At 34.2% G+C, this 60,948-nt stretch overlaps 1 protein-coding gene and 1 pseudogene across 1 annotated transcript; both read left to right on the top strand.

The window, feature by feature from the left end:
* The first annotated feature begins 22,557 nt into the window (after nt 1-22,557).
* Nucleotides 22,558-23,619, top strand: LOC149559679 (pathogenesis-related 5 protein Cup a 3-like). The gene is made up of 2 exons (XM_089823488.1): nt 22,558-22,624; nt 22,991-23,619. The coding sequence occupies exons 1-2, from the start codon at nt 22,558-22,560 to the stop codon at nt 23,617-23,619; spliced, it is 696 nt and encodes a 231-aa protein (XP_089679614.1).
* A 13,129-nt stretch (nt 23,620-36,748) lies between these two features.
* Nucleotides 36,749-37,391, top strand: LOC149559678 (pathogenesis-related thaumatin-like protein 3.7 pseudogene; annotated as a pseudogene).
* The last annotated feature ends 23,557 nt before the right edge of the window (nt 37,392-60,948 follow it).

Here is a 60,948-nt window from a genome sequence, read left to right as displayed (position 1 = left end):
AGCATGAACATAGTAAATACCTTAAGTGTGTTAGCACTCAATTGTCAAAACCAAACTAAGATCAACATTTTGAACTTGTCCCATTGTGTAAACTTACAAGATGTAAGTTTGGTCTATGATAACCTTAAGACATTGGATTTAAGGTGGGTTTTATTTATTCTTCCTATTGTCAAATTCACACATTTCTTTTGAAACGATTCTTGTTCAACAACAATTTTGTGTTAAATGTTTATTTGGTGATGAATGTTTTCACTTCGGCAATTGTCTTATTCTTGAGAAACTTAAGTTGAAATGCCTGAGTTTGACAATATTGAGACTTGAGGTTTTCTTCTACACTAACAATCCATTTTTTTAAATTTATAATCTAGTTAAAATATTAGTGGTTTAAATTTCCCTATTAAAAGCATTTTAGTTTATTTTTGTATCATGTCATTATTGTCTCTCATAGGCATTATTGTTAGGTAGATGGAGATGCTCCAACTTTGAAATCTCCAATGTGGTTGGATCTCTTTTGTAAAACGGAAAGGATAATTCACTCTCTCCATAAAAATGTTGAAAGAACCATCATTGCACGTAATCATATCTTTAATTGATATATCAAAGAATGTGTGGTAAGTCATGTGTTGCTTCTTAAAAGGTTTGTTTCACTTACTCCATAGAAATCTTAGTTTTCTTTTGTAAAAGAAATTAGCTTGCAATATGTGCAAGATTTTTTCAAAATCATAGTGTGAATAGATGCTTACTAAAAATGAAGTTCCATTTTGTATAATTTATCATCCACAATTAAAGGGTGTATTATTTTCATTTTTCTAATAAAATGAATGATTATCTATTCATACAACTAAAAATGTGAGGAAACATAAAAGTGAAGACTGCCTAGATTATAAAATACCAAAACATTAGTCAATTTCACACCATTTTCAAATCAGGCACTATTAAAAAATAAGATATCAAACTTTTTATCTATCAACTACTAGGTATCTACTTGAATTTAGGAAACAACATAATGCATTGACATGAACCATGAAAAACAAACCACATTGTCTTATTTGGTAAATATGTTATATCTTGATTCAGCCCCTTAACTTCTACCTCACTATCCCACTTCCTAAATTCTATTAGATCCTTCTATGTGTGTGTGTGTGTGTGCACATGGAATGAAGCCTTTAAGGTATTAGGGGTGTGTTGGAAGCTCCAATAGATTCTAGTGTCTTCTCCTTGTCAAAATGGTCACATGAGTCTTAATAAGGGCCAGGTTCAAAGAAGCTATTAGAGCATTCTTTTTCATGAAGGCCCAAGAAATTAGGGGTTGTGGTGGACTTTGATAAGAATGTCCTCAGAGAGAGGCACTGAGAACATGCAATATTTATGATCAATCAACTATTATTGATCCACTTTGAAAAATTATACATCATATCTTAAAGGTTTTTGACAATTTCCACTCATGTTGTATACATCCAATTCAGTTCATGAGAGTTGTCATCTACAAGTTACAAGCTAGGACTTAGGATGGGGCTGGAGCCTGAGCCATAACATGGATTTTTGAAAAGAGCTTTTGGTAGTGATATAATAACACATCTAGTTCCTTAGCCTCTCATTCCACATCTTCTTTGTCACTATGTGTTTAAATTTTCTTTTGGATTGAGAATTGAGAACTAAGAACTCATAGTGCTTAATTCCTATGTTTTCTCATAATCCACCCCCTCTTAATACAGGTTTGATCATCCCTAACAATTCTCTATGTTTGCACTAGAAAGTTGAGCTAAGAAAGTGGTCTACAACTATCAATTTTCTACTAGATTTGTGGTGCTAACAATGTAAAATTTTCATTTTTTTTTGTCTTCTTAGTCCAAAGAAAGAAATGAGATTAGAGGAGATACAATCTATATGCTATTGAATCTCATAGAATAGAGACAATAAGAATTGCATTAAATTAATAAGTTTCCTATGGTGATGATTCTTTTGCTATCTATTTTGGAAAAAAGATATCTTTGAGTGGAAACTCCATATTCAGTTGGAGAGGTTCTTCTTTGAAGCTTTGTCATTGATTTTTTAACAAAACATACTAGGGGTGTTGTCAAAGTTTTGATGACCATTAGTCAATCTTTCAACGAGTCCTATCATCAATGGAATGGAAAACTCATTGATAATAATCTCCTAATCATATATGAGGGCAGTTGTTGATGGCATGGAAGGCTCCTTGATAAAAATTTCCTAAATGTCAAGTTTTAAATGAAAATTGTTGTCAATAACAATGTTATCATCAAAATTTTGAAATTTTTCTAGTAGTGGTCTGACACTACCTCATGGAAGAGATTGGGATCTTTTTGTTGGGGTTATTCATTGACATATTGAAAGCCCTAGATTACGTCAAATATTTGACAAAATTATAGTGACATAATTTATCAACCATTGTACATCAAAATATTGACCAACACTCCTTGAAAAATAGGTTAAAATTTACTATTTAATAGTCTCACAACTATATTATCTTGGGTAATGTGATGTAGGAAAAAAAGGATTGCAACAACTCTTATATGCTCACTAGGTGTAGTTTGGTCTTCCCTAGTGAAGATAGGTATACTTTTAGGGGCATGTATAGGGATGCTATCATATTGTTGCAAATTCAGTGGGTTGCCTTGGTAAGACCACAAAAGGATTATTCCTAGCCATGGGAGGATTCAAACGTGTTGGTGTAATTATATATTCACTAATTACACGTACTTAAGCTTACATAGGGTAATGCATTGTATAGTAGTTTGTGATTGAGAGACTTGGGAGTTTGCACCTTAATTAAACAGATGGTGTAGGAGAACTCTACTCTAGGTGGTCATAGTTGTTATCTCATTCCACGTTTAATGTACTTATCATGTTATCATCCTCATCATCACACATACTTCATTACACAATGGAGGATGATTCACCTTTCATGGACATGTGATTCCACCTTGTGTGGGTGATAGCTTATCTTCTCCTCATCATTGTCTCTTATCGCCTCTTCTATATAAGGAGGTCTATTATGTACATTTGAAATCAATCCATTGGATGCCAATCAAGTCTATTATCAATAATAGCATTCTTGCATCTTCATGCAATAGTCTTTCCAATCTCTTGTGGAACTTATCTTGGTCTTTCATTTGATCCTGGGGGTGTTGTAGAGTCACCTAAAATTCTAACATTTGGTGTATAGGGATGCTATCATATTGTTACAAATTTAGTGGGCTGCCTTGGTAAGATCATAGAAGGATGATTCCTAGCCATGGGAGGATTCAAAGGTACTTGAAATACTTGAGGAAGTGGTCATGTTGGACATATGAAACTTGTTGATGAGGTTGTTTGAGGGCTAGAAGACACGATTCTCATGAAATGAAGAATAATAAGCCATCTTCTCATGAATAGAAATAAAGAAAATCAATCATCAAATAGATCATAGAGTCATCAATATAATTGTAAATGAGAAAAGATAGACCTTTATGTTTAGATAAATAGAACTTTTCCATTAATTATGATATAAAAGATACATATTCACAAAAAAGGGGTTAGGGGATTTAAGATCACCCCTTGAGTTCAAATGACACAAGGCTAGATTAACAACTATTCATCAAAAAAATATAAAAGCACTATGTAGAAAGCCTCAGGCTACAAGAGTAGTACCAGCTAAGGGTCGTTCTTTATCATTATAACCCCAAAAGCCCTTGGGGTTAGTTGTTGGCTCAAGGGGAGCCTAACTATCATAAACAACAATAACAATATCTTTGTCGCACTCTTGTTTGGGTAGAGAAATGGCTAAATCTAACTAAGGGAAATCCCATTTGGGGGCATGTTGCATAGATGAACAACCCATGTTAGGGGCAATAGGAGGAGCCATTGGGATTAGCTTGAGCCCAACCTCAATGGAGGTGAGGTTGAGTGGTGATGACCACCAAAACCACTGGGAGAGCAATGATGGGGCTAAGACTAGGGATTACGCAAGCAATGCATCAATTTTCTCTAGCCTTGTTGGCAAACATAAGGAGGAGTGTAGTCACTAGATGAAGCATCCAAAGGCATGTGGGTAATTGTACAATATGAATTGCCTAGTGAGCTAATAAATCCTATAGTTAAGCCATGTCTAGCACAAATTTGTTAGTTTGTACTCGAATCTGCATCATAGCATTATTATAGATATGTGCTTTAGAGTACATAGCAACATGAACATCAAGAAATTTGTGAAAGAATAAAAAAACATTATAGTCCTTCTAAATAGTAGACAAAATCTCCTTTTTGAAAGCATGCCAAATTTGGACATATATAAAAGGAAGCTTGGATAGATCTCCCAGAATAACCATATGCCAAGTGCAATCCTTTCGATGAAAAGGCTTTAAAAAATCATGAATCTAAAGCCAATAGTTCTAGGCTCTTCTGTAGAACTAGAAAATGTGCAGGAAGATCTAAGACTGGTCACAAAAATGACATCTAGGATGTGGGACTCCCAGATGTTAGAGTCAAGGGCCCAAAGGCAAGCCCTAGAAGAGGAGGCATGAAGAAAAGTGAGAAATCTTTGGCTCTATAATGGAATTCTAGACAATGGTAAATCTATTACTCCAAGTCTTATAAGAAGAATGAAAATGCTAGCATTGATTGAGAGTATCAACCGTTAGAAGATGGGGCACTAGCCAATGATACCCCAACTTGTTCTTGTAACTAGTTATATGAGTGGTAGGATACCACTTCCACTCTTTCCACCATGGGTGAGATGAGTAAATACCAAGCTTGTGTAACAAATTGGGAGGCACTCTAGAAATGAGAAGATCAATATCTATCAATCTACATGGATAAGCTTGAATTGTACCTGTAGGTCCTTCCATGAGTGAAGGCTTGTAGTAACTTAGGAAAATAAGTCCTTAGGAGTTTTGATAACCCTTTAAAACAAGCGTAGATCACTGGCTCCTTGTATCTTTCCTAAAGGAATGCCTTGATTAGAAAATAAGGGAGACCACCAAAGGTTTTGCTGATTCATTGAGAGACCATCTTTGAACCCATTACCTACCCAACAAAGAAAAGGTTTGAGAGGTTTCTAGGCTTTCAAAATGCTCTTAACAAAAAAAGTGTAATGAATCTGAATAGGTTTAGGAGTCACAAGAAGGGTCTAAAAGTGAATCCCCTTCTAGGTAGGCCGATAAACCTGAAAGCTTGAAGAAATGCAATGGTTAAGTAAAATTTTCCAGGCTTCATCTCCAGTGAGGGCCTGAATGACCCACTCAGCACAAAGGGAAATTCCCATAATTGTGAGTGGAAAGCAACCCAAGTCCACCAAAATATTTCAAAAAACAACAATAATCCTAGGAAACTTTGTGAAAGTCATGATGCATAGAATCAAAGGCCTATAGAAAGTCGTAGAGAAGATGCTCAAGCTTGAGGTATGAAGCTTTGGAAGGGGCCCAACATGAGGAGAAGTATACATGTGTAGCAACAAGCACTTTAGAATAAATTTGAAACTTGAATACAAGGGAGAGTGATTTAGTGATCCAATATTATAGCTTCTTCTCAATCCATGCAAGAACAATATTCCACAACTCCACTAGGGCGGCTTGAAAAGAAAAGGGAATTTTTAAAAACTTCAAAATTTTTCCATGTTGAACCCATTTCCACCCATAATGCTGCAACCATGGAGGGCCTGGGAAGAAAGTTTGTCTATAGCAAAGGGTTTTATGCCATTGAATGGTAGACCCAGAGGCAAGACAAAAAGCATCCAAACATTGCAAGGCATTGACAATATTGTCTTCATCTTCCACCAAGGTAAGGAAGGAATCATCTACAAAATGCCCATTAATAAGCTACATAGAGGAATCTTAAAGAGAGATACCATGCACCATACCCTGAGCGATGGAATTGGAAGGAAGATAACCAAAACCCTTAGCCGCCAACACATGAATTGAAGGTGCAAGAGGGAAACCTTGAGAGATAGATTTGAAGACCCAAAAAGCTCTAGATTGCCTCCCATTAATGGTGAATTAGGAAGAGGCATCACCAAAAAGAATTTTTATAGACTATAGAAAGACTAGGGCAAGTCCTAGAGCTTGAAGCATGTCCAAGATAAAAGGCCACTCAATCCAGTCATAATCTTTGGTAAAATCAATCTTGAGAAATAAAGCCTACTACTTGGACTACTAGGTCCATTCCATTCCTTCCCAAATAAAAATGATGTTATCCAAAATATATTAGGACTTGATGAAACCAATTTTTTAGGGTGAATAATCTGAGGGAGCAAGTGTTGAATTTTAAGAGAAAGGGCTTTGGAAATGATCTTGTAGGAGATATTCAACAAAGTGATGGGCCTCCAATTGTAGGTTTCCTTTGGATCACTAGCTTTAGGTATGAACTTGATATTACCCTTGTTTATAATGTTGCCTAGAAAATTAGAATTGTAAGTTTCATGATATAACTGAAGTAAATCAATGCCAATATCGTCCGAAAGAATTTTGTAAAACTCACAAGCTAGGGGCTTTATCATCGGCCATATAAATGACAACCTCCTTCAGGTCCGCAAGCATTAAATTTTTCTCACAAAATACATATTTCTTAGGAGAAAGCCTATTCTGAGTGACAGTGAGGTATGCTTGTAAAGCTTGGTGGCATGCCTTAGATGAACCCTGAGCTGTGAAAGCCTACTCATAGTGGCACACAAAAGCTTGGACAATGTCTAGTAGGTTTGTAAGAACCTAGTGGTCTCCTCAAAAATGTTTGATACCAACAGCATAATGACAAGCCTACATAACACTAAAAAATTCTTTAGAAGCTTGATCATTGACCTCCAACCAATGGAGATGGGCTTTGATTTGAGATCCTCAAGTAGCATAACTATCTATGACTTACTTCTAGTACTAAAGATTGGCAAGCCAAACTTGAAGATCCATATTAAATAGATTCATGGAAAAGGCTTAAATTGAGGCCATATTGAGAATTTTAGTTGTGGCTTCATAATATCTTCTATGATACATAGCCAATTGTCTACTATAAATGAGAAGAAACCTCATAGTATGGAGGATGGCATCATTCCACCACTAAATTCACCTAACTTGGGTGTGGGTTCAAGGCTCAAGATTCCAGACTCAAAGAATATGGGCAATAGTCAATGGATGAGACAATAAAGAGGTATTGAAATAAAACTAAGTTATACAAGGATGAGGCTGAGCTATTTTCAAGTGATAGAAAAGATAATGGGGGAATGATTTGATAGCATCACATCTGGCAGAGGTGTGATAGGTAGGGAATACTTGTGAGAAAATGAAAAATAGGACTACATAGAAATCATAGTTATCAAGTCTCTTCAATACTCTGTCAGACCCAGCTCAAAAATTGGACCATGTATGTCAAACCCCATCTAGGTAGTGGCAGCTAGCATTGGAATCAAATAGACCTAGCTTGTTATGTGTGTATAACTAGGCCTCTCTTTCACCAGCTGCCCATCGAAAAGGAAAAAGCCCTTCCTTGTTAGTGGCCAACTCAATCATGTTGAAGTCCCCACAAAAAACCTAGGTTGTAGGTAGCAAATGATATACCAACCTGCGCCACAAGTGTGAATACTTGATAGGATCATTAGGGGTATAAATGTTAGCAATGCCAAAAGAATGATTATGTTAAGACAATAAAATACAAACTAGCCTATGTAGAGGGTCCCATTCATGTGAAATAATAGAAGAAAGTAAACAAGGGGAAAGAAGAGTAAAAAATCCACCTCAACCAACATCATGCTAAGAAGAAAATATGACATTTCTAGCCAAATAGTGTCACAAGCTAAGGTAAGGAGGAAGCCAACAACTTTAACTTCTTGAAGAAAAGGCACATCAACATTACCAATTTGATGCTTGGTGTCATGAACGAAATATTTTCTAGGGAGGTCTGTCAACCCCCACATGTTCCATGAAAGGAAATTCATGGTAAACTAGCTTGCATGTCATCCTCATCTCCAAGAGAGGAGAAACTATTTTTCAAAAAAGTGGGAGCATCAAGCGAGGAGTCATCAAGAGAGATGACCCTCTGAATTTTCTCCCCATTATCAAAATACCAATCATGGCCATCCAAACTATGAGACTGACATAGGGATTGTTGAACAATCATCAATGTTTCTTGTGGCACTCAAATCCATAAAGGACAAGGATCAGGAGTATGAGTACCCACTATCCACAACACTCTATGGTTTGAAATAGGAGGTGGAGGAAGAAATGAGACTGAAGGTTCCAGTTGAACCAAGTTTGAGCTAGGTCTACCATTATCCACAAGTAAAGAGCTCGCCTTGGTTGCAGTAGAACCCTTTCCTTTTTTCAACATTTTAGTCCATTCATCTATATTAGTAGCCATACCTAGCTTGGATTTCATAGTGGGTGGACGGTGGTGGTCCAACAAAGGAAAAACCCTAATCTTGTGCTTAGTTGATTAGCATGGATAGCAAGTATTCAAAAGGTTTAGGTAGAGCACCTTTTGGGTGAAAGTGGTACCACCAATCTAGATATCCATGGAGACTTGGAGGTCCCTACGAAGGTTGACCTCAACACAAACCCTACACTGGGGTTGAGTATTGAAAAACTTGTCTCATTCTAGGAAAACAACCTGGTCAATCGTTTGCACAATGGCTATTAAAAATGACCAATAGGGGATAGGTAGTCTAGGGAACTCCACCCAAATGAGAACCTTAAGCTTTCTATCATTAGATACAACAAAATCATCTAACCAACATTGAAAAACTAAGAGGGAGGACCTAACAATCTAGGGACCTCAAACAAACACATATTTAGCTTGGCCCAAGTTGCTAAAGCAAAAAAGGAAAATTCCTTTGGTAATACCTTGAACACCTTCAAGGAAAACACCCTAAGTTTCTAAACCTTAGAAATTCATTCCCATAGTATGCTTTTAGAAGGAGTGTGATCCACAAAATACCCATTGAGGGTTTGTTATTCTAACCAAGTGCATGCATTGTCAAAGTCCTTGACATTCAAAACAATATCAGAGAGGAATTACCTTGTGAAACACCTTGGGGATGAACTTGTATGGATGTTCATTCAGTGATGTCATTCACTCTAGCATCAACTCCAGCTCTAGCATCAACTACTGAGTCAGAGAAGGTCGAGGCCATTATAAATGAAAACTAATCCCATAGTAAATGTTGTATGATAGGAAAAAAACCAATGAGGGCTTAGATGGAAGCCGTATAAACCCTAGCAGAGAAGTTATTCATTCAGTTCTTAAAAAAAGGATAGACCTTTCTTTTATAATGATAGCTAAATATGCTTGAAACTAATGAATAGTCATTCTAGAGTCATTATGTGTGTGGATTTCTTGCCTCCAAAGGAAAAAGCTACTAGTATATATACCAAATAGAAATATCATAAGCTTGTAAAAGACTGAAAAATTCTCAATGTTTGTCTCCTTGGACATACCAAAAACTGCTATATGCCCGGTGGAGGTTTAAGAATTGATTGGAATCTTTAAATGCTTGTCCCACTAAGCATGCCAAAAATTCTTGTACAATTGGTGGAGGCTTTAAAATTGATTGGAATATTTTAATTCTTTTCCCATCAGGCATGCCAAAAATAATTTTCACTTAGATCGCACCCTTATGCTGAAAAGTAACTTCCAACAATCTAGTGCAACATGAGTTGATCCTTAACTAAAAAAATTATCTCTCAAATGTCTCTCAAACACTTAACTTAAGACAAGATTTCATAAAAAAACACTAACTTGAAGTTGAAAATGGTCAAAAGGCAATGACAGATTTGAAATACGACCAAAAGGATCACTGTTATATTAATTTTAGAAGGAGAAAAGGCTCAAAAACTACATCACAATATGGGACTTGAGCTACAAAGAAAGCTAACTCTCCAAGGGAGATAAATGACAACTCCAAGGAGGTAAAATGCAAGAACTAGTTGGAATAATGACAAGAGAAGGGGTATAAATAGGTTCACAACCCACAATATGTATTATTCCCTAAATTGGAAATCAATCAATGATTTCCATCAAATTAGCTGAAAATTAAAAACCAAAAAACTAAAATCTCCCCAAAATCAGTTGGTAGGTGTACGTAACTTATCCCTTTTTAGAAATCATCTTACCCATGCATTTGGAAAAATTAAATTCCAACAACTCCATAATTTTTTACATTTTAAAATTATATTTAAATGTAATGATTTATAATGACATCATCTATTTACATATATTTACATTTAATATTAAATGCAAAAATAAACCCCCTTGTATACTTAATGTTTTCAATCTCCTCAAAAATAATTCCTTTAGAATAAGATCCCACCTCTACACATTTAGGAAATAAAATTATTTCCCCTTTACAATAATATTTAACTCAACCTATACTTATACTTGAATTGGGAGAAAGAGGGAAAGTTTCCTAAAGTAGTGAGTTTGATCATCTTTCATGTAGCATTGGAATTATAAACAATAAATTTCTGCATAAAGTAAGCTTCTTATGATTTTATTTCATCATTTAAGGATTTTCTTCATGGTTTTTAACTAAGACTCAACTTGCATTTTGTTTCTTTATGTTATTATTTTCATGGACATTCTTCATGCTCCTATAGCACTATTGATGGAGGCTATAATTGCATGAATATTTCTACTTTCTTCATGCTATAGGAAGGACAATTTGTTCATGTCCCTGTTGATAGGATCGCATTTTGCATTACAGATTCTGATTTTTGGCTTTGTTTTTGACATGTATGGTTGTATTTGATAAGGGTTGTCACCTACAACTTGGCTCCATGTCTTTCCCTATTATTTAATGCAAATAGCTCTTAAAAGGTTGTAACTATATACTTATTTTTTGTTCTTGCATGCTATAGGATAAAACTCTCATAAATAGGCCTATCAAATTTTGAAACCTTTCAGGAAACGGATGGTAGAAGAAGACAAAGTAGAGTAAATATAAAGTTGTTGCAGTAAAGTGACACTTACTTACTTTTCAACTACCCTCCTAATTTTGGATGAAGCGCAAGAGAATTTTTTTTGATTATCTTTTTTGTTTGTGTCTTGCCTTTCTCTTTTCCATTAAGGTGATGACATGTGTCCTCCTCCCATCTATAGCTTGTTGAAATCCTATTTCTTGAGGTCGAAAGTCTATATAATTTTTAGTTTATGTTATATTTACAATCCATCCAGTCTGTTGTGATTGTATAGAGATATTCAAACTTTTAAATTTAATAGAATAATAAATATGAAAGATCAAACTGCCTAGTTCTGAGTTATATTGTGAGTCTACATCTAGTGTTGTATGTATTTTTAAAGGAAATTAATACAAAATGGAAATTCTACACATATGTGTATCTAAATTTTGTCTCCTTCCTTACATATTTGTGATTTTAGGATTGAAAAGAAAAATGTTCTTTCAGTTCAATATAATTCAAATAGACTGTATATCTCCTATGTAAAAGTGTAAAAGTACAAATTTGTGTCACCTTTTAGGCTGACTTATCAGAATGATCAAATTTGAGTATTTCTATCTAAAAATCAATTTTTTTTCAAACATATGGTGTATATAAATTCATTCTAGCTAAGTTATATATAGTCTCACACTTTTCCAATTAGAAATGTCTATTAAATCCATGTTTTATACTAGTTTGTATCCAATTACTAAAGAAATACAATTATTTCAGAAAAATGATATTTCAACAACTCTTACTATTTTTTATGATATTTCTTATGAACATATAAACACCATTTTATGGAGCTCAAAGTCAAGAATATTCTCATATAGAGTTTACAATGTTTTAATTAGATATAGTACATTATTATTAAAAAATTCTATAGGCACATATTTTAACACTCGAAAAGATTTCAATTTTGAGAAAGAAAAAAATATTAATCATATCAAAAAAATTAAAATTATATTATGTTCTAGAAGAGAGACTCCTCTTCTAGAATGTATAGTTTTTCTTCTCGTTACAATAGATTTGCTCTGAAAAATGTGGTGGGAGATGAAAACTATTGATTTTAGGTGAGTTGAATTTTGAATCATTATAAAAGAGAAAATATAGGTTTGAAGCCAATTTTTATTTTTGATTGTTCTAGCTATATATGTTATCTATAACATAGTTTGAGATCAAAGGGAAATAAGTTTATTTTCATATAGTTTTGTGGTGGGAACTAGACCCCTAATTTTTAGCATTTTTAAGAAAGTTAAAAATTATCTATAAAAATTAGGAAAATACATCAATTCTTATTCCAAATAATTACAAAAAATTGTAATGCTTAACTTCTTCCATTTCTACACATTTCATTAGTTTACTTCATTTTCAAATTCTAAATTGTTGGTATAGATAGGTATTTACTATTTACACTTTACTTAAGTTTACTTAGGTTAGTGCATTGTTTTATTATTTATTTTTATGAGACACTTAGGAGTTTGTGCACCTTTTTGAGTTGTCATGTTGACAATACAGAAGTACGCAACTCTAATTATGCACATGGTGTCTACAACACATGAGTTTGCATCATTCACCGAGTTGTCATGTAGACAACACAGTTATTCACACTCCTAATTTAGCAATGTTGTCTATAACTCTGATTTGCATGTCATGCCATTGTAGGCTTATCCTCTCATAATTTCACTTCTATGTGTAATGGAGGATAACTCATATCTGGTGGACATGTGCATGGTTGTATGACTTAACATGATGTTGATTTTGAGGCATTCTAGATGCATCTTAGAGGGCTCTATATTTAGGTACTCCTATTGTATTAAATACTATACATTTATTCTGATCATACTTTGGTCTAATTTTAGCTTGTGTTTTGAGTTCCTTGGTCTTGGGTGAATTCTACCCTAAGGAAGATTCTTACATGCTATTAGAGCTGAGGGAGATACTCGTCACATGGCCATTGGAGACCTCACTGCATCATCTCTCTAAGGGACCCGATTTAGATTCAGAGCATTTCAGCAATTGGGAGCATCTAGAGCCAAAGAAGACCTTGTCATTATGTCCAAAGTGATGATTTGGTGAAGATTAACTATAAATTAGCCTATTTTAGACCATAGTCAACTAGGAGGCAATTTTTTTTTGCAAATCAAAACCCAGAGGCCCGATTTGCAAAGTTGGGTATGATCTTTTATTGATCTGTTCCATTTATTTTTTAGATCCATTAATTTTGCAATTTTTTCTTTGTATATTTTTTAGAATTATTATTTTTGAATATTTAGTCCAGTTAGGCATGTAGGCAGAGAAATTTTTTTTTGCCCAAGCACTGGGCAGTCACACCCTGGCCCTACATAGTATGGAATATTTTGTAGGCTTTTAATTCATAGGCATAATCATCATTTTCTGCCATTAGTAGTGGAAAATTTGGCAATTTCTACATCCACACCAGCTGACAGCATCACATTTCCCAAAAAGGTACATTTGAAATAGGCAGCCTTGTTTCAAACACCGGTCAAGCCTTCCCTTCTCAATAGGTAGCTTTGTTTGAAAATAGATTGGCATTGCTTTTAAACAACTTGATGTTCCCACATTTCTTGAATGTGGGACTTTATTTCAATACCCCATTACTGATTTTATTAATTCTGGCCACATAATTTTTTTTTTGGCATCAACTTTAAACCTTTCGGCCACTACTTGTGAGATTCCATCACTGCTGCATAATGTGGACACGCATCAAGCACTTTGTCTACCACACTATCCTAAGTAGTGACAACATATTAGTGAAGGGTTCGTAGCCATGTGTCACACCCACAATGGAACTACATTCACCACATGTTAGCCATGGGTTCACCGTGACCTCCAACAACCCTCTACCATGCCTACAACTAATGCAACTACTAGCAGAGAACCCATGTCACTTGCCAACTTGGGTACATGTGGCAAGACACTGATGCAATTTCATAAGCTAGTTAGCAGCCACATTGTCTAATACCTAAGCCTTCATGTAGTAGATTGTACATCTATGTCGACACACAGTTAGAGCCCAATCAACATTTGACATATGCTAGTGAGGCAAGCCATGTCATCATCCATATGACACATCAGTTGTCACACTAATTTTTTCTTACAATTTTGTACGAATCCATGTGTGCCACGCTAGCAACTGAATAGGGTGACATCACATAGGCCAGCCATTTTCGCTAACATCAGAAAAGCACAAGCCTAAATTTGATGGCCATTTGACCTTGATTTTAGGGCTATTTTGAACTGCTATGATGGTCATTTGACTATCAAATTTAACACAGTGTTTTCCTCTCCAAACCCATCTTCAGATGTAGTTTTGATTTGGCAGCCAGACTTTAAACAACCATAACTCGGTCATCCAAACTTCAAATTAGGTGCAATTTTTTTTTTTTGATTTTGGTTAAAATTTTCTAAACTTTTTAGTGGTGTAGCTGTTTTCTAGTTTTGGTGAATAGGTATGTCAAAATTAGCATTTTTTGGCAATTGTACCTGTCTAATCCTACTTTTTGCAAATTCAAACACATCGTACGGGCTCATTTGGACTCCTTTTCAAGTTCAATATTTTTTGAAAGTGCATATTTTTTCATCTAGCTTTTAGATCTGTAGTCAAATTGTAGTCTTATGTGGAAAAAAGTATCACTTTTAAAGATAGGTCCTATTTTGCATTGTATTACTTCACAATTGTTGTAACTTTGAGCTACATTGTAAAAGTCTAGATTTGTACTCTATACAAAGGTTTTAATAAGAAAAATTAGAAAGCCCACTTTGTCCTTTTTGACAAGTGGCCCATTGTAAACACACTTTATATAAAGTGCCAAAATCATTCATTCAGGGGGGATTTTTCGATTGAGTGAAAAGGGTGTGTGTGTATTATGTGCCGTGTCTCCTTGATCTTGTGTTCTTGTATTATTCAAAGTTAACTCCACATAATTATGCTACTTGGAAATAAAACATTAAGGAACCATTGGTAGAAAAAGGTTTATTGCATTATGTCACTGGTGGAACAAAGAAACCTCCTGTTGATATTGATGAAGCTTAGAAAGAAGACTTGGAGTCCAAACAAGACATGGCCCTAGGGACCTTGTTGAAAAATATCTCTAATCCTATCAAATTTCACATTAGGAAGCTTATAGATCCAATAGAGGTTTGGGCTAAACTTGAAGCTTTGTATGGGATAGTAGATGAAGACATGGCTTACACTATAGAGGATATTAAACTTCTCAAGTTGGATCCTAGAAATTTTGATACCATCAAGGACTGTCTTACATAAGTAGAAATGTATAGGGCACAACATAAGGATTGTAGTGAACCCATCAAGGATGGAAAGATGATCAAACACATCATGACTCATCTTCCACCTGAATATGCTCCTTTTGTTTCTAGCTTTAATACACACAAATTAACAATGGGTAGTGCCTATTTTAAGCCTTCATTTGAGAAATTCTTATAAATGTTGATCTTAGAACATGACAATCTAGTGGGTATGGGAATTCTCAAGTCCTCCAAGACCAAATCCTTGGTAGCAAATGAAGGTAATTCAAGTGGTAAAAAATCCAACAAGAAGCGGTGGAAGGCTAAGCCACAAGATGACATGCAATAGTCATCCTCAAAACAAAAATCTTCCTCAAATCAATCTTCTTCCACTCAACATTCTTCTTCACAACAAGGAAAGTCGTCTTCCAGAAATAATCAAAAGGGGAACAATTCCAACAAAAAGGAGAAGAAAACTTGCTCCTATTGTAAGAGGAATGGTCATGATGAACATGAGTGCAAGGATTAATAGATTGATGAATTGGTCAACATTGTGAGGAAACACAAAATTGATGTACCAAATGCATATAAGGATAAGGGATCTTCATCCACTTCAAAGGCTAAGGGATAATCTTTAGTTGCAAGTACAAATAATGTGGAGGATGGATTCTTGATTTAGGAGCAACACATCATATGGGTGCTTCAAGCAAGCAATTATCCTCTTTGAAACCATCAAATGTACCTTACATCTATGTAGGAAATGATACTCAAGTTGAAGTAGAAGGTAAAGGGAATGTTGAGTTGGAAAATGGTGTCTTCAAGGATGTACTACATGTTCCTAACCTTAGCACCAACCTTCTCTCCATCTATCAAATAACTCGCTATGTGTGTGGCAACAAAGTAGAGTTCCTCCCCAATATAGTTGTGGTGAAGAATCTCAAAGATGATTCAATGGTGGCAATTGGAAAGGCAAATCATGAGACAAGACTTTATTCTTTCTCACATTTTGTGCCTAAGTCCACTTCTCTTGCCTTGTTGACTCATTCAAACACACAAAGTAAACTATCACATGAGAGATTTGGACATCTTAATTATTGCTACTGTCAGCAACTCAACAGCAAGGAAATGGTAGTTAGTCTACCTCAAGTCAATTTTTTAGACACTGTATGTCCAAGTTGTGAAGCAAGCAAGCATCCCGAAGAGAAATATGACAAGGGGAAGTCATGGAAGGCAATTGTTGTTTTAGAATTGGTTCATAGTGATGCAGCTGGCCCATTTCTAGTACCATCTTTTGGTAAGGCATGCTATGTTCTCACATTTATTGATGACTTTTCATAGTACACTTGGGTCTTTTTCCTAGCTCATAAGAGTGGAGTATTTGATAACATTATCACATTCAAAGCTCAAGTTGAGAAAAAATCAAGGAAAACCATCAAGATTGTAAAAACAAATAATGGCATAGAACATGTCAACTCTAGGCTTATAGAATTTTTGCACAAATGAGGGTATAGATCTTCAACATTCAGTTGCATGCACACCATAGTAGAATGGTGTAGCTGAAAGAAAGAATAGAACCCTTAAGGAAATGACCACCTGTATGCTTCAACATAAGTCTCTAGATCAAGTGTTTTGGGCTAAAGCCATGTGTTGTGCCAACTACATCCAAAACAGAAGTCTGCATAAGGCCTTAGATGGAATAACACTTTTTGAGGCTTGGTGTGGAAGAAAAAAAATTGTCAAACACTTCAATTTTTTTAGTTGTCCAGCATGGGCAAGGATAGATCCACAAAAGTGAAAGGCATTAGAACCACAAAGAAAACCATGAATATTTGTTGGATATCCTAAACATCTTAGGGCATACAAACTAATGGATCTAGAGACTCATGAAATCTCTTATGAGAGTCATGTTCATTTTGAAGAGACATGTCCTAGTTTGGCATCTTCAGCTCCTCCTTCTTCCGCCTTTGTGGATAGTGATCAAAGTAATGAAAGTGACTCGCAAGATGAGATTCCTCCAACTTCGAATTTTAAGAGACCACCTTCATAGGGTCAATAAATAGTTGAGGACATTCCTTCTTCTTCTTCCACTAAACCTCGTTGGACACAACAAACCTTGATGCAACAAGTTCATTGGTGGGAAATCCTTCAAACACTCAGAGGACTAGGTCACAACACAAGTCATTTCCACATGCATATATAGCCATTGCTACATATCCGCAGTCATTTAATGAAGCATCAAGGATTCCAGAATGGGATAAGGCTACGGAGGAAGAATATAATTCTTTGATGAAAAATAACACTTGGAACTTAGTTCCCCTTCCTAAGGGAAGAAAGGTGATTTGATGTAAGTGGATCTATCAAACCAAATTTATAGAGGATGGAAGTGTGGATAAACATAAGGCTAGACTAGTTACCAAAGGTTTCTCATAGGTTCCAGGTATTGGCTATACAGAGACTTTTGCACCAGTTGCCAAGATGAACTCTATTCCCTTGACACTAGAAATTGCAGTAGCTCAAGGTTGGGTTGTACACCAGATGGATGTTAAAAGCACTTTTTTGAATGGTGGTCTTCATGAGGAAATTTATATGGAGAAGCCATAGGAGTTCATATAGGATTCTACTATTGTTTGTAGATTAAAGAAGTCTATTTATGGTCTTAAGCAGGCTCCTTGGGCTTGGTATGCCAAAATGGATTCCTTCCTTCTCTCAGTAGGCTTCAACAGATGTCATTCTGATTCAAATCTCTACATTCTTTAGAAGGATGAATCTCACTTGATCCTAGTGCTTTATGTAGATGACTTGATCATTACAAGGAGCACTTCATCCATCATAGCTAGTGTCAAGACCTCTCTACAAGATAGATTTGCCATGATAGACTTGGGATAGCTACATTACTTCCTTGGTATTGAGATAACACAATCTTCAGCAGGGGTATCACTTTGACAACCCAAGTATGCTCTTGACTTGCTTTCTTAGTTTCACATGAGTGACTACAAGCCTGCTTCTACTCCTTTTTTATTAGGTGTCAAGCTAGAGGCTAAGTGCACAACTCCACTTGTTGATGCTACATTATATAGATAGTTAGTTGGGAGCCTTATCTACTTGACACACACATGCCCTAATATTTCTTTTGCAGTTGGTATGGTTTCATGCTTTATGTAAGAACCACATGAGCTTCATTGGAAGGCTACCAAGTACATTTGCACTACATAAAGGGTACACATACACATGGGATACATTATGCAGCAGGTATAGAGCTTCAACTAATTGGATACACAGACTCAAGGATAACCTTAGTGGCCAATAATCGCCAATTGGCTAATATTACTCATGGGGACCCTAGATTTGGCTAATTTTCTTCCACTTGAAGGTTGTCCATGTTGCCTACACTTTACCAAAATTGGGTCCCATGCTTAGGCTAATTTCCACTAATAATATAGAAGTATTTATATTTTAGTGAGGAATTCGCCATTGGAATCTAACTTTTCTATGTAGTAATTTAAATATATTCACCTATGTGCTTGTCTTAATTGATGGTCATATTTGCCAATATTTGGTAAAAGTTTAAGTTACACTATAGATTAAGTATGTAGATTTGACATGTGTCTCTATTCTAAAAAATTTTCATGAAACTTTTTCTCCTTTCTCACTTTGGTGCAAAATAGATTTGATTGGGGACACATGTCTTTACTTTGGGAACTTTCTTTAAAACTTGGTATCCTTTTAAAAGTTTGACTTGAAATAGGATTTGTACCATTCTTCAAGGATCATCCAATGGTTAAAAATAATAGAGGTGCTTCCCCCAAACCACCATTCAATAATTTGGAGGGATACTATAATGATAAAAGTGGGCTAAATTTAACCTTAAAGTTTGATAATTAATTAGGCTCCCTATAATAATAATAATAAAATCAAATTTTTGTGTACTTTTTCCCATGATTTTCATCAATAATTAAAGATTCATCCTAATTTTATAGAATTTTCATATGATTGAAAAATAATCGCCAATAAAATTAAAAAAAATTCTACTTAAAAATAAAAATTTGCCAATAGAAATTAATTCTTTCCCCATGAACTAATGTTCTATTTGCAAAAAAATTATATTTTTTTCTAAAGCGGGGTTTCTTAAAGTTATCCCTGCATAGACTTAGAATATGCAAGGGACTTAGATTCTTGCAAGTCTACTTCAAGGTACATATTTCACCTTGGTTCTAGAGCTATTTGTTGGTAGAGTAAGAAGCAAAACAATGTTGCTCTTTGTTCCACAGAGGCTGAGTATCGAGGAGCTATCAATGTAGCTACAGATGCTCTTTGGTTATAGCACATCCTAGAGGAGTTTGGATTTGATCTACCTAAGCCTACAGTTATTCATTGTGACAATCAGAGTGCCATTGAGATCTATAAGCATCTAGTTCAACATCAGCGGACTAAGAACATCGAGGTTCATATGCACTACATCAAAGAGCTTATACAGGAGCATATCATTGCACTACAATATTGTCCTTTTGTAGAGTAGGTCGCTAATGTCTTCACCAAACCCTTCACCGAGGTCAAGTATACTCACTTGTGAGATCTCTTGGGGGTGTGTGATGTTGCAAAAAGGGGAATCCCTTGAATTTTCTCTTCTTCTTCTTCTTCTGGGAGGGATCTTTTCCTCATCTGAGGTCTTCTTCTCTCTCATCTTCTTTATTGTACTTATCTCTCTTTTTGGAGGAGGGTTTTTTGCATGAGGTTTTCCCTCTTTCTTTGCTTTATGATAGATTGCATTGCATCATTCTATATCATAATTTCTCTTGTACATGGGTTCCTAACATGGCCTAATAGCCGAGACCCATCATGCATTTGTGAGCTTAAGTGCATTCCCCTAAGTTGCACTTAAGGGGGGGGGGGGGGGGGGGGGGGGGGGGTTGTGTAAATAGGTATTTACTATTTACATTTTACTTAAGTTTACTTAGGTTAGTGCATTATTTTATTATTTATTTTTATGAGACACTTAGGAGTTTTCACACCTTTCTTGAGTTGTCATATTGACAACACAAAAGTACACAACTCTAATTATGCACATGGTGTCTACAACATAGGAGTTTGCATCATTCATAGTTATTCACACTCCTAATTTAGCACATGTTGTCTATAATATTGATTTGCATGTCACACCATTGCAGGCTTATCCTCTCATCATCATACTTACTTTCGTGCTTAATGAAGGATAACTCATATTTGATGGACATGTGCCTGGTTGTATGTCTTATCATGATGCTGATTCTAAGGCATTCTAGATGCATTTCAGAGGCCTTTATATTCAGGCACTTCTAGTGTACTTATACATTGTATTGAATACTATATAGTTATTCTGATCATACTCTGGTCTAATTTGTGCTTGTGTTTTGATTTCCTTGGTCTTGGGTGAACATGAGTTTGTACTTTTACCCTCCTATTGATTGCATTTAGTTAAAGCAATTAAGTAATTGCTTTCAATAAAAGGTGGGATTTTGGGTATATAAGAGGGATATGATAAGAATGAAGTTTAGAGTTCACTATTGACAAATTTAATTGAAAGTCGGTTAAATAGGCCGAAGATTGCCAATATTGACTCTATATAACAATGGATAAGCACTGATCACTTAATTTCATTTGCAAGTTGATAGTTTATACAATTGTAAGATATATATATCAATTACAATTGATTTTCCATTTTAGTAATCAAGAACTAAAGTTGTTGGTCAATACTTATTTGTGATAGTTTTCCAATTGATTATAACTAGCTATTGTAGACAAGGAATTTTTACAAACCTAAGAAGAATTTGTGACCAATATCTTCTATAGGGGATTGTCTTCAAGAGAAGAATATCAAGTTAAGAAGATCAATCCCTAAGGTTTGCCTGCCTTGGCCCTACAGAGCCAAAAGTGAAGTGAGTCTTGAAGACTCTATTAATGTTGGCCCAAAACTAAGACTTTTCTCTGTTGAATATAGGATTTATCTCATTCTTAGGCTTGTCCCTATCTTATACTTTTTGGAATCGGGTTTAAAGTACCTAGTAGTCTAAAAAACAACTAACAATGAGTTTCTTTGAAATCCAAAGAGAATTCATAGTACAATGAAAATTTTCAAATCATGTGCCTAAAATAAACTACAAGTAGCCTTATAAAGGGCTTCAAGAAGCTTTATGAAGGATTACAAAAACCATCAACTTTGAGAAGACACTATGAAAAATAAAATAAAAATAAATAGTGGACTGCATAGATAAATAAATAAATTGTTGGGGCCACATATACAAAATAATATTATATTAATTTATTTAATGATTTTGATGACATCACATTTACCACTAAAATGCAAAAAAAACTTATTGTAGAAATGATTTATGTCAAATTTTTACATATTAATTGAATACAATATAGGAAGCAAAAAGTTTGAGAGTAAGATTAATTCATGAAGATGGATGAAAATAAAATCAAATACCATAGTATTATAACACAAATTCAGAAAATTATAATATATCACTTACAAAATTATTATTATGTTAAATACAATAAGATTAATATAATGAAAATGAAAATTCATAAGCAAGAGAAAAAAACAGCATGTGTGAATCTGACATTACAAATCTATCCAACATATTTAAATAACATTTAGTTTTATCTTTGAAGAAGGTTTTTTATCATAAAATTAATTTTATAGTATAATAATAAAGATGAGACAAAGCTAAAATAATTAGGGAAACTAAAAGTTAGCTTAAGTTAGAGAAAATATACTAATTAGAAAAATTAGAAAACTAATTTAAAATGTTAAAAAAAAGATTAATATTTTTTTTTAAAATTAAAAAAAGCTATAATTTAAATTAATTTAAAAATAAAATATATAAATAGCAGCAAGAAATAACATTTCTATAAAAAGTCTATCAACTTAATTAAATCATTATTAACTAGAATACTCCACCTACATTATTTTAATTAAAAAACAAAAAACAAAAAACACATAACATAGTAACATTGAAGGCAAGAAAGCCTCTCATTCAATTGTTACAAAGTATTTTTATTCAAAGACTTTAATTACCCTATAATATTTACTAACATTTTTACATAAATAATTTTCGAATATATTAATTATGAATAATAGTTTATTTTATGGATTCTCTTAAAATTCGCTTATTCGTTTTCTCTCCATTGTTTGGAAAAGGTCAAATTCCAAATAGGACGGGCGAAGAATTTTGTGGAGCTTGTTCACATCCATTTGCAATTGAAAAACAATTCCATTTTCTAAAGAAAGACACGTTATTTCTTTGAAAACTACGTCGACTACAGTAAAAGAAATTCAATTAAATCGATAGAAGCTGGAATCGCTTGGTCTCTGGCCCCTTGGTAATTGTGAGCTATGGCATCTTCAACTCATGAACATCTGGCTGTTCTTCTCATTATTGTATTGTGTGCTACAATATCAGGTTTATAACTCTTTTCTTCAGCTCTTCCATGTTAATAGATCTGTTTTTTAACTCTAGGCTTCTCTTATCTGAATAAGTATACTTATCTACAATAAATAATTTCATAGATGATAAAAACAAATCAAATTCCATCTCTATTTCAATTCATGAGCATTTGGCTGTTCATGCTATAGCATTAGGTATATTTCTTTTTAGCTACAGGCTTTTGTTATAAGAAACAACTGTCTTATCCTTTTTGAATTAATGACACAGATAAAAATAATAGTCTCATCCTTTCTTTAGTTTCAGTTTTATCCTTTTTTTTTTTCATTTCCATGACACTGATAAGAATGATAGTAACAAATAGAAGAAATTAAATGTTTGTAGGATGTTATGCTACGGATTTCACCATACTGAACAAATGCCCATTTACAATTTGGCCTGCAAGTTTCAATCCAAGCAGTGGATTAGAGCTTCCATCTGGCATGCAGACGACTCTAAGTGTCCCTTCAAATCAAGTGGCAGGAAGAATATGGGGGCGAACTGAGTGCAACTTCAATGCACAAGGAATTGGGTCCTGCTTAACTGGTGATTGTGGGGGAGTACTGAATTGCCAATTGACTGGGGAAGTTCCTACAACTTTGTTTGAATTCACTCTCAATGGGAATGGAAACCAGGATTATTATGACATTTCTCTTGTAGATTGTTTTAATCTGCCAGTTGCAGTTGTACCCAGCTCAGGGAATTGCAAGACCATTTCTTGCAATAAAAACATTACCGCAGATTGTCCTGCAGAATTGAAGACTGATGGAGCGTGTAAGAATGCTTGCTTGGCTTTTCCATCTAATGATCAGTATTGCTGTATTGGGAAGTTTGTCAATAATTGCCCACCTAATGATTATTCTAGGTTTTTTAAAGGGGAGTGCCCTCAGGCATATAGTTATGCGAAGGATGATGCAACCAGTACCTTTGTTTGTCCAACAGGGGTTAGCTATACACTTACTTTCTGCCCTTGAATCCTTTCAGCTCTAGATAGAATAGATTTAGTGATAAGAAGGCTTGATTTGGCGTTTTATGAAAACATGGACTACAACTCTTGGGTTGTGTATATTTGAATGGAATCCAACCATGGATGATACTCGGAAGCCAATTGCAGAATTTTAATTTTAATCTTCAGCAAGTATTTTATTAGATTATTTAGATTTATCTTTTTTATGTAAATATAGGAAAAGGTATCGGTTTGAAACAAATGAAATTTAGTTTTTATTTAAGATTTTAAATATAGGTTAAATTTTAAATTTATTTGTTAAAAATAAATGAAATCTAATATGTATAATTTACAGTTATTAGTTCATAGGCTATTTTGGTAGATCATTTATGGTTGACTTTAATTTATTATTAATTTTATTATAAAACAAGAGCTGCGCCCAGCTGGAGTCCTCGCCTTTGGCGGGGAAGTAGGAAAAATTGTATCTGGTTAGCATGGAAAAAACTATTTTAAAAGATAAAGAAAAACAAATAGGAAAAATTGTATCTGGTTAGCATAGAAAAAACTATTTTAAAAGATAAAGAAAAACAAATTCCACATTTTTAAAATGTGACTGTAAAAATAGTTTGCATAAATGCAAGGTTGTATCATGTTTTTGATTTTTATTGTCTGGTGTTGTGCTTTAGCCCAAAATATATCTTAGTGGTTGAAGTGCTTCAAATTTTTCATTGCTGTGCCTGAGATCTTTCATTTTTACACAATGGTTTCACCCTCAAAGATTTTGACCTTGCCTGTGTATTAGTACATATGACAATCATTTATGCATAGATCTTATGACAACCATTGGTTATATTCCTCCATGGGCAACTTATGAAGATACTCAGATGAGATAAATTTGAAGGGAACATTCTTCCAGATATCAGCACTACAAAGAGTCTATCTAAGATGGAAATTGATGACAAATACTTCTCACATAAGCTTCTACTTGAAATTGTCATAATAAACTGTCCATTTTGCAATTTCTCAAGGTTTACCAAATGACTTTTCTAGATTGAAACAACTAAAGATTTTAGATTTAACAGATAATTTTTTTTCACTTACAATCTTCTCAATTCTCAATCATTAAATAATTGAAGGATAAACTTGGGCAAATTTGAAACAATTTTAAGGTAAAGTTCTTATAAGAATAGACCTAAATAAAAAATATTTTCACAGTGAATATGTACTCAAAGCTAAAATTTACAGAGTTGTTGAAAGTGGAGGGTTTATTGAAATCACTACAATTATCTAAATAAAAAAGTTAAATTTCACTCTTCTTTTAAGAGTACAATTATTACATTTACTGCAACACCATGTCATCTCATGTTTTAATGTATGTCTAGAGGATCTTGTTTGGAGCTTCTATTAGTTCTACTTGAAACCTGAGGAAGTATAAGAATAAAATTATAAAAGCAATAGTAAGAAATTGTATAAGGAACAATGCAATTTTTTTTCACACATGCTACAATATACAAATAATCATAATAAAAATATACGTAATTTGTAGTTGGGCGAATCCTTTAAAAAAAAAAAAAAATCTTTGAAGTCTGTTAAAGTTATCATTTGGTTGTATCATTAGTATGTTTCCTATTTGACCATTGCTTTTTGTAATAAAGAGTAATAATATATCTAAATCTCTAGATTAATAAATAAAGTAGATTAGTGGGGCGGGGGCCTTAGCTTGGTTGGCTAAATCTTCTTTGTTGCAGGGGGTTGGTCACGAGTTCTAGTCTCCCCCGTCCCTGTGGTACCGGTGGGCGTGTCGTGCCAGCGCTACCGGCCATGTTAAAATGTTTACTTGGCGCACTGTAGTTTATAGGGGGGCCGTGCTGCACCCGATTCTTGCAAAAAAAAAAAAAAAAAAAAAAAAGTATCAAATAAAATAGATTTGTATTATTTGAAAAAATATATATTTAATTTTAATTTAGGCAATTAAATCATTTAAAAATAAAATAAAAATCAATATAAAATATCTATTTTATTAAATAAGAATATGAAAATTAGAACAAATAAAACAGATTTGTATTAATTGAAAGAATATATATTTAATTTTGATTTTAGCAATTAAATAATTTTAAATTTGTATTAAAATCAATATAAAATATCTATGTTATTAAATATAAATATTAAAATTAGAATAAATAATATTAAGATTTCAAAACATTGAAATGATAATAAATAAATTAAATTGTGTATTTTTTTTAGTATTTTAAGTTTTCCTAAAAAGCTACATATAAATGTTCTTGTGTGTAACTTCTTGTAATATGGGGTTAGAGTATTTTAAAGAACTACAAATTTGAGGAGAATCCAACACTAAAAGGTATTTGACATATTCATATGAATGGGGTTCGAATTGGATTTCCAATTGTCACTATTTTGTTAGTTGTATATCTTTTATAGTGTTAAGTGTCAATTGTTTATTTAATATATAGTCCACTATCTTTCTTGGTTTTTGGTTTTTCTATAACAAGGGTTTGCATTCATTGTTTCAAAGTAGAGGAGGTATAGACACAAATATGGATGTATTTGTCATTCAATCATTAGAGAAAATATTTATTTTGTCATTATGTAATTTCAATTATGTTCTCTATGTGCATGAGAATATTTATGATGTTTTTGTTGGTGTGAAAAGTGTATTTGACATTTCTTAATTGCTACACTTACACTAGAAAATCCCTCTTTCTAGAGTGTAATGTCCTTTTGTTACTAATCTTATACACTACATTGTCAAATATTATGCATTATATTTACCACCACACTCTTCCCCTCATTTGTACAACTATTTATATTTTCCACAATTCTTGAACTGTCTTGATTTCCCATTAATGAAGGTACTTCTTTATTCCCATGTTTTTCCCTCACCCTTTCACACCTCATATTTCTCCATCCAAGCCTTGGGATTGCAAACATATGTAGGAAAAAAATAAATGTGGGAATCTAAAAAAATGTGGTCTTCATTGATATATTCTATAATATTGGGTAGAACAACTCATTGTAATACAATTGTTTACAAACTTCTTATTGCATAATGAAAAATATTATGTGTATGCAATTAAAATATATACAAACTATTACTTTAAGATTTAGGGTTATTACATAATGTAGTAGTTAATAATAAATATATTTGGATTTATATTTGATGATAAAATACAATGTCATGTTCAAATATTATAATTTTAAAATTGTATTCAAATTACTATGACAAATGCATTGATATTAAATTAATGTTTACTAATTGGACATGTAAACAAGACAAATATCACAAAATCAAATGATACTTTAACTTTTGAAAATGTTATTAAACATTATAATTGTTAAAAAATAATCTCATTCTAATTATATAATAAAATTTCCTTCAAAATTGTACAACATAAATTTTATTCAAAGATAAAAAAAATACCACAACGAATCAATATCTATTGATTGCACAAGACAAATATTTTATATTTAAAAATTAATATTAATTAGTTGCACAAGACTTAGGCAAGAGCCTACAACACAACAATAACTAGCCTCTCATGTGTGATGTCTTGGGTTTGAATTCACTTAACACATATAAATAATTAATTACAATAAATAACAATAATTAATCTAGGCTTCGACCATTTACTAATTAAAAAAAATTCAATTGCACAAGAATTTTTTTTAATATTTCAATATTAATATTAATCAATAAAACTTTTAATAAGTTAGCAATTATCAAAAAGGTCAAATCCAAATTTCCCTATCAGCTGATTTCTTGCACCTCCTATGGCACAAGTGCTAGTACTACCTTTGTTGTGGTTAATATTTTCCAAGTCAAATGAGAAATTATTTATCAATTTTAATTAAAAATGAGTCAAAACATGCCAAACTTTGACCTTTAAAATGATTAATTTTAATTAAAAATGAGCCAAAACATGCCAAACTTTGACCTTTAAAATGATTAATATTATAACAAATATCTGATCGTGGTCTAACATTTTGAATTTTTGAAATCCCGTGCCCAAGTCAAAAGTTGTGGAAGGTTAAGAAAATCTCTCCAAACATGTATTTTGATAATAAAAATATTATTCTCTCTATAAAAAAGAAGTTAGACGGGAAATTAAAAAATGCATATTATGGAGAATATTCTTAACCTCTTTGCATAATTAATCTAAAGAAAAGTTAGTTATACTACCTCTTATCTTGGGTACAAGATGGGCATTGAATTGATTTGATGAAGAAAGTGATCAAGAGAATGGCACATAAAATTGAAATTGATTTGATGAAGAAAGTGATTACAATCAAGTGCAGATAAAATGATTACATTTTAGGAATCAAGTGCAGATTATGGACTATGATGCCTGCTCTAATTGATATTTAAAATCTATACACATTCAAAGGTACCCCAATTTTATTCCTAACCTATGGCTCCCTATCTAGAAAACTTGTCACTGATTGGGTACAGTACATGTTTTGTATAATATGTCAGATTGATATCGTCCTGTAGAACTGAATGAGAGCTTTGAAAAAGTTGTAGAAATCTATTTGTGCGTATATTGGTTGGGAGCATTTGAAAAGTAGTTTCAAACATTGTAAATGGTGTGGGCATTACTCATCATGGAAATGCCCACAGCAAGGTGATTCTCATGAATTGTTTGACATAGCGCATTGACTGCAAGATCGAGTCAATAGAATGCAAGAGGAGGAAACAATGCGATACAAGAACCAAACTAGTGACATGCTTGCAGTGCCCGAAAAAATACATGTCAAATGTGAAGGTGGTGAGATATATTTTTGACAAAAAGTGAAATTGAATGTTCCACTTTGAGGAGGAATTCCATGACACAAAAATTATGCTAAAGGAAAGATGACGTGACATGATTGTGGTCCTACACAATATATGTAATAACATTATTTTATTAGTTATTAACCTTGAGAGGAGGTATTTATTTTGCAAAGCCTATAAATATAAGGCTATTTGTAATGAACGGGGTGGGGGAGGTTTACATTTTAGCAAAGGGGAGACTCTGGAGAAATTCTTATAGAAATCTTAAATAAATTCAAGTTTAATGTTATGTGTAATGGTTTGTGAGTTTGTATATTCTCAAAAGATAATGAAAAATAGATTTTGGTTTGAATATCTAACATGTCCTTCTCAATTATGATGACTTGTTTATTGTACAAATTAAATCAATGATTCCTTTGTGCATTCTTATAGATGATTTTATTTGGTGCGGAGAAAGACATTCATTTCTTGACATCTTGGTTTGGATGTAGTTGTATAGAGATCACTTTATATGTTGGGATTCGTTATGCTTCTTTCACCATTCTTACATTCGTGTTCTCAACACCCATTTGTAATCATTATCTTTACCGAAATCCTATACGATATTTGTATGTCTATCATTGGGGTTTCTTACATGTTCACACTGTCTCTACTTTATGCTTTTTATCATTTTCTACTTTCAAGTGAAAAGTACACAAAAATCACAAATACAATCACCTCATGAGGGAGCTGCCCCTCTCAAATGCAAAGGAAGATTGAAAATCAACAAATCGATCATTTGAAGTCTCTCCAACTATTGTTACATTTGTCACTATTAAAGGGGAGAAATAGTTAGTTTCAAAGATAACTTCATAGTGACAAATCTATTTACCAACATTCTTGTAATGGTCTCATAGTCTGTTGGAACAAATATTATTAGAAATAAGAATGTCAAAGTTTGGAGAAGCATCTTTTTTTATAGAATTGTGTATATTTGAAAGAGCATTTACATTTGCAATAATGGCCAAGTATACAAGGGTTATGACTGATTATTGAGGGATATTGTAAAGATTGATAGAGGTAAGTAGATAGATGGATGCTCCTATTTTTTCCATTTTTTTTAATTTGGAGGAGAAAAATATTTGATAGAGGTAAAATGATGGGGTTTTCCATCTTCCCTAGGACATTGGCTATTGAAGAGGTAATTAATTTAATTGGTGAGCTTAAAGAGTACTTTGAGTATTGGATTCGTGATCTTTAAGAGTATTTTGAGTTGAATATATAGGATTAATGCACAAAGCATCATGTTAGTATAAAATAAACTAAATATCATGCAATCTTTTGATGGAGAGAATGGATCTAGATGGTTTCCTGATTAAGGAACAATCTCTTGTTACACAATTTTTTTTAGAGCTATTAAGGATGATCTAAAACTTAGCAAAACAAGGAAAGTGTAAAATATTCCATTTACTGATTCTATAAGATTGTGATTTTATTTGGAGAACATGTGATGCATTTGAATAACTTGAAATATATGTGAATAAATTAAGAAGTTATAAATGTTTAGGATAAGTTTATTTTTTGATAAGGTTGTCATGATGTCTATATATTATTTAATATTTATTTACCATTAGATTATGATAATGTTTGCATGATAGTTAGTTTCTGGATTAGATTGTGTAACGATTTTTTTGTCATCAACGTTTCGAATCACACTACGTGATCCATCATCAGGATGAAAGAGAAAGACAATTTTTTACATTTCTTGCTCTTTCATCCCGATGATGGATCACGTAGTGTGATTCGAAACGTTGATGACAAAAAAATCGTTAGACAATCTAATCCATAAATTATCATAACTATTATGGATTGTGGAAATCTGATTGCATTAATGTTTGCATGATTTGAAATGAATGGATAAATATCTTTATTTACAAAATCAAGGTACACAAATTCATTATTAAAAACATCCATTAGTTGGCTCTATGAAAATATCAATAAGTTGAAAATTAGAAATTCTGAAAGTTCAAAAATTAAATGTTTCAATTTATTAATATAGAACTGATTTTATGTCAAGTTTGTAAGTATGAATTTAATATAATATGATGAGTAAGAATTAAAGACGAAGATTAATTGATGAAGATGGATGACAATAAGATCAAACACCATATATTATCATAACCTAAATTAAAAAAATTAAAGTACATCCGCTGTTTTACTATCATTATATTAATAACAAAATGGAAAATAAAATAAAAATAATAAATAATAATAAAAAAATATACCAATATGGATTTCGGATTCACAAATCTTCTTTTAATGGGTGATTTCAGATTTACAAATCTATACAATAATTTTAAACAACATTTTTTAATCATCAGTTTAGCATTATTAATAAGTAGCTAGATCATAGACATCACAAAGGACATCACGAAAGAAAAAGGAAAGAAAATGAATAATAAACAAAATGACAATACGAACACAAAAGCAAAAAGTTATTAAAATAAAATTAGATTATTACCTTTTTTTTTCAAAATTTAATTGATTCTTATCCTTATCTCACAATCATTTAATTGAGAATATTAGTTGTGACAATTATTTTTGAAGGTTTTCTTAAAATTCGCTTCTTTGTTTTCTCTCAATTGTGAGCAGGCTAAAGGTTTGAAAACAGTGCCAAATTAGACAGGGAGAAGAATTTTCTCGAGCTTTTGCACATCCATTTACAGTAAAAATAAAACAAATTCCATTTTCGAAAGAAAGATACGTTCATTCTTTGGAAAGGCCGTCCATAAGTACGTCGACTAGAATAAAAAAGAAATCCAATTAGATTGATAGAAACTATAGTATCTGGGTAATTGCAAGCTACGTCATCTTCGATTATGAGCATCTGGCTGTTCTTATTATTATTATTGTATTGTGGGCTTCCATAGCAGGTTTATAATCTTTTTCAAATTGTGATACAGCTATTAAGATTTAACTGTGTGATTTTTGAGTCAAACTCATTGACCCATGTTACATGAGTAGTGATTCAATCTCATGAGAATAAATGGAACACTTAGCACTTATTGAATCTAGATGATGCTCACAAGGGTGAAGCACCAGGACTTCTCGGGAACCTTCACCAAGTTTTGTGCATTATGAACTATTCATTAGAAAGCCCCTTAAGCCCCATTTGCAAAACCTTTTTCAAATTCCTAAAATGGATTTTTTGAGCTTGTGTTATCTCAATTAGTGTATTCATTTAGTTAATATGTTAAAAATGTCTAGTGGATATCATTGAAGTCAAATCAATTTTTGAATTTGTTTTATACAATAAGTCTGTTTATTGTGTTCACCTCCGCTATTATCTGCTGTCCTTGTATAGCACTTGCTTAATAAATTTTAAAGACAATTGAAAATAAATCAAATATGTTTTCACTTTTCAAAAATACATTAAGAACGATAATTATATCTTATGTTATTATTGTACTGATTGTGTTCATCTATCATCTTTATAATCTTGTGTTTCCATGTAATTGCTTAAGTATATTTTGTGCTTAATTTAAATCTCAAAAGAATTTAGAATGTGTAAAAAGGATAATTCAAAATGTTTAGCTATTTTAATGAAGCAACCACTATATAAGCTAAGGAAGAGAGGAGCCACTAAACATAAGCATTGGCTCCACAAAAGCCTAAGTAGTAGCATGGGGACTTTGCTGATATTATATAATGGCTGTTTGCATAGTGAAAATAATAATCAAAATTTCTTCTCCATTGAAATTACTAGTGAAAACATTTGTAGAATGCTCTGTCAAAAAGATGAATAGACATTACTATTAGAATTTAGTACAATAAAGAAAAATCAAATTAAATCTAATTTTTTATATTTAAAAAATATAATTTAAACTCAATTTTCTACTATTTGCTTCCTTTTCTTATCCTAGGTAGTGTAACGCCCCCAGGGAACCCAAAAGAAATTAATCTAAAGTTTCACTAATTTTGCCAAACATTTTTTTTTTGAAAGATAATAACTTAACAACAATAGATATAAAATAGCGGAAGCAATAACATACACATAAATGCATACCATAAAGAAAATTACAATTTTTAAAGGTCCCATGATGTTGAATCACATTTATGTTTAATTAATACTAAAAACAATATATAATACATCCACAATAAAGAATAACTACAAGTTCAAATTCATTTAAATAATATCTAATTATCCCAAATGCCACTTGGCAATAATCGGAATGCACAATCATCCACTATACAAGTCATAGCGTATGAAAGACTGAAAGAATATACATCATAAAAATAAATCACATCATCTCTTTAAGATCCATGAAATAAAATACAATACAATAGGTATAACCATCCATCATAGTACACAAGAAAAGAATGAAAGAAAATGCAGAACAAGGAACTCCAGCCACAACATTGAACTGACAGATCTTAGTGGTAAAAGTAGAAAGCACTACCACTCGACCTCATGGTATTCCAAAAAGGGTACACTCCCATCGTGTTGAGGAGATAGTCTGAAGTCCCAAACAAGATAACAATCCCAAAAGCCAAAAGTAACATCTAGGTCAAGGAAAACTTGAAAGCAATCTAACTCAAGGTACCAAGACACAAGTGACATCTAAACCCAGAGGCAAACAAAGACACATAGGGAATCTACTATGTAAGTTGGCAAGTGTCATCGCATGAGCCAACTCTAAGGTTACCCTAGTAGCCTTTTAATACTTTTCCCCCCAGTGTCTCTATACGACATTAGTATCTTTTTGTACTAACAAAAGATTACTAATGAAGCAAGGTCACAACCAAGCATCCTCTCTACTCCCATCCTAGTCTATACTAGTACTCGGGGCATGGGAAAGTAAAGACAAACACTCTTATTAATTTATTTTACTCTCATTTAATGTAGTGTTATCACTTATTAAAATAACCTACAATGGGTTACCCGTTAGCCTCTTTAGGGTGTCGGCCTCCATTGCAAGCCACTTCCCAATATAACATACAAATAACCTAACCTAGGCTCAACAAAATTAGAAAGTCTCATGCAACCATAAATACTCTTCAGTCCTTAAGAAAGAAACTAGAAATTATTGAAAATACATCACTGATCAAAGTCGCAGATTTTACCCATGCAATCATCCTAACAAGACTGTTTCAAAATCAAGTACATATTTGCAAAAATCATGACATCATCAAAACAATATACTTTTGGCCTCTGATAGATATCCTAAAACTCGTCAACACTCTAAGTTAACCCCAATCTGACATACAAGAAAACATACAACAGGCATTGTAGTTTCAAAGTTTTCTGTTTGGTTTGGAAAACACATAATTTTGGTTAACATTAAGGTTCAAAATTTCATTTCATTGTAAGTTTTCAGTTTGATAAAGTTTACAATTTTCCTCTTACAAATTAACCCATTTCCACATTTCAATTTGAATGCAATTACCACTAACTTTAAAAAAACATAATATTACCTCTATTAAATATTATTAAAAAATTATAAATTTTTTTCCTTAAATTATTATATTTTTTTTATTGATTTATTATTAAAAAATTACAAATATTAACAACTATAATAATTAATTAATAATATAATAAAAATTAATTTAAATTCATTAAATAACATTTATTATTAATTAGTTTATTAAAATAAATATTAATTAAATTAATTACTAAGAAACTAAAAATTTAATCTAAAAATTTAATAAATTATATAAAAATACTTAATAATTAAAAAAATCTATTAATTAAAAACATTGATAATGAAAATTTTAATCAATTTTTTAAAAAAATTATAAAACAAGGTCAACATTTTTAAAGGACCATTGGCCTGCAAGGGCATGATTGCCATAGCAGACTATTGTGACCACAATAGTGTATTGCTACTATAGTGGTAGTACCTACTACATACACAACAACTCTACTATTGACCATCATAGGCAAGGCTTCATGAGTGGGGTTTTGGTGGCCCCGCCCACCAATATATATATATAATTTTTTTAAATTAAAACAAAGTAATTTTTCCTCCCCCGTCTTTTGATTTTATTTACTAAAATAGGTAATTCTGACCTTCCTTAAATTTGATTATAAAACTGTTTATATATATATATATATATATATATATATATATATATATATATATATATATATATATATATATATATATATATATATATATATATATATATATATATATATATATATATATATATATATATATATATAAAGGAATTTTCTCCAAATAAAGTGATAGGAGAAATACGGGAGGTCAATCAAATTTGTAGACTCACCCACAAACCCTATGTGATTAAACATTCTATTTAATTAATAGAACAAGGGTTTCTAAATTTTCAATACTTATATGTAGACAATTTTGAAATGAAGAATAATGAAAATATATGACAAGGGTTTTAATTTAATTAATTCGTTCACCGATGAAATCAAGAACATAAACCAGTAAATTACAATACAATGATATCAACCAAATCTAAAATTCTAAGAATAGATTTAAAATTTAAGAATGGAAGACTACTACACAAATTAACCACAAGATTCTACCTGAATTTTATGCTAATTCGTCAACACATGGAGCACACAAGTATTTCTCTTTCTTTTTGCAAACCTCCTTCTCTAAAATTGCTCCTCCAAAACCCGGTCCCTAAGAAATGAACTCTATATTGCTAATAAAGATTTCTTCCCTAATTTAGTGCTTTGATTGTGCAATCACACGAAAAACCCTTTAGCTTTATTATTTAATTATATTTTAATATTCATGCACAGCGTTTTTCCATTTAATTAAAATATCTTTATTAAATAATTTTTTTTCTCTCTTTAATTAATTTTTGAGACATTTTTGATAAATTTTTTTATCAACTTAAGTAATAATAATATTTAGCATTTATTTAAAAATGATCTCCTAAACATATTATTATTAAATTAAATAAATATTATTACATTCAAAATAAGACTTTAACTAAATCTTTAAATTAAATTTATTTATTTAATTAATTTTTCAATTAATTAAATATAATTAAATATCAAATTTTCCTTATAAAATTTTCATTAAATTAAATCATTAATTATTCTTTTAATTTGATTTAATTATAATGGAAAATAATCACAGACCCATAAGACTGAAAATAAAACTAATAATAAAGTACATAAAACTAGATCAAACTGAAGGGTTATAATCATGAATTTACGTCACTTGACAAATTCAAAAGGTAGACAACTCATATTCTTGCTCTACTTTTTAGGACAAATGGTTTAAGGATAGGATTTAGACTCAAGAGTTATCTCCACTCTCTTATTATTGAGATATTGCAATAGGGTGCACTTATCTTGGCAATTAATTTAGGGAAATTGATACCGAGTACATGCAGTCTACATAAAATCTACACATGTACGTACACATATATTTTAAACTAAACATGCAATGGCAAGAAGTGGTGTATCATGTAGATTCCAACTAGTAGGTGATTATGGCTCCCTCCCTCAACCATATCAGAAACATCATATATAAAATAAAACATACAGGTACACCATATAGATGGAAGTATGGGGTAAGTATCCATAGAAAACACATATAAATAATCCATCTAACTAACATTATCAAATAACTGAATAACTATAAAAAATCCTTATCATCAAAGAATAATCATGCTTACATGAAATAACTAGTACTAAGTAATCTCATCATATAATCAATTGAGCAAGAAATGATATCCAATAATTTGGAAAACAAATACCTCTAATCATCAAACATAATCATATAGCTAGCCTAAAAGAGTTCGGCAAAAATAACTAAAAAGAAAACTAGGAGTATGCACTAGGGGTAGGCACTATAGGTACTCTATTTGCTTCCATTGCTTATCCTTTATATATTAAAGTAGTGTATAATTGTAATTTTTGATTCATTAAAGATCAAAATAGAATAAAATAATATTCTTTTATCTTTTTAATGTTTATGACACAAGAATTATCCATGTTATTTTCAGCCTTAATAAACTATTTAAAATAGAGTAGTATAATAGAAGAAAAGACTAAAATAGAAAAATAGTATAAGATTAAATAGAAAACAAATACACACTAAAGATATAATTTTATTGATAAAGCACTTGCACATCTTGTTACATCAATCTTCACGAGAAACATATTTATTTATAGTCTCTACAAAGCTCTCCGAAAAGTTCTTTAAATGCTTACAATAGAAATAAAAAAGAACTTCTGGAGTCTTTCTAACAGCGAGAGGAGAATTCTAGAATTGTTTATTGAATGTCCACCTTCCGTGTATAGTTGGTTTTGATTAAATAAACATTATATTATAAAAAGCTTTTAATCTTTTAATGTTCATGATACTGATAAGCATGAATGCAACCGCGTATAGTTATGCCTTTTAGTAGAAAAAACTATTTTGATCAAGATTATTTGTGTACAGTATTTGTAGGATGTTACACTACCAATTTCACCATATAGAACAAGTGTCCATTTACAATTTGGCCTGGAAGTTTCAATCCAAGCAGCGGATTAGAACTCCAACCTCCCATATAGACAACTCTAATTGTCCCTTCAAATCAAGGGGCAGAAATGCAATTTCAACGCACAAGGAATTGGGTCCTACTTAATAGGTAACTGTGGGGGAGTTCCTACGACATTGGTTGAATCCACTCTCGGTGGGAGTGGAAATTGAGATTATTATGAAATTTCTCTCATAGATGGTTTCAATTTGCCTGTTGCTAATTTACCTAGTTTAGGAAATTGCGAGGCCATTTCCTACAACAAATACATTATTGTAAGTTGACCTGAAGAATTGAAGATTGATGGAGGGTGTAGGAATGTCTGTTTGGCTTTTCCTTGTAGTGATCAGTACTACTGTCATGGGAAATTTCTCAATAATTTTTCACCTAATAGTTATTCTAAATTTTTTCAGGGGGAGTGCCCTTAGGCATGTAGCTATGCGGGGGATTTCACTTCTAACACCTTTGTTTGCCCAACGAGGCCTATCTACACTGTTACTTTCTACCCTTCATGAATACATTCAGCTATGGATAGCATAGCTTTAGGGAATTTTATTCAAAAATGTACTGCAACCTTTTCGGTTTTGTATATTTGAATCGAATGCAAACTTGACTGACAGTTGTGAGCCATATGCAGAATTTTTATCATCATTTTATGTTTGTACTGAGTTCTTTCATCTATATTGACATTTGTTTTAGTAGGTAAAAGTTTAAAAGTTTAATGAAAACTAAAGTGTCTACTTATTTATGTAAAGCATAGCATTAACTAAAATGTTTTAGCATGTATTTCATAGTATTAGTTATATTTTTAAAAAATTGTGTTAAAACAAGGATAGATATCATTATAAAGGCAGTTTAAAAGATATCAAATTTAATTTTAGATTTTTTTGATGAATAGTCTTTTTTTATTAATAAATAATATACTAAGATTACAATTCATAAAAAAGGGTCGGGGATACAAGATCACCCCGCGAGAGTTCACACGGTCGAAGCCAGATACACTAACTACTCATTAAAAAAAAAACACATATAAGCAACCCTTAGGCAGTCAAAGCAGTGCCAACCAAAGGAGGTGGTTCATCTCTATCATGAAAACCCTAGTCAACCTTGGGATTGGGGGGTGGGTTGGGAATAGTCTAGCCATCAGGAGCAGCATTAGTAGCCTCAGAGGGTTGAGCATCATCCTTCATGTCAGGCCAGGGGGTGAAATAGCTAGTTCCAGATGGAAATACCATTTCCCAGAAACCCTTCATCGAGCACTAGGGGAAGGAGTCGGGGACCAACCAGTGCCACCATGGGGCAGGGAGATCGAGTAGCACCTCCAACCATCATCGCCACTGTTAAGAGAGTGGTGGCGAAAAGCCTGGGAACGTGAAGTGTGCGAGTAGTGACTAGAAGAATTGTGCTTCTCATGGTGGCTTCTTGGCGTCAAAGTATCAACTGAGGCATCTGGAGGAGCTCTGGCAACTGTACAAGGGGCATTGCCCCAGTGATTAAGAAGCTCTTGCAGTTGGGCCACCTCTAAGGCCACCTTGTTAGCTTGCACTTATATCTGCATCATTACATTATTACAAATGCACGCCTTAGTGTACATACCAATATTAATATCAAGAAAACTATGAGTGAAAAGAACAATATTTCTATCTTTCTATAGAGTGAAAAAAATCTCCATCCTGAAGGTATGCCAGATTTGGGTAAATTTTCTAGGGATCCTAGGGGAATCACCCAAAATAACCATGTGCCAAGAAAAGAGTTTAGGCTGAAAAGGCTTTAAAAAGTCATGAATCCAGTGCCAATAATTTTGAGCACATCTACAAAACTAGAAAATATGCAGAAAAGACTCTGGTTGGCCATAGAAGGGACACCTAGGATCTAGAACCCCCAAATGTTTGAGTCGAGGCCCAAGGGGAAGACCTTGGAAAACTAGGCACCAAGCAAAGTGGGCAATCTTGGGCTCTCTAATAGCACTCCAAATAGTGACAAAGCACTTGGTCCATTGAGAAAGTGAGGATTGCAAATGCCATCTCTGATTGAGTGTATCCACCATCAAAAAATATGGAGAAAGCCATCTATAACCCAAACAGGGTTTGTAACTAGTGGAAGGAGTGGCAAGGTACCACTTCCAATTAGTCCACCAAGGTCTAACAGATTGAATACCCACTTTATGGATTAAGTGCCCTAGAATTGTTGAAAGCAATAACTCAAAAGTTTGCTAATCTGAATGGGCAAGAAAATACTAGACTTGCATATCATCCCAAGATCTGAAGCTCATGGAAACCCTAGACAAAATATCCTTAGGAGTCTTGATGCCTCATTTGAAAAAACATAGAGCACTAGCACCTTGAGTTTTGGCAAGAGGAATCCCCTGAATGGAAAATAGGGGAGACCACCAAATGTTCTACTGGTTCAATGAGAGCCCATCATGAAATTCATCACCAAACTAGCAAAGCCATGGGTTGACCACTTCCTAGGCTTTCCATATGCTCTTGATAACAAAAGAGCCCTATATGCACACAGGTTCTCATATGATGAGAAGGGTGTGAAAGCCAATCCCCCTCCAAGTAGGCCTGTTGATAGGAAATTCGAAAGATATGCAATGCCAGGCAAAAATCTTCCAAGCTTCATCACCAGTGATGGCATGAATAATCCATTTAGCACATAGTGCAAGACCTTGCTTCTATGTGGAAAGAAGGCCAAGGCCTCCATACTTTTTTGGGATGCAAAAATAACCCCAATCCACACGATGAAATCCATGATGGTCAGAACCGGAGGCCCAAAGAAAATCACAGAGAAAACACTCAAGTTTCTGATAAGAGGCCTTTGAAGGAGCCCAACAAGGAGAATTATAGACATGCATTGTAGCCAAGATTTTTGAGCAAATCTAGAATTTTCCTACAAGAGAAAGTGGCTTTGTAAGCCAATAGTCCAATTTCTTAGAAATCTTGGCAAGCATAGCATTCCACAGCTCCACTGGCAATGCTTGAAAGGCAAAAGGAATGCCAAGAAAGTGAAAGATTTTCTCATGAGTGACCCATTTCCATTCAAACTAGTTAAGCCAGGGTGGTGCTAGCAAAAAAGAATGGTGATAGTAGAGTATTTTATGCCATTGAATGGCAGAGGCTGAGGCTTGACAAGAAGTGTCAAGACAACTTAAGGCATTATTCATGTTCTCTTCATCCTCCAAAAGAGTGAGAAAGGAATCATCAACAAAATTTCCATTAAAAATTTGGGAGGAGGATTCTAGCAAGGAAATCCCATGAACCAACCCAGAAGAGATAGAGTGGGCAAGCAAGTAGCCAAACCCTTCAGCAGCTAGAACATAAAGCGCTGGTGCCAAAGGCCAACCTTGCCTAATGGAATGAAAAAGCCCAAATTCATTAGATTGGGAATTGTTGATGGTAATACAAGCATTGGCATCTCCAAATAGCATCTACATAGATTACAAAAAATTGGAACCAAAACCAAGAGCCCAGAGCATAGCCAGGATGAAAAGCTATTCAATCAGGTTATAGGCTTTTGCAAAGTCAATTTTCAAAAAAATAGCTAGTTGCTTGGACTTGCGAGCCCACTCCATACCTTCCTAGATAGTAATAATGTTGTCAAGAATATATCTGAACTTGATAAAACCAATTTTCTTAGGCCACATAATTAAAGGTAGAAGGTGGAAAATTTTGAGAGAAATTGACTTAGCAATAATCTTGTAAGACACATTCAGAAAGGTAATGGGCCACCAATTGAAAATATCCTCTGGATCTCCAGCTTTAGGTATGAATTTAATGTTCCCTTTATCAATGATAGGCTTCAAGATAAACTTTATGTAGATTAGGACCAATATGCTCCCAGAGGTGTTTGTAGAATTCATAGGGAAACCCATCACACCCTGGGGACTTATCATTAGCCATGAAGAAAATTTCCTCTTTAAGATCTCAGAGAGTAAGAAGTTGCTCACAAAAGGCACATTGCTCAATTGCTAAGAAATTTGGATTAATAGAAATACACTTGCTGAGAGCTTCCTCCTGAGCAACTGAATTTCCCTATGAAGCAAAAACATTCTCATAGTGATGAAAAAATGCTTGCAGGATGTCTAAGAGACTGGAGAGAACAAAAGTGCCTTGTTTGATTTTTTTAATCCCAAAATTAGTATGACGGGCTCAAAGAGCTTGAAAAAACTCCTTTGAAGCTTTATTGCCAACCTCCAACCAATGGAGACAAGCTTTGATTTGAGCCCCTTGAATGACACAATTATTTGCAACCTATTTGTCATGGCAAAGTTTGGCAAACTAAATTTGCAAGTCAACATCAAAGGGATTAAGGGTGAGAGCCTCAAAGACTTTTTTAAGTGCAGTAGTGGATTCATAAGAACACTTTCTAAAAATTGTCAATTGTCGACCATAGATGCACAAAAAGTGAGTATTTTTGGTAATCACATCATTCCATCACTAAATCCATCTTGTTTGGGAATGTGGACGTGGCTCCAAATTCCAAACATGTATGATGTGGGTTATAGTGGATGCATGCATTAGCACAGACATGTTGAGAAAAAATTGTGACTTGACAACTTTCTAGATAGATGTTTTCTACGAAATGACAAAATAAATGGGATAGTGATTAGATAACGTCACATCTAGCAAGAAATTGACAAGAAGATCTCAATCCTTAGAAAAGGAGAAAAAAGATTGTGCAATAATCATGGCACGATTGAGACACTTTAAAATATAGTTAGAGCCAACTTGAAAGTTGGATCAAGTGTGCCAAACCGCACTATGTGGGTGGTGGTTAGTATTGGGATCAAAAAGGCCCAATTTATTGCACATGTAGTACTAGGACACCCTTTATCTAACTATCCATTGAAAAGGTAGAATGCCATCTTTTTGACTCCATGTTAAAGTCACCACACATAACCCAAGTAGCTAGAGGCAAGTTGTTAGCTGGCCAAACCTATAATTGAGATCTTTCCACAACATTATTGGGAGAATAAACATTATCAACCCCAAAATAATGATTGTTAATGGAAAACAACATCCAAATGGTTCTATGCATGGGGTCACAATTGTGTGAAATAATAGCAGAATGCAGAAGAGGTGACAAGAGAGTAACTACACCACCTTTGCCTACATCATGTTGTGAAGAAAACATATAGCCATTTGGCCAAATGATGCAACATGCAGATGAAAATATGAAACCAAAGATCTTAACTTCTTGCATACAGAGAAAATCTAAATTTCCAAGTCTATGACGAGTGTCCTTGACATAGTACTTTCTGGGGAGGTTTGTGAGACCTTGTACATTCCATGATAAAAAATTCATGAAAATTATTCCATATCTTCCTTGTCCTCGAGAGAGGAATAGCTATTTTGTAAGAAGGTAGAAATTGGGTGAAGGCTAGATGGAAAATCCTTCGACTGATGGCTTGCTGTTTCTCCTTTGGTTTCTCAACACATCCAGGAGGATTGCAAGAATGCCACACATTCTGAGTCACTATGGAAGAAGTAGCAAGAGGTGTACGAATCCCAATCAGGGCTTGAGCTTTGGAAGCCACTTTAATCCCCTATGAAACACCCAGGTTTGGTTCTGAAGAAACTACTTGCATCCCTAAACTAGTTGGGGTTTGTGCTCCTGTTGAGATAGGAGGAACCAAAATGACCACCAGATATGACTATTTATGAGTAACGAAAGCCTTGCCCTTGCACCCAATAGTATTTCATTCTTCTTTTTTCCCTTTTGATGGTTTAGTAGCAACCTCTTTAGGTAGGGGTTTAACCCTAGGCACAACCAAAGGGAAATCCCTAATCTTATGCTCCGTGGACTGGTACTGATAGCAGGTGTTAGGTAGGTTCAAATAAAGCACCTTCTGAGAGAAGGTTTGAGCCCTAGTCTATATTTCTACCAAATCCTTGAGATCCTTGGAAAGATCTACCTCAACGCATGTTCATGTTCCTTTGTGATAACTTTTCCAAGAGTATTGGCAATGGACTCAATAAAAGGCCAATAGGGCAAGGGTAAACCTAGGAACTCTACCCACACATGAACCCTAAGTTTTTTGTCATCAGAGATAGCAAAGTCTTGCAACCATGTTTGGAAAACAAGTAGGGAAGAATGCACAGACTAAGGACCATTGCTAAAAACTATGTCTACCTGTGATGGGTTAGCGAAGCAAAATACAAAAAGAAACCTTTGGTAAGGTTTTGCATAGCATCAAGGCAGACTCCATGAGGAGTCCAACTCTTGTTAACCCATTCTTGGAGCATAGCTTCAAGAGGAGTCCTACCCACAAAATACCCTATTAAGGTATGATGTTCTAACCAATCACAAGCAACATCAAATTCTTACAAAGGAAGGATAATATCAGGATTACCTTGTGAAAAACCTTCAGGATGAACTTGTGAGAATGTTTTTCAGAGGAGGTGCAATGGCTTTCTGAAGTAGCAATGTAAACACCAGTATCAACAAGTAGGTCACCATTGGCTGAGGCGATTATAAGTTAGCCTAAAACCTCTTGCAATAAATGCAGTATGACAAGTGGAGACAACAAAAGGAAAGCTCAGATAGAGAGCCATACCCAAGAAAATGGAAAAAATGCTTGAAACCCTAGCAGAGCAAAAAAATTCTTAATTTTAGATTTTAATGTAGTGGATTTTTAAAAAATTAATTGAATTGAATTTTTTATTTTTTAAAAACAATTGAAATCTAATTTTTACTTTTAACATTATATCTTTTTGTTTTGTTTCCTTACAAACCATATTGTCATTGTAGAGTCAATATTAATCTAATGATAAGATATTAAGAATATTTTCTTTAAAATGAATATTTCTATCTAGTTTTTTTAAGGCATTTTTTAGCAAAATATTTTTCCATTAAATATCAATTAAAAAATCAGCCTTCTAAACATCATTATAAGAAAGAAAATATTAAACAATTGTAGAACATTTTGGATGAAAGTTTTGAGGATTATTTTTATTTATTAAATATTAATAAAACAAATCATTTTTAAAACCATTACAAGAAACAATTATTTAAAAGAAAATGGTAATAAATTAAAATTTTCTTTTTAACATCATTTGGCATAATACATTATAAATAAGAAAACTATGTTGAATCCTTTTTGGGGGAGGAGGGGGTATTAAGTTTTATTTGTTTTCGTAAAACAAGATAAAGTGTTTAAATTTTTTTGTGAGTCCAAGATTTTACTTTGTAAAAAATTATCAAAGAGCTCTAGTCTTAATCATTCAACATAGATTGACAAATGGAAATCCAATATATAATATATAAAATATTTAATCATTTTAAATATGTAGTGTTTAGATATGATGACTATCAAATATCATGTCATCTACTCATAACATCTCCTATCTATAACCAAAAAAACTCAAATAACCTACTATAAGGGGTACAATAACAAAGACAAATATGAAAATACTTGAAGATATCATAAATAGAAAAACTATATAGCCCCCTATCTCTCTAGCAATCAAACATTCAAATACACATTCTCTAGGATATCTAGAGTTGTACAAATAGTCCACAAATTAAAATCATCTTTATGATGCTTAATTGAGAGTCTGTGAATAACTAACCTCCAAACAAACCTCTTATTGGGTTCCACTTGTATATCATGGACATGCTCAAAATTGTTGTAGAGGGTTGAAACTTTACAATTGAGCAAGAGCTTAGGTAGCAAAAGATATCTCTATTGTCAACAAGGATGGAGTAGACAAATTTATCTATAATGGATGGCACATCAGTGCCATCATCCTAGTGAAAGGAAATAAACACATAATTAATAGAGTCACATCGTTTGGTATTAGAGAGATTCTAGTAAGTTCCTGTCAAAATAGAGTATGGTCTAAATGCCTCTAATAGATATCAAATTTGATGCTAATCACCTCTGAGTCTATAATTTTTGCATTTATTATTTTATCCTTCAATCTAGTAATGTCTTTTGTTGTATACTATTTAACTGAACATCCTTGCAACATATTAAGGAGTTTTTTCTTGTTCCTTGAATATCCCACTAGATAGATAACTTTCCACAAACTATACTAGTATCTAAACTAATGTAATTATGGGATATAAGGTGTCTCACATAATGTCAACCTCTCCAAGCTTCCTTAAACACATCAAAACTAGTAACCTTGACAAGGATGGTTCCTACAATGAGGTCACATAGAGGGAGCCCTTTCTAGGAATAACCTTTGCAAGGCACTACTTTACTAATATTATTTATGTGCTATATTTTTAAAGGTTTTTCTCCTTAAAGAGATTTGAAAATCCACTTGGCAATAAGGGCTAGTCCTTCTAATCATTGGTCTTTTTAGCTAACGCACCCTACATTTTTTTCTAAATTTGATTACATTTATATTTATTAAAAAATTAAGTTGAGGTGTAATAAAATATTATAAGAGGAAAAGATCATCTAACACACTTTCTATCTCCTCGACAAAGACATTTAGCTTTTGTTCCATATTCAAATTTATTATGAATTTTATGCATAATCCAAAACTACATCTCCTTCAAGTTTGAGTAAATAAAAAATGGGATACCCAATATCTTACTTGGTGCTTGAAACCCCCAAGAAAAACAATAGTTAGAGAACCAAATGAAAATACTCTTTTCCCAATCTTGGTTGGATTTAAGGAGAGATATTACTCTTAGAGAATTTGTGAAAGATATCCAATTTATCTGCTAGTTTTCTCAAATTATGTATATTTAATACTATGAGGATTGTTGTAACATCAAAAAATAGGACATGTGTGAGGTCTTCCTCATATGATTGGGTAATACCTTTGACCTTGGAAGAGATGGACTCATCTCTTAGAAGGTATTAGAGTTCATCCATTGAAATCATATATATGTCAAGGGAGAGTGGGTAACCCTTCTAGGTTGTATGGGATTGATTTTTTTCATTTAAATAAAAATATTTTGAAAGTTGTAGGAATAATTTGGTTTACTAAAAGTAAAAAAACTCTAAAAACTCAAAAAAAAAAATAAAAAAAAATGAGGGTAGTGGAGAGAGATACAAGTAGTTGTAGAGGTAGAAGTAAAGGTAGAGAGCTAGATAGTAATGGATAAGTAATTAGAGTTTGTGTGAGAGGGGACAAAGATGTGTGTGTGTGTGTGTGTGTGTGTGTGTGAAAGGATAAAGGCAAGAGGCATGTGAGATTAAGAGTATTATGATAAATATTGAGGGAGGGATAGTTAGTGAGAGATCCATAATGAAGGTAAAATAGAAAGTAAAGGAGAATGTGAGTGGCATAGAGACAAGTACAACCCTTAGGAGAGAGATAGTGAGGTAGTGGAAGTAGTCACATAAAGTGGTAGGAATAAACATGTAGTTATCAAAACATAGTCCAAGAAGATGTAGAGGATTTTGTCACAAGAAAAAAAAGGAAAATAGTGAAGTCTATCTTTTGGTATTTTCTATGTTCTAGTATTTTGCATTTTTGGAGGCCTCTAGTGAATTTTGGGGCTTCGGAAATAGTAAGAACATGTAGCTATCATAAAATCTTCAACCACTAAATGTAGTACTTTAGAAGATATTTCAAAAAATTTTGACAGTTTGTGATTTTGAGTTACGAGTAGAAAGTTATGACTTCTACAAGTAGATGTAATTTTAAATATAGATTTTTGGTAGTTCTTATAGTTGTTAGATTTTATTTTGTAATTAATTAGCTTGTGGAATTTTCATTTTCATTTCCAAATGATAGTGGTGACCCTTGGGATCCATCAAATTCGTATAAGCTCTATTTTCTAATTGAGTGGATCATTTTTGGCTCAAAAAAACATCTATTGTAGCATTTCAATTGCTTTCAATTAAATCACAATGCCGTAGGTTCTACACTAGGTACTGTACAATCTGAATTCTTAATTCACATAATATAGAGCTTGACATAGATAAGAAGAAAGATAAATAAGGAGGGATAAAAAGAGGGGGAGAGACCAAGGGTGAGGTGAAGTGATCTAGGATTGCATGTTAAGGTGTGGGGAAAAGAGATATATGACTCAATTTATCAAAACATATTACTTTACTTAGAAAATGACTAAATCTTTTATTCTTAGTAACCAAGCTAAATATTTTATTCTTAATAACTACATGTATGTCAAAGATTACACCAATCCTTCTAAAAAATGGATAACTCTCAACAACAATTGGAGAAGTAACCCTCAAGATTTAGCATTGATTAAGGAATTGAAAGACTTTATCAAAACCTTCATAGTTCATACAATGCCCTCTAATGATATAATCATATGGGATAAAAATAGTTCTGGTGATTTCTCATTTAGATCTACCTACCTACAACTGATTGACATAGAGGTCCCAATATTTTGATGGAAGAAGCTTTGGTTTCAACTGTTAACACCTAAGATAAATTTTTTTTGGTGGACTACACTTCATGAATGAATCCAAACTTTTGATAACCTTAGGAGAAGAGGCTTCCAATTTCCTAATAGATGCTACATTTTTAAGCATGAGGAGGAAAATATTTACCACATTTTTTTGTCTCTTTTAGGAGGAAATATGGTGAGGAAAATATCTACCACAACTCAGATATGATAAACTATTTTTCAAAATTTTAATCTTAATGGGTTTGGGAGATGGAATAAATCATTTAATAGTTTGGATCCCCTCCTCCACACATCCCCCAATTCCCCTCCTTTAGAGAATCTTTCCCCCACATGTCTGCTATAGGATTTGGAAAGAAAGGAACAATATGATTTTCAGGAAAATTCAACTAAATTTTGGAAGTGTTACTACTTTGATGGTTAAGCTAGATAAGAGAAAATTTTTGAGCTAGCATTTTTGAGAAAGCCCAGTAGAAAGCCTTCCCTTTGGGATTACCAGGTGATCAAAGATTGACACCTTCTTGAGGAGGCTAAATATTTTGATAATTCTAAAAGAAATGCTAGAAGTAATACCAAATGGCATTCCCCCCAGTGGATGGATCTGTTAGGATTAACCATCGATAGAAATAATAGTTACATGAAAATATAACCAATATCATAAAATAATAGATCACATAGAAGAGAACTGATGTAGGAGCATTCAAGGCTTTCTTCCAATCCTACATGTTGTAGCCAAGTGCTAATGGTTTCCAATTTTTTGTTGCTGCCAAGCTATTTAGTGTATGTCAAGTTACTATAACTCTAGTGTATGTCGAGTTACTGTAGCTCTAGTGGATGGTGAGTTACTATAGATCTAGTGGATGCTAAGTTATTGTAGCTCCTAGTGTATGCTAAGTTACTATATCTCTAGAGGATGCTAAGTTATTGTAGCTTCTAGTGTATGTCAAGTTACTGTAGCTCTAGTGTATGCTAAGTTACTATAGCTCTAGTGGATGCTGAGTTACTATAGCTCTAGTGGATTTCGAGTTACTATAGATCTAATGGATACCAAGTTACTATAACTCTAGTGGATGCTGAGTTACTATAGCTCTAATGGATGCTGAGTTACTATAGCTCCTAGTGGATACCGAGTTACTGTAGCAATCTTGTGTTGACCGAGTGTTCCTTCATGTGCTGCGTGAACCTATTGGTGCCAATTTTTCTAATGGATGCTGAGTGTTCATGTATGTGTTGAGTGCCAGTATTGGTTTTGGTTATGTTCATGCTGATTTGTCTATGAGCCAAATTTTGGAATTTAATTTATGTATGGGTATTTAATTTAGTGTTTTAGTTGACTTGTGGCTCAACCTATATTTAATGTAAGGGATTTAATTTAGTTTGTAGCCTACTGGGCTGACTTGTGGCTTAGTTGGGTATAAATAAGGGGTTGGGTAGAGTCTTTAGTGATGATTCATTCATTCAAAAGAGGAGTGAGTTTGGAGAGTAGCTAGAGAGCAAGTTTTTCCTAAGTCTATAGATAGAGCACCGAATGTGACATAGTTTACAACAAGATTAAGAAGTTATCATTCCAGCTTGGAGAAGGGGATGAAGTGTAGATGAAAATTTTGAAGAGCTAGGGTTGTGGCTTGAGAACTAGAGGATTTCTTGGTGGACCTAAGGGTACAAGTGTGGTTTATTCTTGGTGTTCTTATCTATTAGTGTGTCTAGACTAGCTAGGATTGGGTTTGTAAGTTGGATCTTGTTGGATCTTGTATAACTTATTTTGTAACTACTATTTGTGTTTGGCCCTAACCCAGAAGCCCTTACAACCAAGCATATTGCATGTAATCAATTATATCTATGAATAAAGAGTTGTAATTTGGTGTAAGATCTTGCATTATTGTTTTGTTGTTGTTGAGTTTTTGTTGTGTGGTTATTTGTTGGGGGTTTGTGTTAGAATTTGAAAAGATTAATAACCTAGAAAAGTAGTGCAAAGAATAGATATCTAAACTATGAATGCAAATGATACAAAATCAAAATATTACCACAAAATTAGTCTCTAAGAGAGTAATGCAAATGTTAGAAGAAAAATAGAATTAAGAGGATGCAAAAACAAAATATTCCAAATACAAGCTAGGTAGCATGCTTATATAGACTAGGAAGAGGGACGAGGTGGCAACACTGACCAATGAGGAGCAACCATCTATCAAACTAAACATAGCAAAGTATCTTCCCAAGATAGCTAATGGATGCTCACATGTAGGAAGGTTATACCTCACAACCACTCACCTAATAAGACATGCTTTATTAACCTAAGCATGATTATTAAAAGTGTACAAAAAATATAGTAATATAGGGAAAAATAAATAACCTACTAGGAAATAAAAAACTACACTAAAAACCCCCATAAGCAAAGCTTAGGTAGATGTACAAATGGGTCTCAACAAGTCAAGCCTAATGAGGTGCCCATGTACATAAAATTCCCTCAAAAGAGAGAAAGGAGACACCCCCCAAAAAAAGTCAAGACTTTGAGTGAGAGGAAGAGGCCCGCCCAAAGGATGAAACATCTTGCACCCCCAACAAAGCTTGCAAATGAAGGAACTTGCTCTTAGTGAAGGATTTGGTGAAGATATTAGCAACCTGCTTGAAAGTTGGACAATAGTGATGGTCAATGATGTGACCATGGATGAGCTTTTTGATGTAGTGCATGTGGATCTCTATGTGTTTGGTCTGCTAATGATGGACTAGATTCCATGAGATTTGAATGGCACTCTATTTGTCACAAAATATGACTGATGGCCATCTGATCTGGATACAAAAAATAGTGACAAGATGTTGAAACCAAATGGCCTCAATGGTGGCATTCATAGCCCCTCGATACTCAGCCTCAGTAGAAGATAGAGCAATAGTAGACTACTTTTTTCTTGACCGAAAAATAGGACTTGAAGCAAGTGAGAAGTTGTAACTCGAAGTAGACTTGTGATCTTGAGAATCACCTGCCCAATCTGAATCTATGTAGCGCACCAAATCAAGCTTAATACCTGCTATGTAGTGAATCCCACAATTGTGAGAACCTTGAATGTAGTGAAGGATCTACTTGGTTTCTTTCCAGTGTAGCTCATGAGGTTCCTGCATGAATCAAGAGACCAGGCCTACATCATATGAGATGTTGGGTCTTGTATGAGTCAGATAAATGAGTCTCCCAACAATTTGTCAATACAAAGTTCCATCAATAAGTGGAGAAGAACACTGAGCCTCAAGTTTGAATCTAGAAAGGAAGGGAGTTAGAGAAGGCTTATAGTCAACCATATGAAACTTTGAGAGTAAAGCTAGAGCATGATTGGACTGTTTGATGGTGATCTCAAAAGGAGACTGAAAGATCTCAATCTCAAGAAAGTAATGCAACAAGCCCAAGTCAGTCATCAGAAAAATATCATGAAGGGAAAATTTGACAGCCTTAATGGTGGGTGAAGAACTTCCCGTGATCATCAAGTCATCAAAATAAAAACCTAAAAATAGGAGTGAATCGCCCTGTTCTAGAATGTAGACATTAGGATCAGAATGGCATTGAGTGAACCCAACTGATAGAAGGAAGGAGTCCATCTTGGCATACTAGACCCGAGGAGCCTATTTGAGGCCATAGAGAGACTTCCAAAGATAACACACAAGTGACGAGTCCTAAAGGAATCCCTGTGGCTACTCCATGTAGATCTCCTCATGAAGGTCACCATGAAGAGAAGCACTCTTCACATCCATTTGATGTACTTTCCAATGATTAGCTACAACAATGGCAAGAAAAATTTGAATGGAATTCATTTAGGCAACTAGCACAAAAGTCTCAAAGTAGTCAATCCCAGAAACTTGAGAGAATCCTTTGGTGACCAAGCGAGCCTTATGCTTGGTAACTAACCCATCTAATACAAATTTTGTTCTATAGATCCGCTTACATCAAACAAGTTTTCCTCCCTTAGGAAGAGGGACAAGATCCCAAGTGTAGTTCCTCATCAACGAACTATACTCTTCCTGCATAGTTGCATCCCACTCAAGAATACAACAAACCTCATGAAAGGAGTGTGGATTTGAGGTAGTAGCAATGAAGACATGTGGAGCATCCTAGAACTATAAATTAGTATGGCTGGTGTCTGATGGATCTCCAACCCAATCACCTATAGATTGTAAGGTCTGTCTAGCCCAAAGTGGACCAGAAGATGGAGAATCTAGAGGGGAATCATCAACCTTTGAATGATGACTAGGAGAGGAAGGAGGTGAGTCCTCTGAATCACTCTCTACATTGGAAGTGGAGATAGAAGACTGCTTAGGTGAATCTAACTCATCGGAAGATTTTTCATGTATTCCAAGTGACTCCAATGTTAAAGTAGAAGGAGTTGGAGAAGTCATAGAAAGTGGGCTTGAAGATTTGTCCTCAAACTAAACACTCCTCTCAATGAACAACTCATGTGTAGTAGAGTGGAGCAACCGATAACCATTCACACCATCAGGATAATCTAAAAATGTGCAAGGTTTTCTCTGCAGATCTAAGGCCTTGCATTTGTCTGTAGGAATGTGGTCCCATGTAGGAGAGCCAAAAACTTGAAAGTGCTTAACTGATGGTTTTTGACCACTCCAAGCTTCAAAAGGAGTAACTCCCTTCAAGGCTCAATGAGTAACATTGTTACATCCCAAATTTGTGCCATAAATTTTAAATTGAACTTAGCCATTGTTTTAATGAATCAATATCATATGAAAGTGAGTTAGTTAATTATAGCCATTATATCAATTAATTTCTTCATGGTCATGTGAAAGTGAGTTACTTAATTATAGCCATTGTATTAATTTATGTTAGATTATGGTGACTAATCAAGAAAGTACTGTACATACTTCATAATTAGTGGGCCGTGGCCAACATTGTAGCTGACATATTATGGCTGACATATGGCTGACATGTTGTGTAGTGCCTCTCCAATTTGACTTCTATAAGTCATCCTGATGGATGCAACCTTGCTGATCTTTTGTTGTGATGGATCATGATTGTGACCCTGAGTGGTCTACACCGTTGAGGTGTTTAGATTTATGTTTCTGTATTAGTTGCTTTGATTATGCTTTTGACTAATCTTTGAGATTATGATGTGATTTTTGGCTCACTGAGGTTTGTGCCAGTGGTTACCAGGATCGATGTGGTATCATGAGGTTGTTCCATGATTACCTTGAGATGTGTGCAAAGATTGCACTATGTTCTTTTACCATGCTACACTGGACTGGGTTCCTGTAGTAGTGGTTAGTCATGTTTATGACTGTGTTCGCTTATGTGTTTTAAGTGCCTTATTAAATGCATTAGTAATTAGAAATGGATTATTCTTGTTGGATTCTTTGGTTATGTGCTATGGACATTTACCTTGTTATATTTCTGATTAGAGAGATATTTGTTACTCATGTTATGTTTACATTTGAGAGGACCCGAGGGTCAGATGTTACACTTTGATTCCAGTATCATAGATATTAGACTACTATGTTGTTCAATTAATCATATTGCATGATGATGCCATTTTGAGATGACAGTGTGTTTTATGATGATATCTGGTTATCTAGTATTTGGACATACATCTGATTTTGTTATGTGATGGATTTAATGCTATGGTTGTTTACTTCATTCCTATGTTGTTATGCTTTATGCAAACATGAGTGATGTAAATAGATTATTTTGATATAATTAAATAAATGGTTAAATTAGGTGATTTAATGCATTTATTGCTTTGGCTATGTTATTATATGTAATTGCACTTGATCATGTTGTTTAGTGTGTAGGATTTATATCCCTGGCAGTGGCACATGGAGTTAGTGATTCAGCCGTTCATATTTTACCAATGTTGCCTTTGTAGGGTCGATGTAGCCTTAATTAAATGTTTCATTTAAACCTTTCGGTGATTATTAAATCCAAACTCATTTGCATTATATGATTAAACCAGTAAGCGCGTCTGTGCATTTAGAGTTTCTCTTTGTCGCGAAAGTTGTTTAGGAGATTTATGTGTTTTTGGGTTTTCGGGATTTTTAATTGATTTATTTTAATTTCTAGCAGCTTTGCCATAGATGAATTCCTATTTATAAGAATAGCCTATTTTTGTTTGGGTCGATTCGGGGTTTAACTAGATTGGCTGGTTAAATGCCCTAATCGATTATTCTCCAGAAAAGTGAATAAGTATCCAAAAAAGGAATTTAATTCCGGACTTCACTTTCAAATTGGAAAGTTGGAGAGTAAAACCCAAAATCCTCTTCATGAGGATTTACTGTTTTGTTCGTTGTGGGAGCTACGGGCGTGAGATCGTCGCGAGGTTGGGCTCGTTGGATCCAGCTTAGGGAAACCTTGGATTGCCACAATTTTCAGCTACTTCTACGAGATATTTATTTTATGGTTCAGATTCCCATTTTGCCCTTTTGGCTATGAGGTAGGGCTTTCCTATTTTATTGTTTCTGCTCCGTTTCTGCTTCTATTTTTGGTAGCTATTTGTTTGGAGGCTAAGAACTAGTGTTCCCCTCCATTTCTGTATGTTAGTTCTACCCGGTTGGATGGGTATGAACATTTCCCTATTTTTTGGGATGAGGGTTTGGAGTTTTGCATCGTTATGCTGACCGTTTTTGTCTACGGTGTCCAATTCCATTTATTTTTGGACTTTTTGAACCCAAAGGCCAAATGGGTTTTAATTTTGAGGTTTTCCAATTTTTTGGAGTTTTACCTCATTTTGTGTACCGCCCTATTTTCTCGAGTTTTCTTGGCACAATGTGGGTCATGGACCTAGATGATCCGTTTGGATATCAATCAAACCACTTTTGCACCTTTTGTTGCATTGGGATGCCTGTTGCACCCGTACTCCCGACTTTGTGTTCGGTTGAGTGATTTGTTACCTGTTATGGTTTTTGTTGGACCTTTGCTTTTGTTTCATGAATGCTAGGATTCATGTAGAATCCATACTCTCGGATTGAGGCCGGTTGAGTAAGTTCATGACTTTTGGTCTTGTTACATCATTGGGATTCGTGTAACATCCATACTCCCGAATTGAGGCCGGTTGAGTGATTTTATGATGTACGATTTTATTGGCTTTGGGATTCGTGTAGAATCTGTCCTCTTGAGTTGCTTTTAGTTGGGTGTTTTATTTTGCATTGTGTTCTCATTCCTATCCTTGTGTTATGATCTTCGTGATGGTGGTGCACCACACACGAGTACGTACGCATACATTTGTTGGTTGACTTGCGAGGCCCGATCTTCCATGGTTTTGCCAAAAGTTATGATCATTGGGGTTGGGATGGGAGTATGCATGCCCATGGGCACTTGTCATAGGATGAGCATGTGTAGGGTAGGGTAGCATATGGAGGGGGCTTCTATCTCGCAGCCTAGTGACCTTAGTCCCATAGGGTTGGCAGAGGAAGTTTTAACTAAGTGATAATCAAATAAAATGTGTGACTGGTAATAAAACTTAAGATAATGAAATGTGTGTGCAGGGCCCTCCATTGAGGAGTTGAAACGCATGATCCGAGCTTGGGCTTGTTGATGCCAAGAGACTCTCCACGATGTCAGCCCCTACTTAGTAGCCTTTTGAGTGTCTAACTAGGACCTGTACTCCTTGCATTGTCTTAGGTTCTTGGTTGCAGCCATATACTATCTGGCGTGAGTGTTAGCCTTGGATGTTGTCCTTTTGTGTGCTTGTGGTTGGATCATTATCTCCATCAGCACGGCGGGTGTGGACCTATGGGTGCAATGTGGTTGGGAGGCGTAGCTACCTTCACCACTGCTAGGGACTAGTGTACAGAGCCAGTCTCTTATCCTAGTGCGACCGTTGCTGGATGTTTTCACTTGGTACTTCGAGTTTCGGAGTATGCTTTCTTGTGATTTATGCTTTCATTGGAATGCTTGGATATCATGTTTAGATGATGTTAGTTTACTTGACGCATTCCCTTAAAATGATGTTTAGCATATGATTAGATGATGTTATTTGATTTAGTAGTATATCTGTTACTTACTGTTGTTTAGCATGTGATAGGTGATGTTATCTACTGTAGGATTATCTTATGCGTTATCAGTAGCATGTTAGATTTTCTTATGCTATTATTATGCATGTTTTTAGTAGTGACGTGCCTATTACAACAGTACCAACGATCTGGTCGGTGACTTCGGATGTTACATGTGGGGGATGGCTAGGACCCACGATGGTCTTATAATGCTATTGATGGTTGGGAGGAACCGCATACTTAGTTCGGTTGTCTTGTTCCTGAGATGCATTTCTGCACATTACGATGTTGCTTTTGTTCTCTGCAATGCTTATTTTCAGTGTGTTCTTTGCTGCTGTAGTTTAGATGGTTTGGTGTTCTTCATTCTGTGTTGTTCTTGCACTCGAGTGTTCATTCCTCGAGCCTTTGTGGATCCGGTACTCCCCGGTGTGGAGGTTCTTTTGTTGGTTTTTCCCCATTTTTGAGTTCTGGAAGTGTTTTTACTTTCTATGGGTGACATTTGTTAAGCATTGTGCGACACTGATAAAGTATCGCACACCCATAGAAAGAATGTTGTACGATACTATAAAGTGTCGCACATAGTAAGGGAGAAGTGTCGCCCTCCCTTAGTGAGAAGTGTCGCATGCCTTTTGGTTAAAACCTGTGCATGCCAACAACGGGCACTTTTTGTAGTGTTCTGATCTTTTTGAGAGTTGATCTGGATACCCTTTTGGGCGTTCTTCAAGTCTATGTTGTTGTATTTTGAATTCAGGAGGTTTCTTTTGAAATTCAATTTTTGGGTTTCTATTGTAGTCCTTCGGGGTTTAAAATATATCATTTAAGTATAAGTTTCCTTATAGTTAAGATATATTTTAATATATGCGAAAAATCATTTGAGATAGGTTTCAGACCTCTCAGAGATATGTTATGGATTCTAGGAAATTTCAGGGCTTCAGAAATCTAGACTTAGCCAATTTTCAGGGCTTTAAGATTTCAGGGTTAGCCAAATTTTGGGATTATGCATTTTACCCCAGCTTGGTGTTTTTTTGATGAGTGGTTGTTTCTTGTACCCTCATCATGTGCGTTGTCATTGTTGGCTTTGGTTGTGCATGTCAGTTTGGTAGTGGCGTTTGGAGATTTGTTGGTTGCCAGGATGGTGGTGAAGTCTTCTATTGCGATCATTGTGATCCCTGTATGATGTTGTCATGTGCATTCATACTTGTTAAAAAAAAATATCTTGGCTTGATTTGAATCCTTGTTTCCAAGGATCTACGGGCGGGGCATTACATCTGGTATGAGAGCCCATGTTCAAACATTGGGATCTCTGTGTTTATGTTGCCCTTGTAGTTGTTGCTGCGTTGGTTGAGTGTGAGTGTCTTGGTGAGAACTCGTGATCTTTGTTGCTTTGGTGTCTACTCGTGATGGACTTACTTTTCCACTAGATGCAACTAGAGCAGTGTGTGGAGAAGGAAGTGAGTCTTCCTGGTTTGGTTGGTGGATCGATGTGCCTTGGTTGGTTGGTTGCTTGTGTGACCCTTTTTGGATGGAACCACTGATTGGTGTCCATGTGTTGGCTTTGAGTGCTGCTTTTTGTTTCTCCTTGTGGAGTAGGTGCATTGTTTCCCTATTTTCTCCTTAGTGCAAGTAAATAGATTTATCTTATTTTGATTCTTTATTTTGTTGTTATAATGATGAAATGGTTCCTTTCATTGAAAATGAGTGTTTATTGTGAATCATTGTAAAGTAGTAGTTTTGCATTATATATTTGGGTTAATGACTTAAGTCCCCAATTTGATTGTTTCTTAAGCTTATGTAAAACTGTATTAATTTGATGTATATCTAAATGTTGCATTGCATGGAAATTTTTGTTTTTTGCATATACATGAGATTACTGATGGTATACTGTTTGATGTGTGTGAGTGTGTTCTCTAACATTGCTAGGATGATGTATTCCTTAGCATAGTGTGGTAATTTATCCCTCTTGTGTGACTATACTCAGTCATCACTTGTAATGTGATTTTTTTGATGCCTTATTTTATTTGGCTGGAGGTACTTTCCTCTTGTTGTTGGGCTAGCATTGGTTTTTAGTATTTTATCTATCGCTCTCGTTGTGACAGTTGTCACATTTGAATTATTGTTGAAGTGAGCTCTTTTTTGTACTTACTGTTGGAATTGATAATTCTCCTATTTGGGCTTTTTGATTATGTTTCATGATGACTATTCTGAATGTGTTTTATTGCTAACCAGTTGTGTGTTGTGACTCTATCATGTTCATCTCGAACCTCTGGTAGAATGTTCAAGGGATAATACCATGGAGAACATGCTAGTGTGTCTTTGTTAGATTTAAAGTTGTTATTGTAATTGAATGGTTTAAAAGATGAGTAAACGTAGTGTATTTTGAAAGAAATTGAAAGATATGTACTTGTTTTATGGTGACTCTTGGACCCTTGCTTGAAATCTTTTAGTTCATTATGCATTAGTGCTTATGTTATGCTTAAGTAATGAAATTATGAAAGAAGAGTAATGATGGTTTCAATGTGTGATTTACCTTTCATTCCATGCCTTATGTTGTTTTGGGCATGTGTGCTCTTGTGTGGATTTGGATATTTTGTCCGTTGCTTGTCCTAGTGACAAGGGCTGTTGGTTTTGTCTTTGTGGTTTTGATTTGAGTGGTGGCTCAAATCGTAGGTCTTGGTCTCTCTTAGCTTCTTCATGTTGTAGTCCTTGTCAATATCTTTTCGACGCTTTTCAAATGGATTCAATCCAATTTCGGCTGTGAGGCTATGGCTTTTGGAGTTGTTGATCGATGTTCTGAGTACCTTTTCGAGTAGAGGCCAATTCATTCATGACATATCGTATTTATGGCCATTGGAGAAGTTTAACTCCTCATGTTACTCATAAGAGAAGAGTTATCTCATCTTCATAATCTACTAGGTACTTGTTGGAGTTCATGCTTGGGTTTTTGTGTTTCCTATTACATTGACCCACCCTTGTGAGGTGTAGTGTGGTTTGTGAGTGTACCTTGGTTGAGGATGATGTTGCCTTGTCATTTGGGAGTGACTCAGTTCTTTGATGAGTCTAGGTTCTCCTTTCTGGATGTTGACCTTGACACATCTCTGTATTCTTTCTCTCTTGAGAGAGTAGGCTAGTGTGGTTATGCCACTAGCTCAGTTAGTGTTCTCTTGTGAGTATGTTGATGGTTGGGGGAATTGTGAGTTCCCTAATGCATCTCGGGCTGATTTTGTGTAGAGTTTGAGAGAGACTCCCTCTCAGTCCTATACTCTGGAGTATCCTTCTCCCTAAGCTTATATCTTCATGTGGATTGTCTCGGTCAAGCTTTCTCTTAAATCATTGACTTGAGGTTGGAGATTGAGTTTAGTGGTAGTTTGGGTGTAGTTTTCCTTCATGGTGCTAGAGGGACATGACATTGTTGGACAAATGTTACCATCTCGTGAGTTGGTATGCAGACATTTCGTGATTATGTCCACTAACGAAAGTCTTTGAACCTTGTGAGAAGGTGATATCTTGTTTGGTTGGGTTGTGTTACCCTAGTTCCTAGTGTTAGTTGAGCTTTTGTACCTTGGAGAGGTGTTGTGCTCCTACACTTGGTGGTGAGTAGTCTTTTGGAGTGTGTCCTTTTTTTTTGGTAAACTTTCATCCTCTTTGTTCTAAGGGTGAGTTTACATGGATTCCAGAACGATCATGTGTGACATGATAGTATTCTTGGGAGTTTGGGATGGTTATTCCCCATGATTCCAACTCTTGTTGGAAGTGTACCTTGTTTTGACCTTGTTTTTGGTCTTGTAGTTGGTGCATGTTGTAGTTGGGCACCTATTGATGAGGTAGAGAGGGCTTGTTCCTTACCTTGTATTGTTGACTCTATGGCTAGATGGGTTCTTCCTAGCACATAGAAGGTTCCTTGTTGGAGGACCTTGTGTCTATGTGACACCCATTCTCTCGTGGTTAACCTATTTTGGGGTTAACGTGATGGTTTGAGAATGTTGGAGTGATTTGGGTTTGACTTGTAGAGAGTTTCTTGAGTCATTCCTATTGCTCACTTTTGATTTTGGTTCTTGTGTGTTTTGGTTTCTATTCTTGGATTGCAGGCTTCCAGGAGTAAGCCTAGTCTTTGGGGGGGATGATGTAGTGCCTCTCCCATTTGACATTTGTAAGTCATCTTGATGGATGCAACCTTGTTGATCTTTTGTTGTGATGGATCATGATTGTGACCCTGAGTGGTCTACACTATTGAGGTGTTTAGATTTATGTTTGTGTATCAATTACTTTGATTATGCTTTTGACTGATCTTTGAGATTATGATGTGATTTTTGGTTCACTGAGGTTTGTGCCAGTGGTTACCAGGATCGATGTGGTACCATGAGGTTGTTCCGTGATTACCTTGAGATGTGTGCAATGATTGCACTATGTTCTTTTACCATGCTACACTAGACTGGGTTCCTGTAGCAGTGGTTAGCCATGTTTATGACTGTGTTTGCTTATGTGTTTTAAGTGCCTTATTAAATGCATTAGTAATTAGAAATGGATTATTCTTGTTGGATTCTTTGGTTATGTGCTATGGACATTTTCCTTGTTATATTTTAGATTAGAGAGATATTTGTTACTCATGTTATGTTTACATTTGAGAGGAACCAAGGGTCAGATGTTACACTTTGATTCCAGTATCATAGATATTAGACTACTATGTTTTTCAATTAATCATATTGCATGATGATGCCATTTTGAGATGACAGTGTGTTTTATGATGATATCTGGTTATCTGGTATTTGGACATACCTCTGATTTTGTTATGTGATGGATTTAATGCTATGGTTATTTACTTCATTCCTACGTTGTTATGCTTTATGAAAACGTGAGAGATGTAAATAGATTATTTTAATATAATTAAATAAATGGTTAAATTAGGTGATTTAATGCATTGATTGCTTCGGCTATGTTATTATATGCAATTGCACTTGATCGTGTTGTTTAGTGTGCAGGATTTATATCCCAGATAGTGGCACATGGAGTTAGTGATTCAGCCGTTCATATTTTACCAATGTCACCTTTGTATGGTCAATGTATCCTTAATTAAATGTTTCATTTAAACCTTTCAGTGATTATTAAATCCAAACTCATTTGCATTATGTGATTAGACCAGTAAGCGTGTCTGTGCATTTAGAGATTCTCTTTGTCGCGAAAGTTGTTCAGGAGATTTATGTGTTTTTGGGTTTTCGGGCTTTTTAATTGATTTATTTTAATTTCTGGCAGCTTTGCCATAGATGAATTCCTATTTATAGGAATAGACTATTTTCATTTGGGTCGATTCGGGGTTTAACTAGATTGGTTGGTTAAATGCCCTAATCGATTATTCACCCGAAAAGTGAATAAGCATCCAAAAAAGGAATTTTATTTCGGACTTCTCACTTTCAGATTGGAAAGTTGGAGAGTAAAACCCAAAATCCTCTTCATGAGGATTTACTATTTTGTTCATTGTGGGAGCTACGGGCGTGAGATCATTGCGAGGTTGGACTCGTTGGATCCAGCTCGGGGAAACCTTGGATTGCCGCAATTTTTAGCTAGTTCTGCAGAATATTTATTTTATGGTTCAGATTCCCGTTTTGCCCTTTTGGCTATGACGTAGGGCTTTCTTGTTTTTTGGTTTCTACTCCATTTCTACTTCTATTTTTGGTAGCCATTTTTTTGGAGGCTGAGAACTAGTGTTCCCTTCCATTTCTGTATGTTAGTTCTACCCGGTTGGGCGAGTATGAACATTTT

Source organism: Cupressus sempervirens, chromosome 4 (assembly GCF_028749045.1).
Source record: "Cupressus sempervirens isolate cs-2001-9-10 chromosome 4, ASM2874904v1, whole genome shotgun sequence".
Classification (NCBI taxonomy): Eukaryota; Viridiplantae; Streptophyta; class Pinopsida; order Cupressales; family Cupressaceae; genus Cupressus; species Cupressus sempervirens.
Note: the sequence above shows the minus strand (reverse complement) of the source record. Positions and strands in the feature narration are given on the sequence as shown.

Excerpts from the sequence above, each read along its gene's own strand:
- LOC149559679 (XM_089823488.1), top strand. The coding sequence starts at position 22,558 with ATGGCATCTTCAACTCATGAACATCTGGCTGTTCTTCTCATTATTGTA. Across the intron at positions 22,625-22,990 it reads ATTGTGTGCTACAATATCAG|GATGTTATGCTACGGATTTC; the intron begins GTTTATAACTCT and ends AAATGTTTGTAG.